This window comes from Schistocerca americana, chromosome 9 (assembly GCF_021461395.2).
Source record: "Schistocerca americana isolate TAMUIC-IGC-003095 chromosome 9, iqSchAmer2.1, whole genome shotgun sequence".
Taxonomy (NCBI): domain Eukaryota; kingdom Metazoa; phylum Arthropoda; class Insecta; order Orthoptera; family Acrididae; genus Schistocerca; species Schistocerca americana.
Window position 1 is genome coordinate 138629144 of NC_060127.1, and position 72089 is coordinate 138701232.

The following is a 72089-nucleotide window of genomic DNA, read 5'->3' on the forward strand; positions in this document are numbered from 1 at the left end:
ACAGCAAAGTGGAAGTGCTACATCCCACGATTGCTAGACACAGTGAACGAGGACGACCCAGATCGTAGAATGGAGTACTGCGACTGGTTTACTAACATGGTGAGCAACGATGAAGAGTTTGCAGAGGTCATTGTGTGATATGATGAGGTACAGTTCAAACACAATGGTACAGTAAATCGCCACAATTGCATCTACTGGGCCGGCGAAAATCCGAACGTCCATGTAGACAAAGCCGTGAATTTGCCAGGAGTAAATGTGTGGTGTGGGTTGTCTTACCGGGGCTTGATTGGGCCATTCTTCTTTTATGGGGCAGTTACCGGTGAGGTGTACCTTCAGAAGCTTCAGACATCCATTTTACCTGCCATCCGAGACTTGTATGGAGACGGAAGAGTTTACCTTCAACAAGATGGTGCCCCAGCCCACTGCCAAAATCGTGTTAGGTCGTATCGCGACGAAAATCTACCAAGAAGATGGATAGGCCGTAGAGGTGCTGTGGAGTATCCACCACGTTCCCCAGACCTAACTACTCTGGATTTTTACCTGTGGGGAACACTAAAGGACGTCATTTATCGACAAAAGCCACGCACGTTGGATGAACTTTGAGAATCCATCGTACATTCATGTGCAAATATCCAAATGAACACGTGGCAGTCGGTAGTTAGTGCTGCAGTTCGGCGACATCGTTTGTGTGTGGATATTATTGCTGACCATTTCGAACACCTACAGTGATATCTTTAAGTTGGACTTTAAGCTACACTTTCATTAAAAATGAGACAACTCCGTCAATTAGTTTGCAAGTTATGGACTTTTAAACAGTGGATACATTTTTTGGATCCCTCTGTATATATAGAAGGAAAAAATGGTGGAGTCTACCTTTCATGAGGGAAACTTGAAATGGATAATCAACATTTTTAAAGTTTTCTACGTCGCTCAAATAGTAGGTAAATGTCTGTTCAGTTAGAAAGAACTAGACATCATGAAAAGTGGAATTCGTAACGTCATCTCCTGGAGCTGTTAGTCCTGCTGCAGTGAACAGACTGGGGGGTCAGCCCCCTCTGGATTCAGAGAATGCACCGACGCTGGACATTATATGCATCCTTTACCTCGCACAGCTTACATGAAAACCACAAACACAAACACATAATATGTACGTACAAGTCCTACAAATAAAAGGAAAGGCTGCAAAACTCACTCAGTTAGAAATTTTAGAAATTAAGAAACTTATATGTGACTGAATGAACAAATTCAGTTCATTTATTCATCCGTTCTAGACAATACTGAAACTGCTACATATCAGAAAAACCTTGTTTCCTTCATCAAAATAACAAAAAATTCCATTGCAGCACATAGATCTACTCCGATGTACGTTTAGTATAGTTATTGTAAATGCTGTACTTATCTGTTTCGTAATATTGTCCTAACGAATTTTGTAAAAAATATTTAATTTGTCAAAACTGTCAACAGAGACAACTTTTACAATTTAAGTCAAGAATCGATAGATTTAGATAGTTGACGTGCTTGCCTTTGTTTCGTTGTCATCTTTAGGATCAGTTATGTACTAGAAAATGGACTTAAAACCCAAAACATCGGCTATCGAAACCTAGCTGAAAGATTGTTTTATTTAGTTAATCAGTTATACATGAGTTATTTCTCTAGAGTGATCGTCTTTCATCGTTTTACTAGCTTCATTCATAATTCTGCTCTAATAGTTGTAAGTTCATAACCATGTACACTGTTGTTAATGGCAGCCCGTCTTCTCTTGTTACTGCTGAGTTCCGCCAAAGATGAGAGGAAGCTCAGAGATGACATAGCGACGAGTTAAAGTTCCATAGAGCGGCTAACACAAAGAGTCGCGGCGCTGCGAATGTTAACTCGGCCGCCATTTCCACGGCCGCCCCGGCACTGGGAGAGGAGTTGGGAGGTGGTCGGGCGCAAAGAGTTTCTGGTTTTCATCAAGTCTGGACAAACCGACGCATCCCCATAGTTTCTGTTTTTGTTCAGTAAAATTTTTATTATATCCTTATGGTGGCATTTATTTCTTTTGATGCTCAATGCATCTGTTTGTAATGGTCACAGTTACGGTCTTCCAAGTCCAAACATAGCTCAAAGCAGTTAAAGCAGACAACGTCCTACTGATGTGTTGAATAGTAAAAAAGTAACAGATCTGTCGAAGGACGTTTTGAAACATCAAGCCATTGGTAAAGTAACTCAATAGTCTCTGAAAACAAGGAAATTGGCTCAGGCCCCATATTTTTATTCTGTTAAGACGTATAGCTACTTACGAATGTTTGTGAAATTTCCTCATCCAAGAACAGTTCATTGCAATTACTGAGAATTTCGTTATTTATAAACAGTGACCATATTTTTACAGCAACTGAATTTGAGGAAAAAGCGCATTATGTGTAACAAAAATGTTCAACTCAAGCACTGTTTCATCTGCAGAATAAATGGTTTATGTGCATCTAAAACTTTTCAGTAGACAGTTTATGTTGCAAGACTACATACCAAGCTTATTTTGTTTAGGGTTAGAGAAAAAATTACAAAAGTAGAACGTCATAGAAAACACTGTAGAAATGAAATGCTGAAGTAAACACTGTAGAAATGAAATATCAATAAAACATTGTAAAATACAACGGCAGTGAATTACTTGTTTGTCTTGTAAGTCATTATTATTATTATCATTATTGCACTACTTGTGCTAATTACGTAAATACATCCTTTTTTCAAAGATATTATAATTGATGGTGGTCTGATTTGCTGATTAAAACACAAACAAAAGTACAAAATTTCTACGATAATCGCTGTTTCTGTTAGCTAACCATTACAGCGTTTGGCAGATTACTACATAATCTTCATGTGGTAACTACTGAAATTGCACAGATTTGTTTCCAATTTGCGGGTAACGGGAAGTTGCAGTGAGTAGACGAACATGTTTTGAGTCGTCTTGGAGTTTTTCGATTAACATTTTACGTATAACTGCTATTTTAACACACAAATCGCTGATTTTTACTGTTTTCTGAGAAAAAATAAAATTGTTATGAGCTATTTGCAGGTGGTTATGGGTTCATAGAGGTGTGACAAAGCACACGATGTCCCTGACCACAGAAAAAATCGCGGACGGGAAATCGATTTGCTCCAGACAGGGAGAATGTATAGCCATCCTCCGAAATTTAAACTTGTTGTGACACACCCTCAAGATAGTGTGGCCTTGCTGATGCTGCAATAAAATCTGCGACCGCCGGTACACCAAGACCAAACGGACGATCTTGGTAATGACTTTACTCCAAAGTTTCATATCAGAAAGCATAAAATTAAAATTTAAAGTGCTGAGATTCTCAACTGGCTGTCCATCGATCGACAGTTTTAGGAGTGGCGTTTGATGTTTAATTAGGACAAAACACGGATAATACTGTCAGCAGCACACACCATTTCCAAGTTTATTTTATCAGATTGTGTACATTTATTTTAGTTCACACACACACAAAGTGTAAAATACGCGAATGGCCCATACAATCGGTCAGATACTGTCTGCCTGAACTTCATTTTAATGCTCACAGAAAAGATGATTGCTTAAAATCTCTGAGGAAAAAAATTACAGTTTCAGCATTTAATTAATACAGTTCACACAGTTCTTATTAAGAATTCCCTCTTATCAAAACTCGATCTCCAACACAGCTCAAGTGCACGAGCACAGTCTTTTAATAATAGTTGAGTTTAAAACAGCAGTAACTTCCATTTGCATTATAATACAGCATGGGAAACTACCATACCACAGCCTTCACATGGCTTTCACTTAGCAAAATACTCAAAACGGTCATATCATAATATCCACGTAGCACTCTGTATATATTCTCACGTCCTGTTCCTGACACGGCAATACATGTCATCTTATTTCCCCCACCAAATATCATCAACATTGACAAAATATTACATAGATAAAATATATCCCTAATTAGCCATAGCATTAATTTTCGAAGAGAATAATGCTTCCAGATTATCTTAGTAATTACAACCTAGACAGTACCCATACACATCAAAAACACGAACAGTTCTACACTTTGTCAGAAGACAAACATTAACAACAGAAGGGATATTTTACACAATAAAATTGGAGTATCAACAAATTATTGCATATATAGATCACTATAGAAAAATCTCAATTCGAAGTGCTCATAAGAAACCACTCATCAGATAAACTGCAGCTTGTTGCCCACAAGTATGGACAGCAGTCATATGTGCTGCCTGCTGGAGGCACCTGCAGAGACATGGGGTGGACAGTGTGGAGGCTGGCAGACGGTGCACTGCCCCCTACATCATTCTAGCTGCTCTGCAGCAGAAAGCAGAAGCACCTCCTGATAATGACCAGCAAGATCTTCAGCTCCATCCGTGCGAATGGTGGTAGTATATGCTGGGATCCTCCAGAGGCATGAAGGAAGTCCTGATTGTCCATTGTGTATGGCAATGAGTGGGCATTGTGGTGCAGATCATCTCAGCACCAGTGCGGCAGGAAGTGGGAGCGCTTCAGGATGGTGGCCAGGAAGACCCTGAGTTCCAGTAGTGTGGAGTGTTGTGGTGTGCAGTGGGCTCCTATAGAGGTATGCAAAACACTCCACCTCCACCGGGTCCCTGCATAGGCAGAAGACATACAGGAGGCCCTGATCAGCTGGATAGTGTACTGTCTGATAGTGGGTACATTGTCTGCCTGGTCTATTCCAGCAGCTGCACAGCAGGAAGTGGATGCACCTTCAGCCACTGGCCAGGAAGACTTTGACCACCATCAGTGTTTGTTATTGTGGGCCTAAGCATCTCAAGACTGATTAACTGGATATTATGTAATCCAGTGGAAAATGCATTGTATGCCATGTCGTCCCAAAAGACCTGTTGTAGTAAAGGGAAACACTCCAAATTTTGGCCAGGAAGAACTTACACTTTTGCAGAATGGACAGTGATGATATTAGGCTTCTCAAACACACAAACGAGACGTTCGTCAGATAGATGATCTATATGGTGATAAAGAATGTATTATCCTTCCCGTGAGCATGTAGCAGGAAACAAAGTCTCCTCTGGGTACTGGCTATGGAGACTGACGGGTCTAGTTATTTGGAGGGTGCTCTATGTGACGAGCCCCGCCGGCCTGTGTGGCCGAGCGGTTCTAGGCGCTACAGTCTGGAACCGCGCGACCGCTACAGTCGCAGGCTCGAATCCTGCCTCGGGCATGGATGTGTGTGATGTCCTTAGGTTAGTTAGGTTTAAATAGTTCTAAGTTCTAGGGGACTGATGATCTCAGACGTTACGTCCCATAGTGCTCAGTGCCATTTGAACCATTTTTTTTTTGATGAGACCCTGCATAGGCAAACAAGAGACCCTGATTGAATCGATTAAACATTGATCAGGCAGAATATAATGATCACCGATTTACTATTGATATAAACCCGTCGAGGCAATAGCAGCGTCTCCTGGTGGGGAATGACTACTAGGCTGACACACACATGGAGCATGGAGTATGTGTATGCTGTCCATGTGAAGAATGAGGAAGGCAAGCGATCTGTCTGTCTGCTTGGAAAGTGCCTGACTTGTCCAGTGTTCGAGGAGTGCTGCAGCCAGTGTTTCAACATGTGGTGAAAACAAGGTGAAACCACATTCAGACTTCCTGAAAATTGGCGACCAACCCTCATCACATATGTCGAACATCGTAGGCTGAGCAGACGGGAAAAATAGGAAAGGCAGGACTAACATCTGACTTTAATACTGGGTAGAGAACAAGTGTCTCTAAGTCCACCAAACACTCCTAACGATTGGTCTCCACAGCTGACAACCAATGCGTGTGCCAATGTTAACACCAAAACATTGACAGCTACAAATGAAATGGATACATGACTATTGGTACTTGACATTGGCGCAGTGTTGGAGCACAGCATGGACTGATTAATCCTGATACCTTCTTCATCATGCCAATGGGATCAGTGTCTTCCAGGTTCAAATGGCTCTGAGCACTATGGGACTTAACTGCTGAGGTCATCAGTCCTTTAGAACTTAGAACTACTTAAACCTAACTAACCTAAGGACCCTGAGGCAGGATTCGAACCTGCGACCGTAGCGGTCGCGCGGTTCCAGACTGTAGCGCCTAGAAGCGCTCGGCCATCCCGGCCGGCCCGTCTTCCAGGAGAACAGCTCGTTGATGCCTATACTGTGGGACAGAGACATGCTGACAGCGACACCATTATGCTCTGGGGAACGTTCATATAGGCATCCGTGGGTTCAATGGATCTTGTGCAAGACACCATGACGACCAAGGAGTATCATACACTGGTTGTAGTCCATGTACATCTCTTTGTGACGATCATGTTTCCTGACAGCAGTGGCATTTTTCAACAAGATAATGCGCCATGTCAAAAGGCCAAGAGCGTGATGGAGTGGTTCGAGGAACACAGTTGTGAGCTCAAATTGACGTGGTGGCGCAACAACTCGCCCAAACATACCTAGTATGTCACTGAACGTGGCGTCAGAGCTCATCACCGGCCTTATTGGAATTTGTGATAATTAGGTGACTGGAGTGTCCAGATGTGGTGTCAACTCCCTCCAATGACCTACCAATGCCTCACTGCTTCCATACCATGATATGTCGCCTCTGTTATCCGATCCAACGGTCGAGATACCGGCACGTGGTCGTAATGTTATGGCTGATAAGTGTATATAATCTGAATGAGAGTGCATTGCCCTCCATTTCCTGCTGCTGTGTAGCCTCAGACCAGGCCCATCTTTTTTTTCCATTTTCTGGGCAGAGACACACTGGTATCCATAATCACCCTATATAGGCTGAGAGAGAACACGATGTACTCCAGGTCCTCACAATAACTGTGTGGCCGGATGCTGAAGTGCCTCAGGATGAAGAACAGGAAAAGAATGAGCTTGAGCAGTGTGGAGGGCAATGCTATGTGATTGCTAGAATGCGGTAGATCCTGCATGTGTGGATGGAGTACAGTCTTAAAGAGAATGCACTATCCTCGAGGTAGTCCAAATGGTTGTCTAGTACCTGAGCTTTGGATAGGAAGGGCTTTAGGTTTAGCAGTGTCATGAGAGCCATCCTCTGCAGAAGAATGCAGGAGTACCTGATCACGTGCTTGAAGGATGGGTGGATGGCGCACAGTCTCAAGGAGAATGCATTGTCCTCAGTGGCCTATCCTCCAGCTCGTCCCAACAGTTGTGTATCACCTGGGTATTGGGTAGGAAAACCTTGAAACTTAGTACGTCGTGGGAGTGAGCCTATGTTGTAGGCCTTTGCAGAAGTGCACAAGAGTCCCTGATCAGATGCCGTGAAGGCTGATAGATGCGAAGTTATCCTGTCAGTGGCTGTTTAGTAGGAAGCACATGACCTCCTGGATATGCATCAAGAGGTTCAGCAGTGTGTTGGCAGTGCTACAGGCTGGGTTTGTTTATGGGCATGCAGGAGGCCATGACAATAGTATGTAGGTTGGTGGAGAGTGGGATGAATTAGGTCTTTCCAATGGCTGTGCAGTAGGAAACTGAAGTGCCTTAGGATGATGGCCTCAAAGGGAATGAGTTCCAGCAATGTAAAGTGTGTTATTACGTGATTAGTGCCATGCAGCAGAATCTACTTGCATGAACCATGTAAAGTCTTAAGGAGAATGCATTTGTCTTCCAGGTCCTCCCAGTGGATGTGTAACAGGAAGCTGAATCTCCTGTGAGAACTGGCTAGGAAGACAATGTCACAAGAGCAGTTCGATGTGCTAGGTCCAGGAGGAGCATACAGGTGTCTGTGATTGCTTGATGTGAAGGCCGATGTAAAAGGGTGTAGCACTGCAAGTCCTCCAAGTGGCTGTTTAGCAGGAACAGAAGTGACTCTCGCTGTTCACCACGAACATACTGAGGTCCAGGGGCACGTTGTGTTCCTACAGAGTGGACACCTGCTGGGGCACACAGGAAACCCTTATCATCTGGACTGTGTGCAGGCTGAAAGAGAATATATTGTGCCCCAGGTCCTCTTAATGGCTGTGCATCAAAATGATGAATCTCCTGTGAATACTGGCTAGGAAACAATGAGCTTTATTAATGTCATGAGAGCAATTCTAAGTGCTAGCAGGAGCGGAATTCCTGATGGTATCATGTGACAGATAATGGAAAGGATGTAGCGTTCCAAGTCCTCCCAGTGGCAGTGACCAGATAGCAGAAGGACCTCTGGTCGTTAACCAGGAATCCAATGAAGTCCGAGGATGTGTTGGGTGGTGGCGCTATAGGCCAGACTCTTGCAGAGGCACGCAGTAGACCTCGATCGGCTTGATGGTGTGTAGGGTGATGCTGAGCAAGGCGTGTTCGAGGTCCTCCCAGCGGCTGTGCGGCAGAAACCGGAAGCGTCTCAAGACGGTCGCCAGGAAGACTTTGACCTCAAGGCGCGCGTACTGGGAGCCCACGCAGTTGCGTGAGCCCAATCCGAACGGCAGGTAGCTGCAGGGGTGCTCCTCGTCGCCTCGACCCTCGAGGAAGCGCGAAGGGTCGAACCTCAGCGGGTCTGGGAAGAACTGCGGCAGGCGGTGCGTGAGGAAGGGCGTCACGAATAGTATCGCGCCCTTCGGGACTGGTACCCGCCCTTTGGACAACCAGATCTCCTCCCTGACTATCCGAGGGAGCATCGGAACCACCGGGAACAGCCGCAGCGTCTCCTGTGGTATCATCCCAGGCACTGAGATACAGATTGAGTATACAGGCTTCTACTTTCCTAAGGTACCAACAGCACCCTACCCCAGATTCTTTAAGAAATTGAAGACCCATGTATAAAACAGCATCAGACGTCTGTTCTTTGAAAGACATCATGTTTACGCCAGTGACTGTTAAACTTTTTATTTTCAGTATTGCAATTTCGGCCTTATGCCATTATCAAGTGCAGAAAATGACAACGACATATAAATTTGGTAGCCTGTATAAAGCTGACATGGCTTAAAGCCAAAACATCTGCACTTGATAATGGCTTAAGGCCGAAATTGCAGTTGTGGAAATATAAAGTATAGCAGTCACTGGCATAAACATGATATCTTTCAAAAAAATTTTACATGACTGTGAATCCCAGTTATGAAAAGTTAATTAGACGTCTGTTCCTTTGCAAATCATCTGACTTGTTAAATATGTGATGTTAAGCAGGTAAAACCTTTAGAGTTGAAAACACAAAAGTAGCTATGTCGGTTTTATTAGCTTCTAGTTATTCACCCATAGAATAGTGGAAAAGCTGATATCATTTTTTTAAAAAATTCTGTAGATAACCATAGACCATACATTTTCTTTGTTTATTAAACTTGATCTGATTAGGGCCATCATTCCCTCTCTTACATCAGACCAGGTTTTCACACATACAGTACCTTTTTATGTCATAGTTACCTAAGAAATAACAATTTTAATATGACAGTGTGTGAGTCAACGTCAGTAAGTAATACAGTGAACCCTCGGCTGCTACTACTGCTGTTGATGCCAATAGTAATAATAATAATAATAATAATCATTACCATAATAACAATCATGATAGTGGCACATATAAATAGAATGTATAGGTGTACAAAATAGATGTTTTCTGACACTCTGAGTTCTGAGGAAAGGAAATTTAAGAAGACTGCATCACGTAAGCGCACGGGGAAATGAGGAAGATCTGGTTGGAAACAAGGATGTACAGAGGCAAAGAATGTGTACGAGGAGAATGGTAGTCATTATTGTTGCTCCAGGAGATATGTCATTAATTGTCTTCTGGAGCTAGATATGTTACTCAGTTCTCTAATATAATCCAGGAAAGTACCCGGTAGAGGCATATCAGAATTACCTTCCTACACAAATTTTTAAATTCCGTAAGTATTTATACCAATGATATTGAGACCTATTTACATTTATTTGGAAACGTAGTTCCTCTCCTAAGCTGCGTGTCGTACAATGATAAAATTTTGTAGGTATCTTCAGTGGTATATGTGAAACTGCTTGCAACCTGGATACCGCTTTGAGTTAGCAGAAAAGAAATAATACACTGAAATGTCGTGCCTGATGCGGGAAGTAAACTGCTTGAGTAAACAACATTTAGTAAGCGGAGCTGCAAGCGAGAAAAAATTTAGAACAGGTTTGGAATTATATTTGATGTTTGTTGAGAGTCGCTGGGCGCTCTCGTTATCAAACACTGGATAAGTATATACTTTGTACGTCCCAAGAATAATCATGATGGACGCAAACACACACGCGACGATTGGTCAGCAGCCGTACACAGGTTGTAATGAGACACCTTTTCCTAACATAACCTTTTTTATAGAAATAGGCGATATCAAAAGATATTTTAAATCTTGTATAGGTTAAAATTATCTCAGCTGTTTCACTAAAAGAATTTCACATGATTTTGAATAGAATGTATTATATTTCAGGCTAAAACGCATAAAAAGAAATTAATTTGTTAGTACTCCATATATACAGTTAAAATTACTCTTCTTTTAGAAGTATTTGAAATTACGAAATATCTGCCATTCTTAAAATACATATTACTAGCTGCACAATCTAACCTAATTATTAAATTTATTTCTGGTTCAAATGGTTCAAATGGCTCTGAGCACTATGGGACTCAACTGCTGAGGTCATTAGTCCCCTAGAACTTAGAACTAGTTAAACCTAACTAACCTAAGGACATCACACACATCCATGCCCGAGGCAGGATTCGAACCTGCGACCGTAGCGGTCTCGCGGTTCCAGACTGCAGCGCCAGAACCGCGCGGCCACTATTTATTTCTGGTATCGTTTATAAAATAACGTTATATCTTGGTGATGATTCTCCTTTTGTCAAGAAAGTTTGTAAACTCTTTTGCTTTTCAAACTCTTCGGAACATTGTGAGAAACGCACAGTGTATGGAGCAGTGGGCATGCCTCTGATTGGATCGGACGTAACTTCGAGGTTGACACTAACAATGTTATTTGTGGTGTTATGGAAGTGAAAATTTTAAAGACGGTGTGATACTGAAAACTGTGACAAAAAATAAAATTCAAGAGTAAAACAGGCAAATCTTCAAAAATTATGCGGATCAACAGGAATCTTACGCCTCTCGAAGCTTTCGAAACTTTTGAACAGACAGGAAAAATTAATGCTGATGTGTGGTTGTGTGAGGCTACAAAATGTTGATATACTCTTCGAAGTAGGTCTCACGTATGTGCTAGATATCTTATTACTACGTTGCGTTAAATGAAACTTTAAGATATTCTGATGCCTTAACAACCATCAGCGTTTTTCTTAAGCACACTTTAGCTTCGTAGTTTTCATTTTAAAATCGTGTACACCCCGTACTGTTGTGGTCTGATTGTCGCACTGCCAATACGCTGGCGCCGCTGCCTGTTAAAAAGGGGCCTCAAACAAGCTGCTCTTCTATGTTTTACAAAAGTCTACAGAAAAAATTTAGCTTTGAACTTTTCCGAGGAACTGTATTTACTAAAGTTGAGTACACTTGCGGGATGTACAGCTGAACCGGTAGCACTGAAGTCTGGGATTTCAGTACACTTCATGGATCGAGGGTTCGAATCTCTCTCTGATTATTCCTCTTTCTTCGTAAAGATTGCAGTAGCTACATCTTTTATATGTAAAAGTCATAAAATATGTGCTAGTTAACACATGTATAATGGACATTTCTTAGTGAAATATCCGAGTCTTCTTAAATTCTAGAATTAAGTCAGGTGATGCTGAGGCAATTAGATTAGGAAATGAGATACTCAAAGTAGTAGATGAGCTTTGCTATTTGGCCAACAAAGTAACTGAGGGTTGTACAAGTAGAGAGGATATAAAATGTAGACTGGCGATAGTATGGAAAGCGTTGGTGAAGAAGAGAAATTTGTTAAAATCGTTAACATTGAATATAGATTTAAGTGTCAGAAAGGCTTTTCTGAAAGTATGGAGTGTAGCAATGTATGGATGTGAAACAAGGACAATAAACAGTTTAGACACGAAGAGAATAGAAGCTTTTGAAATGTGGATCTATAGAAGGATGCTGAAGATTAGATGGGTAGATCATGTAACTAGTGAGGAGCTACTGAACAGAATTGGGTAGAAGGGGAATTTGTGGCAGAACATGACTAGAATAAGGGATCGGTTGGTAGGACACGTTCTGACGCGTCTAGGGATCACCAATTCAGTACCGGAGGGATGTGCGGAGTGTAAAAGCCATAGAGGGAGACCAAGAAGTGAATACACTAAGCAGATTCAGAAGGATGTAGGTTGCAATATTTACTCGGAGATTAAGAGTAGCATGGAGAGCTGCATCAAACCAGTGTTTTGACTGAAGACCATAGCAACGTAGCAACTTGTTCCTATTAGGTCTCCAACTTTGCTCCCACCGTTCTTTCCTCGAAGTTCGAAGCTCTGTTGCGCAAAACTAACAAAAAAATTGACGATTCAAAGTACTGGTCATCGCTGGCAACAACTTTTTCCCAGCTTTCGAGCAGCATAAGAATCCCGCGGCGGCACAACTGGGCGACTTTGGAGGAGGTCCATGACCCAATTGTATTCTGCACTTGTTCATACATGACCGGAAGTGATGGTTAGGGGGGCGGACAGAGAGAGCAAGATTTACGGCGGGTGATGTAGGACTCCCCGTTTCAACGTTGCAAGTATGCCCTGATGGGTTTTGGGACATGGGATCGCGCATTGTCATGCTGGAAAATCACGTGTTCATTTCTGTGGCTGCGTTGCGGCCGTTTGTCTTTCAGTGCTCGGCGCAGACACATCATCTGCTTTCGTTAACAATATCCTGTGAGTGTTGAGTATCTTCGAAAACCTTCTCTCTTCCACCGCCGTGCCGGTCTTCGACGCCAAAATCACCGTTCTTAAAGGACTGGAACCGTTGTCTGCACGTTCTTTCACTAATAGGTGCCTCACCATAGGTCCTACCCAGCATTTAATGAGCCTCAGCTGCAGATTTCTTCATGTCGAAGCCGAAAGCTAAAACTTGACACAAATTATGAGAATTGGGCTTGTAAATAGATACATCCAATCGAGAAAAACTTTAGGATGCAATGACAAATGGACAAAAAATTCCAACGCTTACTGTACGACACGACACAAAACCACTTGCCCCTAATGCCATCTGCTGAAAACGGCAAAAGCAAAGTTGTAGACCTAATACTTACATACTGCTCGAAAAATTCCATTTTCCATTGCAAACATAAGCTGTTAACTATCGATATTTTATGAAATATTGTTGTAAAGTTTCTTTTAATTTACGTCTATGGTCACAAACTTTTTCTTAGCAGATTACCGGTTTCGGTCGATAATGACCATCTTCAGATCTGTCTTATAAAAAAAAATTCTGATTTACTGCAGGCATAGTGACATCATCAAATGTTAAATGCAGAATCAGCACCAGCATTTAACATTTGACAATGCCTCTATGGCTGCAGTACATTAGGATTTTGTTTTTTTATAGAACAGATCTGATGATGGTCATTATCGACCAAAACCGGTAATCTGTTAACAAAAAATTTGTGACCATAGACGTAAATTAAAGGAAACTTATTGCATATACGGATCACTGTTTTATTCGAGACAATGTCGAAGCTTGTGAAATTGTTATAAAGGTTATTTAAACTAAGAAAACATAACAAATTAAATTTTTTTGACAAAATGGAACATGATATCCTCTTTGTTTGCACCTTATTCTTTGTTTTATACCACAGATGTGGTCTCGCAGTAGCAAGGGTGATAAGTGTCGTGGAAACAAAGAAAACAATAATTTTCACAGCACTGAGCACACTATACAACTGCTGCATTCTTACGGTTGCCACCCTAGAGCCAAGTTATGGGCTTTGTCGCAAGAAGTGACAACACATTTAAGCTGCCAGACGTAGTGGAGCTCAAGTTCGAAGCTTTGCCACACGTCACTGTCAAACAGTGGCGGGGTACAGAACGGCAAGTCAAAAGAGAAGAAGAGAAAATGTGGTTGTTGGTTGGCTTCGTGGAGTCTGTTGTCGTTCGAATCATTATCAACGTAGCAGAAATGTATTTCTCGTATGCGGATACGGAGGGAATTGAACGACTAATTATAAGCACGAGGGTCGCCCAGAAAGTGATGCACCGCATACTTTTTTCTCAGCCGAAAACAATGCTACGAATGCGAAACGCTACGTACGTAGGTCTCCTGAGTGAGCGCACCAAGTTTCCGTCACTTTCGACAGATAGCGTAGCTGCAGGACAGATTCAACATAGCGTCAGTAGGTGATGTACGTTACAAGCGACATGATGTCATTAAATTTCTCACTGCAGAGAAAGAAACGGTGGGGAATATTCACAAACGCTTGTGCAAAGTCGATGGAGCATCTGCTGTCGACAGAAGTACAGCTACTTGCTGCGCACGGAGGGCGAAGTCATCGAAAAGCGGTTCGGCGGAGCTCCACGATTTGCAGCGGTCGGGGAGACCATCCACGGCTGTCACAACTGACATGTTGCAGCGAGCTGGTGACATTCTCCATTGAAGGGTGCCATTCGTGGAAGACATATTGAGGACAATGAGGAGGTGATTCACACAGTGACCAGGACAAAGTGCTGTGGCCTTCTCCACCAGACATCACGGCGCCTAGAGTATCAGCAACCAAACTGACAGCCTGCAGCCGCGGGTTGCCCGGTCGCAGGCACACCGAAGCACTACACAACCGACAGACAATATTGATGAAAGGCCACAACAACAACAACAACAACAACAACAATAACAACACAGCAAAGACACCAGCGGCCACCAGGGGCCACTAGCGGCCCACATAAACATAAGGAAGAGGTCGCTGCAGATCCCAGAACTATTTTCACACGTCAAACCACGAGATGGAAAATAGTTCCGAGGTACTCACCCGCCGAAGCGCTATAAACGCCGGCGCTCGGCCGCACATCGGCCGCCTTCCTAGCCCTTTATCCTACCCTTCAACGGTCCCAACGTACCCTCCAAACCCACCTTGACCAATTCACCGCTTGGTGCAACCAGTGGTTCCTCCGTGTTAATCCCTCCAAGACCCAGGCGATCATCATAGGCCGCACCACCCGCTCCTTCCGCCTCCATGATTTCTACCTCACCATTTACGGCCGTCCTATCCACCTCACTCCTACCCTCAAATACCTTGGCCTCACACTCGACCGCCACCTCACCTGAACTCCCCATCTCCTTACCATCCAAAACAAGGCTCAGAACCGCCTCCGCCTCCTGAAACTCCTGTCCGGCCGGACGTGGGGTCTGCATCCTTCCACCATCCTTCACACCTACAAATCCATGATCCGCCCCATCCTTTGTTATGCCAGCATCGCTTGGATTTCCGCCCCTCCCCGGTTCTATAAAGCCCTCCAAATCCTTGAACGCCATGCACTCCGCCTCGCCTTCCGCATCCGCCTTCCGTCCCCCACGCGCATCCTCTATGACTTCATCCCCTTCCCCCACCTTCTCCTTTTCCTTGAACACATCCGCACACTATATATTGTCCGCCGCCTTGATCCCCCTCACCCCCTGGTGTCTCCCTTCCTCTCCACTCCCAACCAGTTGCCGCGCCTTTACCGTTGTGTCCCTCCCTCTCTCCATCTCCACACCCTCCATCTCCTTTCCCAACACAACTTCCACCGTCTACCACTCCCGGATGCTGAGCTTCGCCCTGACATCTACCCTTCCTACCAACTCTAACCCCCTCTTCCTGCCTCCTCCTCAGGGCTCCCTCTCCTCCCCCTCCCTCCTTCTGAGTGGATTTCCCCTCCTACAACCCGTCCATCTCTTGTGCCTTCTTTCAGTGTCTCTGCACTCCCTCCTGCCCTGTCTTCCCTTTTCCTCTCCCGCCCCATGTGTCTCCTGCCTCTTCGTGAACCCACGGTTGCCCCTCCTCTCTTCATCCCGCCGCTTCCCCAGCTGCCGCATGCTCTCCCTTCCTTTTCCATCCTCTCTGACCTTTCCCTCGGCAGGTCCCGCCTGGTAGTTTTATTCTTCGTCGTGTGTGCTCCAAGTGGGTTTTAAGTGTGTTGTTTCGGAGTGTTTTTAATACTGTGGCCAACTTTTAACCTGTGCATGCGCATCCAGTGTCTTCTGTGTTTTAAGAATCGCCAACTGTTTTTTTTTTAACTTTCTGGTCACTTTTTTAACTGTCCACAATGAACTTCTACATGTCAGTGTATTTTTACCTCCATTTTCTCCCCTTACTCTGTTTTATGTTCCCCTTTTTTACCTCCTTATGTATGTATTATTTTATTCTTGTTTTAGTTGTCATTCACTCGGCTGAAGAGCGGCGGATTGTGCTGCTGACAGCCCTCCCCTGTCCGTATGGGGCAGGGGCATGAAATCACAATAAAGAAAAAAAAAAAAAACCGCACATCGGCAGTTCATCGACCGCCAGCAGACGTGGATAGCTGCCGCTCCAGCAGCCAGACTTGGATCTTCTAGCTGATCTCTGGATTAGGCCTGATATATCGGAGAAGTCTCTGGCGGAGACTAGTACGAAATTATTTCAGTTGTTTTCTATATTATTCTTGTATGTAGTTGTGATTCGAAGACGGATCACTATTTTGTGTTGGTGTTATACTTGGAGAATTTGTTTGGGTTAATTGAACAGTCCAATAAATTGTTTTCGGATTGATACCGATTGATACCGACAGGGCATACACGCCCATGTTTTGGACAGGAGGGAGGCCATAGAACGGGATGGAGGTTACATGAAAAAATAGGGTGTGTAGATAAGACAGCATTCTTTCGTGTATGCAATTCTCATTATGTTCAATAATGATTCGTTGAAGGAAAAAAAATGTCGTGCATTACTTTCTAGGCACCCTCGTAATACGTTCAGTGACTTCCTTATTTAACTATAAGGTGAAATCCTATAACATATTTTAGCGTCACATATCTCGCGCAGAAAAATTATCCTATGTTTAAGTTACGAATCTGCGACATTTTTGGTTTTACTACAATCTTATGTTAGCTAAGAACGAGACCATATGTTTCCTGTCTGGTCCCTTAAGAAATGTGCGGTGTTTGCTAGAGTTCTGCCGAATATTACTTTATTCACTTTAAAAATTAAATGACATCCGGAGCTATATTATTTCTCTGCAACGGCTCACATCTCTGCACTAGCTGGCTACCCAATGCTGTCCAGATTAAATGCACCGGAAACGCAGTTGTTTCGTATTATCGCTCAGTCGATGTTCACAGCCTAAAACATACCATAAAACGTACCGTTATTGTTATACTTGACTGTACTCAAGAGAGCAAAGCTTTGGCTACACGTGAAACGAAATCCAATGAGATTCCAGAAAACGCGGAATAATACGTAGTGTTACGTTTGTATCATATTTATTCTTATGAACACAGTGTAGTCTGGATTTTTCACCTTGCTGTTTACAGAAAAGCTAGTTATCCACCCATTTCAATGTTAATGATGTCGTACTTCCAAAATTATCTTTTCTTGCTATGATGTACACTGAGGAGACAAAAGTCATGGGACAGCGGTATGCTCATATGCAGATGGCGGCAGAGTCGCGAACACACGGTGTGAAAGGGCGGTGCACTGGCGGAGGTCTCAGTTGTGCTCAGGCGGTCCATGTAAGAATTTTTCACACGTGATTATGTCCGCACGACGCGAATGTACAACTTCCAAATCCGAATGGCATCCGGAGCTGGAAACTTGGGACAGTAAGTTTCGGAAATCGTTAGGGAATTCAATATTCCGAGATCCACAGTGTCAAGAGTGTCGAGATTAGCAAATTTCGGGCATTACCTCTCACCGCGGACAACGCAGTGGCTGGCAGCGTTCACTCAACGGCCTGGAGCAGCAGTTTTTGCATAGAGTTGTCAGTGCTGACAGACAAGCAATACTGTGTGAACGTATCCGCCAGGACAGTGCGGTGAAATCTGGCGATAATGGGCTCTGGCAGCAGACGACCGACGCGAGTGACAGCACGACATTGCCTGCAGCTCCTCCTGTGGGCTCGTGACCCAATCGATTGAACCCTAGACGACAGGGAAAGTGTGGACTGGTCAGTTGAGCACGGATTTTAGGTGGTAAGAGCTGACGGTAGGGTTCGAGTGTGGTGCAGATCCCACGAAGCAACGGACCCAAGTTCTCAAAATTGTGTTTTGCAAGGTGTTGGCTCCATAACAGTGTGGACTGTATGTACACGGAATGGACTGGGTCCTCTGGTCCATCAGAACCCATCAGTGAGTGCAAATTGTTACGTTCTGCTACTAGGAGACCATTTGCGGGCATTCATGGACTTCATGTTCCCAAACAAAAACGGAATTTCTGTTGATAACAATGCGTTAGTCAGGACGTTGTGGGCAGTCCTAGGGAATAATTTGGTCACCCAGATTCCCCGACATGAAACCCATTGAATATTTGTGATACATAATCTAGAGGTCAGTTCGTGCACAAAATCCTGCAATTGTGGACGGCTAGAGAGGTAGCGGGCTCAGTATTTCTTCAGGGGAGTTCCAACGACTCGTTGAGTAAACCCCACGTCGAGTTTCTGCACTACGGGAGGCAAAAGGAGGTCTGATACGATGTTAGCGGGCATCAGAGGACTTTCGTCACCTCAGCGTATTTTTGCAGGTGCGTTCGGTGGTGTATGTGAATCCTGACTGCAAATAGTGTCCCGAACAGTGTCAGTAGTAAGGAGGAAATGAATTTAAAACGTCTTTCCTGATGCTCAAGTTTTACTGCATGTAGAGCGCAAATGGAGTAAATTTCCTTTCACCATTTTCCAGAGGCCGTCAGCGAGACAAAGTTTGGAAAGTGTTTCTAATTATGTTTAACGTTTCTTGAAGTGAATGACTGCTCTCTTTCTCAAATACTAGATGAAATTAATCTGGATTATTTGCGCACCAAGACTTACACTGCCTCGAGGCTTGTACACGGTTTCTGACTGTAATACTTGTAACATACAATTGTATCCCTTAATGAGCAGATTAGGATAGCATTTTAATTCGGTCAATCATCATATGAAACGCTGAATTCAAGTTTTTGTTTCCCCTATAAGCTGTCAGACGTGCATCTTGGTGCCGACACCGTGCGCCGTTTCATGTGTTTTGTGGTACAGATCGCCGTATTTTATGGGATTACATCAGTTCGCAATACTGACCGGTGCCGAATCATTTCGTATAGTTTGCTAGGTGGTTTCGGTTGTGTAGCTATTCACAAGGATCTGCGATACATGTCAGATATGACGTAATTAAAATATAAAGTAAAAAACGACCCTGTATTTTCAGCCGACGGAATAAAAAGCGAACTTTGAAGGTATAAGCCGTTAAGGTAGCTTCACATCGGTAAACAACTCCAACAAACAGAAACTTGCAACTGTCGTAAGTTTGGCAAACTTACAACTGTTGAGAACTGTTGAAAAATGTTGACAACGGTTTCAAACTCTTGTAAACACACGTTTGAAATTTTCATTTTTTGTTACAGGAAAGCAGAGGAAATGGACTGTGAATTTGCCATTTGTTATGGTGGGAGGTGACGCTTTTGCTCTTTCAGAGTACATGATGAAACCATACGCAGGATGGCAAGAGAAAGGCAGCCAGGAAAGAATGCGAGATTACCGAATATCTCGCGCTAGAATAATTGTGGAGAATTTTTTTGGAATATTGTGAGCAGTCTTCTAGCGTCTTAGAATAACTATGCACTGGGTCCTGAAATAGGGACATAGTCACTTCTGCAACTGCCTTTGCAGTTTTCTAAGAGGAAACAAAGAAATTGCCATAATTTACTCACCACCTGGCACTTTTGATGTGGAATATCCAGAATCAGGCAGGGTTTCGTATGGCAATTGGAGGATGCCTCCGCAAAAGAAATGTCTTCAGAGAAAGGGGGGCAACACAGGAAGAACCGAAAAGAATATAAGAGATGAATTATCGGGTGTTGGTGTAGTGAAATATCAAGAGAAATATCAATAAATAGATATCGAGTGAAAAGACTCATGTAATTAAAAACTTCCGAAGAAAACCCTTATAGCTTTCCAGAATGAGATTTTCACTCTGCAGCGGAGTGTGCGCTGATATGAAACTTCCTGGCAGATTAAAACTGTGTGCCCGACCGAGACTCGAACTCGGGATCTTTGCCTTTCGCGGACAAGTGCTCTACCAACTGAGCTACCGAAGCACGACTCACGTCCGGTACTCACAGCTTTACTTCTGCCAGTACAACGTCTCCTACCTTCCAAACTTTACAGAAGCTCTCCTGCGAAACATGCAGAACTAGCTCTCCTGAAAGAAAGGATATTGCGGAGACATGGCTTAGCCACAGCCTGGGGGATGTTTCCAGAATGAGATTTTCACTCTGCAGCGGAGTGTGCGCTGATATGAAACTTCCTGGCAGATTAAAACTGTGTGCCCGACCGAGACTCGAACTCGGGACCTTTGCCTTTCGCGGGCAAGTGCTCTACCAACTGAGCTACCGAAGCACGACTCACGTCCGGTACTCACAGCTTTACTTCTGCCAGTACGTCGTCTCCTACCTTCCAAACTTTACAGAAGCTCTCCTGCGAAACATGCAGAACTAGCTCTCCTGAAAGAAAGGATATTGCGGAGACATGGCTTAGCCACAGCCTGGGGGATGTTTCCAGAATGAGATTTTCAGTCTGCAGCGGAGTGTGCGCTGATATGAAACTTCCTGGCAGATTAAAACTGTGTGCCCGACCGAGACTCGAACTCGGGACATTTGCCTTTCGCGGGCAAGTGCTCTACCAACTGAGCTACCGAAGCACGACTCACGTCCGGTACTCACAGCTTTACTTCTGCCAGTACCTCGTCTCCTACCTTCCAAACTTTACAGAAGCTCTCCTGCGAACCTGCAGAACTAGCACTCCTGAAAGAAAGGATATTGCGGAGACATGGCTTAGCCACAGCCTGGGGGATGTTTCCAGAATGAGATTTTCAGTCTGCAGCGGAGTGTGCGCTGATATGAAACTTCCTGGCAGATTAAAACTGTGTGCCCGATCGAGACTCGAACTCGGGACCTTTGCCTTTCGCGGGCAAGTGCTCTACCAACTGAGCTACCGAAGCACGACTCACGTCCGGTACACACAGCTTTACTTCTGCCAGTATCTCGTCTCCTACCTTCCAAACTTTACAGAAGCTCTCCTGCGAACCTGCAGAACTAGCACTCCTGAAAGAAAGGATATTGCGGAGACATGGCTTAGCCACAGCCTGGGGGATGTTTCCAGAATGAGATTTTCACTCTGCAGCGGAGTGTGCGCTGATATGAAACTTCCTGGCAGATTAAAACTGTGTGCCCGACCGAGACTCGAACTCGGGACCTTTGCCTTTCGCGGGCAAGTGCTCTACCAACTGAGCTACCGAAGCACGACTCACGTCCGGTACTCATAGCTTTAGTTCTGCCAGTACGTCGTCTCCTACCTTCCAAACTTTACAGAAGCTCTCCTGCGAACCTGCAGAACTAGCACTCCTGAAAGAAAGGATATTGAGGAGACATGGCTTAGCCACAGCCTGGGGGCTCCGCAATATCCTTTCTTTCAGGAGTGCTAGTTCTGCAGGTTCGCAGGAGAGCTTCTGTAAAGTTTGGAAGGTAGGAGACGAGGTACTGGCAGAAGTAAAGCTGTGAGTACCGGACCTGAGTCGTGCTTCGGTAGCTCAGTTGGTAGAGCACTTGCCCGCGAAAAGCAAGGGTCCCGAGTTCGAGTCTCGGTCGGGCACACAGTTTTAATCTGCCAGGAAGTTTCATATCAGCGCACACTCCGCTGCAGAGTGAAAATCTCATTCTACACGGAACTATGTACACAACATGTACCTACAGCTAGGACAGCTCTGGCCAATACCTACACCAGTTCTATCCCAGTAAATACTCGCCGTAGTCTTTTGTAGAAATTTGTATCTTGTTGGGCGTAACGCCACTTCGGAACTATGTAGCGTAGTATTTTGGATGCTATCTTTTCTTTTCATTGTCTTGTAACTTTTATCGAGCTTTCGCCACCACCACAAGAATTATATTGTTTCTTGTTGTTGTTGAGTTTGGAAATTAGTGCACGCCAACAAGGCGTTTTAGTTAAATAAAGCGTATTCGATCTTCACCGTTAGTTTTTTCCTGCCGGCCGCAGGACACTAGAGTTATGGATCAGTGCCTTGGCGAAACTACTTTAAGGAGTAATTCATAATCCTGTATTGCATGCTGTTGACATTTTGCAACAAACCGTAAATTTATGTACAATAATTAAGGATAGCACTTGTATGCCCGTAATGTTTCCATATGGCAACACACACAGTCTCACCCCATCGAGCTAGACTTCGTTAGGCATCGTAATGTTGGTAGAAATAGTTAAATCAATAATAATCTTTGCTAAAGGTCGAGTGTAGTTAAACACACGCGAGAGCAGCTGAAAGAGTGATGCATTTCTACCTGTTGGATTACACCTAGTTAGGTTTTAAGGTGTGTAAAATGATGCTGAATGATAGGAATGAGTTTATTTCCCTGTCTGTTATTGGCAGCAAATCTAAAGTAATGAATAAATCAAAATTTCAGTGTTCAAGCTGTTACATAGTATTTTGTCTATCTAACCCTACCGTCAAATATTTTTTTCAATAAAACTGGTTTCCTAAAGAAACCGTGCAGTAGTGGGTTAAATGGTTGCCCTAACTGAAATATTTGTTTTTAAAGCTTCTTGATGTCGCTCTCCAGCACAGCTATCACGATCAACAACAAGTCCAACCTCCCCCGAGGGGGTCCACAACTCTTTTTGTGGATATGTGCGTAGCGAGCACGGGACCCCGAGCTAATGTGGCCCTCCTTCCTTTCCGGGCTGCATACCTTCCATTTCCACATCCTTCCCTATCCCCCATCTTCGCCCCCCTGCCCTCACCTCTGGCTCCTTCCTTCCCCTTCTCCCCCTCTGGGAGTATGGTTTGTGCCTACGTCCAGAGACGGACGCTCGTAAATGTAACGCATTCTTCGCCTTCTCTGCTTGTATATCTTTATCTTTCCTTCGTCCTTCTCTTTCCCTTACCTCTTCTCTTTACCCTTTTCTCCGCTGCGGCGTTTGAGACCTCTCCTCTTTCCTTTCTCTTTCTTTGTTTTTCTCTTTCCCTTTCTTCCTCCCTGTGCGTGTCTGAAGGCCGACCCACGCATTTTCGTGCGTAGCCGGTGACGGGGTAATGCATAATTCCCCACCCCGGGTAGACAGGTAGGACACGTACGTACCCCCTGGTAACGGCCAGGCCCAGGGAGGGGTGATTACCCGAGCTGATACCTTCCGAAAGTGCCGATTGGTCCCTACGTCCGTTTGTCGGGAGGTGTGACCTGAGGTGTGAACAATCACCTAAGGCGGGAGTGCCCTCAGAGAGGGGCCCCACAAGGGAGGAGCGCGCCATCGGAGACGCCGGTAATCATGGGGGATTCTTCCGCAATGGTTTCCTCATCTTCCACTATGTCTGCTCACAAGCGTAAGTTCACTGAGTCTCAGCCACAGACAGTTCTTCCATCGTTGCCACAGTTCCTTGTTGTTTCTCGGTCTGACGAAGGTCACGACTTCTCCTCGGTCAACCCTTTCATTATTCAGAAAGGCGTTGACGAAATTGCAGGTCCTGTAAAGTCTTGTTCCAGATTACGGAATGGCACCCTGCTGTTAGAAACAGTCAGTGCCCTCCAGGCACAAAAATTGCTGTGTACTTCACTGCTCTACACCTTCCCTGTCTGGGTTGAAGCGCACCACACTTTAAATTCCTCACATGGAGTCGTTTATACACGCTCTCTCGACGGATTGTCTGACGAGGAAATTCAGCACTACCTGTCTAACCAGGGCATAATGGCTGTTCATAGAGTTCTGAAAAGGGTTGACACGAGCCTCATTCCAACCCGCACTGTCTTCTTGACATTTGACAAAGTTCAACTCCCATCGAAAATGAAAGCAGGCTATGAGGTAATTTCCGTTCGCCCTTACGTCCCAAACCCTATGCGTTGCTATTGGTGTCAGCAGTTCAATCACACCAGCCAGTCCTGTTCCAATCCGGCCAAATGTGTTATGTGTGGCAGGGATGCCCATGAGGGTGCTTGCCCACCTCCATCCCCTCGTTGCATCAATGATTAACTTTGTAAATCGTTCACGTGGCGATGTTTGGTTTGTGGGGCGCTCAACTGCACGGTCATCAGAGCCCATACAAAGTCTCAATTTGTACACAGTCAAATTTTTACAGAATACAATTTAGCCACTGTCACGAATGATGATGACGACGAAGATGGTGATGAAATGTTCAGGACACACAAACACCCAGTCCCCAGGCAGAGAAAATCTCCAACCAGACCAGGAATCGAACCCGAGACCCTGTGATCCAGAGGCAGCACTGGACCACGAGCTGTGGACAACTGTTCACGTGACGCCTTGCTTAATGTATACCGTGCATGGCGAAATCTGAGATACGTGCAGCCGAATGGACTTTCAACCATCAAGCAACTGACTGCCAGGGGGCTACTAACGGTGTCTCCTCAACGACCGTTCACTGGATGCAGCTGCGTATCGGCCTCCTCAGCAGGTGCCTGGTTCACGCACTCGTGCTGACTGCTGTTTCCTGTCAATGAAGGCTGGAATTTGCATGACAATGTTTTCAAAGTATATATTCGTGACGACACACGCAGACTTAGACTATGGCAGACAATGCACAAAGCTTATGCCAGGTGAGACGCCAAGGCCAACTTTGATTCCGTAAGGAGACGCCGTCACTTTTGTTGATGTTGGTAAGTGGGACGCCTTCACTATTCCAGTGTGCACTCTCAGAGACGTTGTTTTACCATCGCTGATGAACACATAGCTCTGACAGTGGGCTTAGTTTATTTACCTTTCTGTTTTTTGGAGAATATTGGGAGATTGATTACCAGCAGTTCCTGGACAATACTGACGTTGTGGTTTGACATCCCATGTAGCAGGTGGCAATGCACGAGTTCAGTAATGTCAGACTCAAAGGAAGAAGTTACGGTCGCAGTAGCTCATTGCATTCGGATAAAGCATCATATATGTCTGTTCAACATACGGAACTAATGAAAATCTACAAAATTAAAACATGTGTGCGTAAAAATCTTATTCCAAGATGCCAAATTTTCTTTACTGAGTTACCGGCTTTTGCGAAGTTCCGAACCATCTTCAGATCAATCTAAAATGTTTTTCCTTGCACAACGTCGTATATCTAGAGCCAAATCGCCTAGTTAAATGAAATCCTAAACTTAAAATCTTAACTGGTTGCGTAAATTGACATCAATCGATAATAACATAACCAAGTAACATGTTCACTTTAGGATTTTACTTAACTAGGACCAATTAGCTACAAAAAAAAAAAAATGGTTTGCAAGTAGTCTCCCACACTGAACAACATTTCAGATTGATCTTTAGATGGCTCGGTAATGAGCCGAAACAATCGGACAATTTGGGACCCTAACGTAACATTTTTATCCACACATGTTTTAAATCAGCACATCACGTTTCTCCCGCGATTGGTAATGTGAAAGAATAACGTCTACGACATTCGAGGACATTTTACCAGATACGTCTGTTATTCATTTACGGGTGTACCAACCTCCTCCAAAGAGCTGTTATTTTATAAGGGCGACCAAGCCTACACATCATCACCAGTTGCGTCCAAATTTTTTGTTTATGCAGGGCTAAGCCAGAAGCGTAAGTGACAGAAGTGGTAACTCCAGATGGCTATGTGTTTAAAAGAAATGGCTTTTATTCTTTCTGAGACGTGGGTGAGGCATGAGCCATGTATGATAGCGTGGGTTCAGCGTAGAGTTTGGTACAACGGAAAGAGAACAAAATAGTACCCGAGAGTCGTGGGATTGAATTCCTAGGCTGAAACTTCCTTTTTTTATCAATTTTTACAGTGCAAACAACACGAATCGATGTCCAGTACAAATTTTGTTTACATTAATAAAATGTACTCACACATGGAATAGTTTGGTAGCAAACCACACGTAACGCATCATTTCGCCAAATATTGGCAGGGATAGTTCGTGGAGTGTATTTCGATCCAGACTTTTTGGGACGTGATTTGTTTTTCTCTCTCGACGAGATAGGGAAGTTTGGAAGCTTCTTAACGTTTAGCTTACTATAAAATTGGACGTCGCAGGATTGCCCTGGCGGAGTGCATTTGGGGAGGGTACTGCCAATTTAATACTTTCAACACTGCCCAATGGCAATCATTATTCATCTTGAAAAATCGCGTTTTATGACTGTGGATTTGTTAATCCTCACCACGAGTCGGTTAACAGAAGAATTTTTTTCTCCTGCACATTGGGTTTGTTCATATCAGGTATAATATGTTGAGCATAATCACGGTTTATTTGCTCTGTAAAAACTGGAAATAATAGTATGTTTCCTAATTTGGATTTTGTCACAAAACCTTCGGATTACAGTTCTGCGCCCCTTCTGCTGCTCCAAGCATTGCCAGAACTTCACGCTGACATACAAAGTGACAATTACTGAACTATACGAAAAAAGACCTGAGTTAGTTACAACATACGGCATGCACACACATTATTGAATACGGGAAATAACAGACATTCGGATTTAGGTTATGGCATGTTCGATACCCCTTCCATCATTGGCGATGGCCGCGCGGGGTAGCCGTACGGTCTTGGCGCCTTGCAACGGTTTGCGCGGCTCCCAATCATCGGAGGTTCGAGTCTTCCCTTGGGCGTGGGTGTGTGTGTTGTCCTTAGTGTAACTTAGACTAACTTACACTAAGTAGTGCGTAAGCCTAGGGATCGATCTCCTGAGCAGTTTGGTCCCATGGAAATTACCACAAAATATCCATTGGCGATGATGTGGCGCAGACGAATAGTGAAATTCTGCATGACCCGCTGAAGTGCCAGAATATCGATGCTCACGATGACCTCCTGAATGGTCTGTTTTCAGCTCAGCAATGGTTTTGCTGTAAGCTTGGTCTTTAATATAGCCCCATTGCTATCCTGTGTGAAAGTGAAGAAGAATTACATCATCTGCTTAATGGAATGAACAATCTAATTCGTACAGAATATGGATTGAGAGTAAATCGAAGAAAGACGACAGTAATAAGAAGTAGTAGAAATGAGGACAGCGAGAAACTTAACATCAGGATTGATGGTCACGGAATCGATGAAGTCAAGGAATTCACCTATCTAGGCAGTAAAACAACCAAGGACAGACGGAGCAAGGAGGACATCAAAAGCAGACTAACAATGGCAAAAAGGGCATTCATGCGCAAGGGAAGTCTACTAGTATCAAACATAGGCCTTCATTTGAGGAAGAAATTTCTGAGAAAGTACGTCTGGAGTACAGGATCGTATGGTAGTGAAACATGGACTGTGGGAAAACCGGAACAGAAGAGAATGGATGCATTTGAGATGTGGTGCTACAGACGAATTTTGAGAATTAGGTGGACTGATAAGGCAAGGAGTCAGGAGGTTTTGCGCAGAATCGGAGAGGAAAGGAATATGAGGAAAATACTGATAAGGAGAAGAGACAGGATGATAAGAGATTTGTTAAGATATGAGGGAATGACCTCCATGGTACTAGAGGAAACTGTAGAGGGCAAAAACAGTAGAGGAAGACGGAGATTGGAATACACCCATCAAAAAACTGAGGACATAGGTTGCAAGTGCTACTCTGAGATAAAGAGGTTGGCAGGCCGCATGAAACCAGTCAGAAGACTGACGCCTAAAAAGAGAGAGAAAAAAAGACCTGGTAGCGCTGACAAGGCATACGAACAGCATTAAATGCTGAGTGATCACTGAAGGACGTGGGACGTGGAGATGCCGCTGCAACGTGAGACAACATTGTCAGCACCGGACCTAATTTCAAAAGGGCTTCTCTGCAGGGCTTTATTTGGCTGCCTGATAAAAAAAAAAAAAAAAAAAGAGAGCACCACAAAAAGGAGTGCCATGCGTTACGACCAATCGAGGCCCATACCAGTGGCTTCAGGGTACCCCGGAGTCACCTTGCTATCGGAGAATATCCCAACGATTATTGCGTGAGATTAGATTAGATTAGATTAGATTAATACTAGTTCCATGGATCATGAATACGATATTTCGTAATGATGTGGAACGAGTCAAATTTTCCAATACATGATATAATTAAGTTAATTTAACAACATAATTAAGTTAATATAACACCTTTTTTACTTTTTTTTTAAAAATTTTTTTAATAATCTTTGTTTTTCTTAATTTATATCTAAAAATGCCTCTGTGGAGTAGAAGGAGTTGTCATTCAGAAATTCTTTTAATTTCTTCTTAAATACTTGTTGGTTATCTGTCAGACTTTTGATACTATTTGGTCAAAGTGGCAGTATAATTCACCCCTTTCTGTGCCAAAGTTAGATTTAATCTTGAATAGTGAAGATCATCCTTTCTGCCAGTGTTGTAATTATGCACACTGCTATTACTTTTGAATTGGGTTTGGTTGTTAGTAACAAATTTCATAAGAGAGTATATATACTGAGAAGCTACTGTGAGTATCCCTAAATCCTTAAATAAATGTCTGCAGGATGATCTTGGGTGGACTCCAGCTATTATTCTGATTACTCGCTTTTGTGCAATAAATATCTTATTCCTCAGTGATGAATTACCCCAAAATATGATGAAAGATGCAAGCAATGAGTGAAAATAGGCGTAGTAAGCTAATTTACTAAGATGTTTATCACCAAAATTTGCAATGACCCTTATTGCATAAGTAGCTGAACTCAAATGTTTTAGCAGATCATCAATGTGTTCCTTCCAATTTAATCTCTCATCAGCTGGACATTGGACATTGCGCACCATAAAGTCCCCCATTGAGGGTGAAGAGACTACTCGATCGCGAAATGCCGATTCTCAGTCCCCCAAATGATTGATTATTGACGAACTCATACAAATGAAAGTGGGCTTCGTCACTAAACCAAACTGTACAGCGCATACTAATTCCCGTCGTATCCCGCGACCAATTGTGCAGTTTGAACGTCCTAACACAAACCGTTCAGAATTTATGACGATTTTGTTCTACATAGTTCAATAACTGTCAATGTGTGCTTGGTTCACTATTTTTCTTTTTTTTTCCCCCTAAACGCAGGGCCATCAAGCTCCCACCTCTATTCACTTGCATTTCTGACCAACCCCTGCATTAATATAAATTTGGAAAAAATCTGGGAAACGGAGTCGGCGCGCTCGTCTTATTAGAAGAGGCCTATTATCGTATGCCGCATACGGTGAAGCGAGGCCTCGTGCCAGCAGCCGCAGTACGGGCGTAGAGATGGGATCAGGCGAGGCGCACGGGTGGAGGCGGAGGTGGGGCTGGACGTCGGAGAGGCGGTGCAGGGGGTAGCATTCATCTCACTTTAGGTGAGGAAAACCCTACGTCATAGTGACGTAACATTACGTCATCGTGACGTAAATAACCTAAATCGACTGTATGAGTGCGTATATCGATCTTTGTAGTTGTACCGATAACGTCAAAGCTAAATGTAAATACATGTGTACAAACGAAGTGACAGGAGTTATCTGTTAAGCTCATCCCAATTGAATTAATTATTAAGCTGCAATCCAAAGAATATGGGATGTTATTGTGTGTTTCATGAACATAACGAATATCTGAATGAACGAATCATAACCGTAACGCAAGTGTCTTGTTATTTTTCTAGCCTGAAATGAACGCTACCCTATTTTTTTTAAAAAAATCCGATGAATCGTGTCTAAATCCTGTGGATCGAAACATGAAATAATTAATTATTAAGCTGGAATCCAAAGAATATGGAATGTCCTTCTGAATGAAGGAATCAAACCATAACGAAAGTGTCTAGGCATTTTTTAGTCCGATTAATGGTGCGTAAATCATGTGGATAAAAACGTGAAATAGGGAGAAATTAAAGTGTTTCGTATTTTTATAACAGCCAATGAATTGTACATAATTCATGTGGGCAGAAACGTTAAACTGAAGTTCGAAGTAATTCCGAATGTTGCTGGAAATATTAAACCACCTAGTTCCATTTAATTTTGCCTTCATGTTGTAAATCAACTAAGAACAATGAACAGTGCAGATTCGAGACGTACACAACAGTCGATGTATACAGAATGGACACAACAGTCGATAGGACAACTCGTGAAACTCATGATGACGCGTACCTACGTCACGCTGACGTAGGGCTCTCCTCACCTAGCGTGAGATGAATGCTGCTCTGTGCTGGCGGACCGGCGGGCACGGCTGCCGGTCAACAGGGCCGCACACGCCGGATTCGCTTCCGCTCCCCTGTACAGTCAGTTTGTTTACGGTACGTTGTCCGTTACGGTTTGGACACACATTATTTTCTCTCACGTTCAACCGATGTGTTTTGTTTCGATTGGTACTAAACAGCCACAAAACAAATTAATGTACAGTACAAGAGGAAGTAGCGGCGAATGGTTCAAGCGTTTCTGTGTGTTTTTGTGATTGATTGATTGGTCTCTTCAACTCCCGGGTCGTTACAATTAAACTTCGGCTATTTATCACGTTATAACACAGAAACCAATTACCATACGAGGACAAATTTTGGTAACACTAATGTCCAGATTATGGGATGCACGATTTCGATGCGTCACAACGCCACCATCAGTTCCAACTATGGCCACCGGGTGCCGGGATTAGTCATCGTGATTCATAGTCTCACACATCTGACCAGTTGCAGTGTACTTGACGTGTCAACATGAGCTTGGGCAAGATGAGCGGGGCATTACTGTTGAAGCACTATTATCAAGACAACAGTAATGCTGCAGCTGCACTTCGAGAATATTGCCAGCTGAAAGGATTACGGAAGGGTCCTCTTCCTCCACCTGCTGTGTGCAGCACTATGAAGAAGTTCGAATCAGCTGGAGAACTGGCCGTCGCTCCGGCAAGAGGCCGACGACCGGTTGCACCACAGGTGGTTGATGAAAACGCCGTTGCCATGGCAGACAACGCTGAGCGCAATTCCCGACCGTCAGGCAGTGCGCGTGCTGCGTCACCACAGTTGAACATGCCGTGCTCCACCGTGCGGAAGGTGTTTCGAACTATTCTCAAACGGTATCCGTACAAGGTCCATATGGTTCAGCAGCTCGCACCACAGGATGCGCAATGGCGTGTTGACTTCGCTCTCCGACTGTGCGGCTGGTCCCGGCGGAGGTTCCAGTCCTCCCCCGGGCATGAGTGTGTGTGTGTTTGTCCTTAGGATAATTTTGGTTAAATAGTGTGTAAGCTTAGGGACTGATGACCTTAGCAGTTAAGTCCCATAAGATTTCACACACATTTTGAACTTTGCTCTCTACTTTCTCACGAGGACTGAAGTTGATGAGGGCTGGCTCTACACGTACAATACAAGAGGAAGTGGCGAAGAATGTTTCAACTGTCTCTGTGTGTTCCTGTGATTGATTGGTTTGTCTCTTCATCTATAGACAGACGAAGCTCATTTTTCTCTGACAGGCGAGGTCAATACACAGAATTGCCGAGTGGGTGGATCTTCGCCTCCAGTCACTGTGCACGACGTACCTCTATAAGGTGAACATATCACCATGTGGTGCAGCTTCAAGGCTACGTTCATCATTGGCACATTCTTCTTTGAACAGGTTGGCGTTCAAGAACCAAAGACGTCCAGTGTGACTGGCCAGCATTACTGCGATACGCTTCGCCAGCCTGTCGGACCCGTCGTACAGGACACAGACGCACTGAACTCAACAGTTTGCATGCAGGATGGGACCCACCGCTCATTGCTCCTGACGTTCACATCCTTCTCCGAGACACATTTGGAAATCGGAATGAAATTTTCAATCTGCAGCGGAGTGTGTGCTGATATAAAACTTCCCGTCTGCCAGACTGAGACTCGAACTCGGGACCTGTGCCTTTTGCGGGCAGGTGCTCTACTAACTGAGCTGCCCAAGCACGACTCACGACTCGTCCTCACAGCCCGAGTCCGAGTCTCGGTCCGGCACACAGTTTTAACCTGCCGGGAAGTTTCGAACTTGGAAACGATCGAATTATCAGCCGATCGTTTCGAAATGCTGGGCCGGCACGATCACCTGATGTCACTCCTTGTGATTTCTGGTTGTTGGGCCACCTGAAGGACACGTTTCGCCAGGGGAACATTCACGCCTGTACTGATCTGATGCGCAGCATATCAAAAGAGGTAGTCAGCATACCTACAGACATGTTTGGTTCTGCTGTGCCGAATGCAATCCTGCGCTTTTGGTCCCTTCTGGGCACTGAAGGGCCCCCTATTGAGCCCCTTTTGTAGAAGTAATGAGACCGGTATGTAACGATGTGTAGCACCTTAGCAGCACATTGGAAGTGTTTCAGTTGGATTGACTCTGCATTATTTCACTTCCCAATATCCTTGACATTACTGCTACCAAATCTGGTACTCGTATGGTAATTAGTTTCCGTGTTATAACGTGTTAAACAGGGGAAGTTTCATTATAACCACCCGATATATACCATCCCCCGTATTGTTTCAAAACCTTTTCTGAGGCTGTTACGTTCTACTTTTTTCCGTCTCTGTGATACCTTCGCGGTATAGGCCGCCAGTTACGATACTGTGTTTCCTGCAACGCTGGGGTGCTATTCAAATGCCGGAGAGGCCTGGCAATAGTGAAAATGTAAGAGGAAAATAGGCTGAGAATGTGAATTGAAGTTTGTGTTGGGGAGATAGTCGACTGGGGTAATTCGTGTAGCAACATCCCGCGTGTGGCTGCGGTGGTGTAATGGTCAGCATTTGTGCCCAGTAAGCAAGAATGCCTGGGTTCCAGTCGAGGCCTTCATTTCTTCATAAAGATGAGACTTAAATGTTTCGGGGAAAATTTAATCTTAAGATCTTTAACTTCCATTATATTTCCATCCTCTTAAGATTTCGGCAAACGATACAAGTTGTAACCTAGAAGGTGAAGAATGAGATGCAGTAGCAGACAGTGCCATTGTCGCAAAGCTAGTGGGTGAATTCAGTGCCTTAATCGGGCTTACCTGTGCGAGGGCCAAGGCGCGTCTTAACGCCGTAGTGACCTCGTGCTCCGGTATGTCCGGTATGAGCCGGTCGGGGTCGGCGCCGACGACGGCGCTGCAGAAGCTCCGCATCGCGCCGAAGAAGGCCGCGACGTGCACGTCTGCGGGGGCGGCGCCGCCCGCGCTGTCGCTGGCCAGCCGCTCGCTGAAGTAGAGGCCGCCCTCGTGGAACGCCTCCAGGAAGTTCCCCAGCAGCTGCAACACGGCGAGCCCGCGCTCACTGTACTGAGCCCACCCGCAGAGCTGGTACAAAGCTGATGCTGCGCCGACCTGGCAGTTTGTAAAACTACGCTCTTCTTTAATAACTTCTCTTATGTACTGACAACATTTTCATTATTTCCAAAAACACCTTAAGTGTTTCGCCATTCCGTCATTTTCAAATGCTATAAAGTACAACAAAATATGATATGAAGATATGAAAGTAGGAGGGCTGTTCCAAAAAATAAGGTGACTTTTCGTCCCGCCCGGCTAGCCGCGCGGTCTAACGCGCTGTTTCCCGAGCGGGAAGGCGTGCCGGTCCCCGGCACGAATCCGCCCGGCGGATTAGTGTCAAGTTCCGGTGTGCCGGCCAGTCTGTGAATTGTTTTTAAGGCGGTTTTCCATCTGCCTCGGCGAGTGCGGGCTAGTTCCCCTTATTTCGCCTCAGTTACACCATGTCGGTGATAGCTGCACATACACTGTCTCTACGTACATATACACCATAATTACTGTACCACGCAAACATTTGGGGTTACATTCGTCTGGTAACAGGTGTTCCCGGTGTGTGTGTGTGTGTGTGTGTGTGTGTGTGTGTGTGTGTGGGTGTGTGGGTGTGTGTGGGTGGTGGTGGGGGGGGGGGGGGGTTGCGGAGTGGGGGGGTCGTTCACTGGGGGCCGATCTGCACAATAACCCCGGGTTCGGTGTGGGGCGGCGGTGGAGTGGGTGAACTGCTGTGGCCTGTTGTCGGGTTGTGAACCGCTGAGAGCTATGGCGGGACGAACCTCTCGTCGTTTCTAGGTCCCCAGTGGCTTTTCGAATTGCGCGGGCGACGTACATTCGATAATCGATCTTTTTTTCTGTTATTCGCATGTCCCGAACATGTGTTCACAATTTCAAGTGTATGTCTTTTGTTTTTGACAGATACAAGGGTTAGACGTGCTTTAGTGTGCTCGGCGATTTTCGATTATTATACGAAATGGAGCACAGAATTTGCATCAAATTTTATGCGGAAAATGGAATCAAGTGCTCTAAATGAAAAAATTCAAGTGGTACAGGCACTTCCAAGATGGCCGAGAAAATGCCAATGATGAACCTCGCTCTGGTCGCCCCAGGACATCAACAACAGATGATAACGTCCAAGCTCTGAATTACCGTAAGAGAGGTTGCTGAGGATGTTGGCATATCGGTCGGCTCGTTTCATGTAATTTTTTCGGATATCTTGGCTATGAGACGCGTGTCAGCCAAGTTTGTCCCAACTTCTCAATTTTGATCAGAAGAACCGTCACAGGAGCTCTTGAATGTCTTCAATAATGATTTTGATTTGCTCAAAAGGGTCATAACTGGTGATGAAACCAATGCCCACTTGTCCCAATGGAAGCATCCCAGAGACCCAAGACCGAAAAAAGCACTCCATCAAACGTCAAAGCTTTGCTCGCTGTTTTTGTTTTTCAATTACCGTGGCGTAGTGCATTATGAATTTTTGCCTCAAGGTCGTACGTCCCTTAACGTTATCGCCGTCCGCGAGAAGCAATACACAAAAAATTTCCGGAATTGTGGAAAAACAATTCATGGGCTTCAGTGCACCAGCTCATTCATCGTTACTTGTGAGAGATCTTTTAGCCAACAACAACTCGACAATCATGCCTCAGCCACGATATTTACCGAATTTGGCCCCTGTGACTTCTTTCTGTTCCCAAAACTGAAGAGACCTATGAAAGGACGAACATTTTCAACGATTGAGAAAATAAAAACTGCATCGCTGGAAGCACTCAAGGCGGTACCAAAAAGTGCTAATGAGAAGTGCTTCGAGGATTGGAAGAAGCGTTGACGCAGGTGTATTGTATCTGAGGGGGCTTACATTGAAATATAAATAATAAATATTTTTTTCATAAAAATATAAAGTAACCTTACTTTTTGAACACACCTCGTATGTTACATTTCATCATTGGTAATTGGCATAGTACAACGACTACAATATGACTTTCAAGTTTCCAGTGTTACGTCAGTCACATAAAACTGTTCGTTAGGTACATTGTACCACGTCAACATTCTCAGTCACGAGGCAAGGGCAAACTGCTATCGAAGGAAAATTTTGGAATCCAATTGGGCTAAACCACTCGGAGGCGCTGGATACGTGGTACACGCTGCATTTTGATTTGTTTACAACTACAGTTTTCATCTTTACATCGTTGAAAACAGTTTCATCAGTATATGTGGAAATCACTTTACAATATTTTACAAAAAATTAATCTTTACAAAAAAGTGTGTAAGAGATGTTTTGAGTTATGACAACTTAAAGCACATAAATTACTAGTATCAGTAGTACTTCATAAATATCATTTTATAGTAATTTACAAAGTCTGGAAATACCAGCTGAGGCATGTAGCATTCGTGTATGACGAACCTGAGGTGCCCACGTGTTGCTCTTTGTGACAATGGAAGCAAATGTACGTCTGCACAGGAAATTCAAATCATTTTAGAGGCGCAAACTTGGAACCTCATACATACATTCCATCAATAACATACGACAACCATTCCAGATTGCCTACGTAATTGAAACGCATTACCCCTCAGCATCAATTTAAAGCACCATTCAAAAAACAAATGTTCAAATGTGTGTGAAATCTTATGGGACTTAACTGGTAAGGTCATCAGTCCCTAAGCTTACACACTACTTAACCTAAATTATCCTAAGGACAAACACACACACACACACACACACACACACACACGCCCATGCCCGAGAGAGGACTCGAACCTCCGCCGGGACCAGCCGCATAGTCCATGACTGCAGCGCCTGAGACCGCTCGGCTAATCCCGCGCGGCTATCCAAAAAACAATCATGTGAAAACTAGTGCGGTATTAAGGTTAATGGTTTACTGGTAATTGTGCTACCTCACGTAACTCGCTCCCTTCTTACTTATATTACATGTCGCAGTTTTCTTTTTGGCCTATTTTTTTCTCCAAGTGTCAAAGAAAACTCTTACAGAAATAGGTATAATTATATCACAACAATAAGCGGCGATCGTACGTAAGGTAATTGAGCAACTGAAAAATTAATAAGTATAGAGGTTACTATGTGGTGGGAAGGGAATTGGTTATAATTGGCACACTTGAAATAACGTACAAGAGATATTCTGTGATTGTATGACCATAAAACCCTTTTCTGTGAACAACAAGCACTGTCCAACGGCATGACCCAATTAAAGAATGAGGCAATGGGATAAAGGGTACAGAAGATTAATCTTTTCCGATAAATGGCGTGCCATTGTGCACACTGGGAAACTCACACTCTAGATTTAATGAAACGCCTTGGTTCAGCTACGTTTGCAGTACGCATGATAGCAGAAATAGGTGAATTAGAAATGAAGAAGTTAGTTTATTCGGGCAAATTCCATTCACTAATGAGTCATGGAATCATCTTTTGGGGAAACTCCTCTCACAAAATTCAGAAACGAGCCGTTAGAATACATCTGGTGTCAGTCCTAGATCATCATCTGTAAGAAACTTGGTATTCTAACTACTGCTTCTCACTACATAGACTCACTGTTGTTCTTTGTCGTTTCCAACGTGTCTCTTTTTACACAAAATAGTGCAAAACATGATTATAATTCCAGAACCAAAAACAATCTGAATAAGGACTATAAAAGCTTAACATCAGTACAAAAAGGAGTCAAATACATGGGTACTCAAGTATTCAATAACTTACCAGAGCACATCATAGGTCTTGTAAGTGATAAAGATCGGTTTGAGAGTGAATTACGTAACTTCCTGTTGGCCAACTCCTTCTACTCCATCGATGAGTGTCTTCACAAGCTCATAACTCTGTCTGCATTGTAATTGTACAATATCTATGTATCTGAGTAAAAAAAAAAAGAAAAGGAAAGAAAAAAAGAAGAAAAAAAGCTTTGACTCTTTCCACATCCCAGGAACTCAAGGGATCCGTGGAAAACGGTAAATGTAATGTAATGTAGTGTATTACCCCCAAGACTGTACAGCTTTGCGTGACTTCGTCCTGTGTTTTGTTTTGTGGACAAGATGAGTAAAAGTATAATAATTCACTACACATTTAGGGTCATTCGCTACTGGGTAGAGTTTTCACAAGTGGTTGCTCAGCGCTTCACTCTGCAGGGCACAAATTGAAAACTCTTGTCAACAGCGCTACTGTAGCTATTCCATAACGCTTTCGCGTAATTTTATTAACAAGCTTTTGTGTTCACATTATTACAAATAGTTTTACAAGATTTTTTAATATGTCAAGATTAACCTTGTGTACCCTTTATCCCCCTCCCCCTTTCTTTAATTGGGTCATGCGCTTTACAGAAAAGGGTTTTATGGTCATACAATCACAGAATACGTCTTGTACGTTATTTCAAGTGTGCCAATTCTAACCAAATCCTTTCCCACGCTACAGTAAACTCTATAATTTTTAATTTTTCAGTTTTTCAATACCCTTACGTACTGTTCAATAAGTAACCATTCAGTTTATAACTGGCCGTAATAAAGTCATGGAAGAGATGCTGGAAGTGATCCCTTTGAACTTGAAGACACAGGTGCACACGTTTCTGCATGTTCGTGACGACGTTGTGCAGAACATCGGGAGTAGTGTTCCGAATGTGACGTGGCAGCGCAGCTTGGAGTTCTTGTATGGTGTGCGGATGGCCTCATAGGCCTTTCCCCTCAACATATATCATAGAAAGTAATTCGGTGGAGCCGAGTCGGGTGAACGCGGAGGCCAGAATCCTCAAGAGACGATTCGGTCACCGAAGACGTCCTTAAAAAAGTTCACCGCCTTCTGGGCGGTGTGTGCAGTCGCCCCATCCTGGTGGAACCACGTATTCTCAATTTCGTCCTCATTCAGTTCACCTACAAAGGGCTGTACCGCCCTGTACTTATCGTGTCCTGAAAGAAAATCCGCCCAATGATGCGTTTGCGTCACGGCGCACTAAACACCAATCTTTTGATCATGCAGGGGGGACACCTTAAATTTGTGCAGATTCTCCGTGGTCCATTCACGCAACCCGAGAGGTGAAACCATGCCTCATCCGTGAACAACGTTGTGCCAAGAATCCCCTCACCACTTGATGAGGACATGGAGGGGCATGTGGTCAGCACACCGCTCTCCCGGCCGTATGTCGGTTTACGAGACCGGAGGATGGGCAGAAACAGGTAGCAAAAGTTGACAGGCGCCGGACGAAAGGTGTGTCTCAGTCTTAGCACGACCGACATTTTGTATGGATACACGGACAGTGACGTCCGGAGACTCTTGTGGAAGATGTAACATAAGTAAAAGTGGAACGAGTCACGTGATGTAGCACAATTACCAGTGAATCATTAGCCTTAATACTACACTGGTTTTCACATGATCGTTTTTTAGATGGTGCTTTAAATTGATGCTAAGGGTTAATGTGTTTCAATTACGTAGGCAATCTGGCATGGTTGCCATAAGCTATTGATGAAATTAATGTACGGGGCTCCAAGATCGCGCCTCTAAAATTCTTTGAATTTCCTGTACAGATGTGCATTTGATTCCATTGGCGGAAAGAGCAACACACAGCCGCCACGAGTTCCTCAAACGTGAATGCTACATGCCTCAGCTGGTATTTCCAGACTTTTCACCCCAGCGCGTTTTTCCAACGTATTAATTTCGACCACTCCATACTCTGTTGCACGTCTTTTTATAAGGAAATACTTCTTTGTAAAACATTGTAAAATGATTTCCATGTTTACTGATGAAAATGTTTTGAATGATGTAAAGATGAAAACTGTAGTTGTAAACAAAACAAAATGCAGCGTGAAATTGGAAATTTGTGCTAAGTTCCTACGAAACAAAACTGCTAAGGTCGTCGGTCCCTAGGCTGACACAATACTTAATCCAACTTAAACTAACTTCCGCTAAGGACAACACAGGCATCCTTGCGCGAGGGAGGACTCGACCCTCTGACGGGAGTAGCCGCGCAAACTGTGGCATAGGGACTGATGACCTTAGCAATTAAATCCCATAAGATTTCACACACATTTGAACATTTTTGAACTGTGGCAAGGCTCCTGTGAGCGCGCGGCTACCCCGCGTGGCAATGCAGCGGCTACCACGCATCCAGCGACGTGTAACGGTTTAGTCCACTTGGTTACCAAAGTTTTCCCGTGTTAGCAGTTTGCACTTGTTTCGCGACTGAGAATTTTGACGTGACACAAGGTACCAAAAGAACAGTTTTATGTGATTAACACAAACTGGTAACTAGAAAGCCATAGTCTAGTCGTTCTACTATGTCTCTTAGCAATGGTGAAATTTAACATACTTTCATTTCTTCTGATGCCAGATTTCGTTGTGTTTTATAGCATTTCAAAATGACGGAATGTCGAAACGCGTAAGGTGTTTTTCGAAATAATAAAAGTGTCGTCAAGACATAAAAAAGTTGTAAAAGTGCATCAAAGTGGCCGCTTCGTGTCACAGCGTTGTCATGCAGACAGGAACTGCTGTCTGACCTAGCAGTGGGCAGGATCGCTACTTGCTGTGCGTGGGACTGAGCCACGTCTCACAGCCGGCTACGTGGCAGAAACAGAACTCTCGTCGACAGCACGCTCACACAGGGCAAGTTCACTCCTGCGCGGAAATGCAAACACCTTTAGGGGCAAGGTCCCTTTATTGATAAGTGAGGTAACAGCTGGCGCACCACATATAAAATGCTTCGATTCTCTTTCTTCGCGGTTTTCTCACCGTCCATGTTTCACTGCCATACAATGTTGTGCTCCAAACGTACATTCTCAGAAATTTCTTCCTCAGGTTAAGGCCTTTTGTCAGTACTAGCCTGCTTTTTATGTCCTCCTTGTTCCGTCGGTCAAGGGTTACCTTGCTGCCTAGGCAGCAGAACTCCATAACTTCATCTACTTCGTCATCATAAGTCCTAATACTAATTTTCTCGTTGTTCTCATTCCTGCTACTTGTCATTCCTTTCGTCTTTCTTCGATTTACTCTCAGTCCATGTTCTGTACTCATTAGACCGTTCATTTCATTGAACACATGCTGTAATTTTTCATGGCTTTCATACAGGATTGCAATGTCATCTACGAATCTTAACTATGATATCCTTTCACCTCGAATTTAATTCTACTCTTAAGCTTTTCATTCATTTCCAACGTTGTTTCTTCGATGCATAGACTTAAAAATTGGGGCGAAAGATTGCGTCCCTCTCTTATACGCTTTGTAATCCGACCACGTCGTTCTTGGTCTACCAATACTATTTCGCAGGAACTATCCACTTAAATTTCACTACAAGCCAAACTACTTCTGACAGCAATCAATACTCCACCACCAATTTATTTAATCTATCCCCTCTGAACACTGTTAGATCGTTGGAAAAAAATTCTGCTGAACTTATTTCCGTCTTTAGCCAGCTTTCTGTAACTATAACTATTTGAGCTTAAGTGCTTTCTATTAGGGCTTGGAGCCCTGGTTCTTTCTGAACACATCTACGACAATTTACAACTACCATACCCGTCGTTTCTACAACTACCTTACTGTGTTTTACCTGCCCCCTTTTAGACGGACGCCCTTCCTGTGGTTCCCTGAAGCCTTCTAACCTAAAAGATCGCTCCCGCTACCCGTGCAGCCGCCTCCTGTGTGTAGTGCTGGTAACACTGCCCTGCCGTAAACTGTCAGGTTGCGTAGGCAACTGTATGGCTCCAGTTGACTGCAGTGAGACAACAACGGTTCAAATGCATTCCAGAGATGTTGCAGGGTTCAGGGAAGCGATTTTAAAATTTTCCCGGTGAACTGAATGTTCAAACAAATTTAGGAGTTACAGCCAGTAATCGTTCAATACACCCCACGGTATTTCAAATGGACACCAAATTCCCCATAGCTATCCATACAAATTTCTCGTACGTATATTACCGCTAAATTTAAAAAAAATCTATTATGCCTTAAAGAACGTGCTACCTCTCTCCCTCGTTTGTACATTAAGCACAATATCAAATCTACCTCAGTGAGCTGATACTTCTAGTTCTGCAAGTACATCAACCTTTCTTCCTCTCTTCGCTACGCGCGCGAACTTTAAATCCTCTTCAGCGCTTTTTTCGTGTGTGTTTGTCTACCGCAGACATACCGTAACTGTCCAGCCTTGAAGCGTCACTGTGCTCTTAGCACATTGTTGGAAATTATCATCCTTTCTGTCCTACGTTCCTCACATCGCTCGATTCACGCTGTTTTTCATTTCATACAACACTGTTTATTCCAGTTCATTTTTCCCGCTCCTGACTTAATGCCTAAAACTATGGAAGCCGTTCACTTCATTTACCATTCAGTGCTCGTGTTTCATGTTTCTAATCCCAGCATTCTGGTATTCGGTAATATAATAATTCTGGCCCTGTTAATAATTTCTATGGGTTGCCTAATTTGTTTGACGATGTTATCAGTTTGTCTCACACTGATCTGTGAGAGGAGCTCGGTGCTAGGAATATTCTTCATTTATGGGCAAAGGCAGCAGTCTTTACAGCAGCCATGATGGCTCCCCGTTTCCCATCCTTTTTCCGTTCGCCAATGTAGCAGGTGGTATCGTTTGAACATTCAGTAGTGGCCAAAGTTTCTCCTGTTCTCAGTTCCCCAACCTGGCTAACCAACCATCTATCTGCTAACGTCGCGAGGTCGCCTCCCAGTGAGATTACGGCCCTCTGATTCGCCAGTTCAGGTGCGCGCTCGTTTATCGCGGGTGGGCGGCAACCGCCCTCCGCGGGGTGGATAGTGGACAAGGGGGCAGTAGGCAGGTCTAGTGTGACCGTGCCTGAGGCCGGAGGTGCTGCTTCCAGGAGATGAGGTTTCGCCAATCATGAGCGCCGACGTGCACTGTAGCTTCGCACCCTGACGCCCAGAGGGAACCTTATAGGTCATTTTACTGACGTGCGTTCCTTCAATTACGGTTTACGCAATTTTTCCGGGTTATAAGACTGTAGGTTTTCCTTCTACAGTTAGGCATAATGTGCGCGATGTGTTGGTTAGTCACAGTAGCTTGCAGTTCGGTACTAAACTCTATGCTTTCATGCTCACTTTTCCACTTCGACTGACAGTAGTTCTTTCAGTTCTCTCGTGCAAAATTTAGAATTTAGGTCATCCTATCTTGGAAACCTGTGCCCTTTGTCCTACGCCGCCGGCCGGAGTGGCCGTGCGGTTCTAGGCGCTACAGTCTGGAGCCGAGCGACCGCTACGGTCGCAGGTTCGAATCCTGCCTCGGGCATGGATGTGTATGATGTCCCTAGGTTAGTTAGGTTTAAGTAGTTCTAAGTTCTAGGGGACTGATGACCACAGAAGTTAAGTCCCATAGTGCTCAGAGCCATTTGAACCATTTGTCTTACGCCACGTGGTGACTGTCTTGCGCCCCTTCATGTTTCGTTAACGTAGTCGGACCGCGAGCCTAAGTTATTTATTATCGCCTGTATGAATCGTTTCGCGTCTAGCTGGTTTTATTCCTTTAGTACAGTCTTTCGCTGATTCATGGTGGTGATAGTTGCATGCCTGCAACTCCTTCCTTTAGTAAATTGAACACCGTTTGATAATACGGCGACCGTTCCTAAAATTCATTTTCTCCTGCTGTCGTGGCTTATTATGAACGTACGTTGGGGCAGGCTGCTGAACTCAATTCTTTCTTCCCCCACCCCCATTTTATTGTATAATTGTTCAATATGCAAGTGTTAAATAAATGAATCCTTTAATCTTTACATTCTCCCTTTCAGTACGTGAAATAATCTTTAGTATCACAGTAGAATAATGCAGAACTATAACGGTTGCTATAAGGTCGTTCAGGTGTCCCGCCTATAATGGTAGGATAGAGATTCAGTATCGCACGCCTGGCGCGATCATTGCACGCATCGTACCGATAATAGAATAATAATTTTCAGTCATCCCCCATTGATAAACTGGGAAGTGTTGACGGCTCAGTGTGAGTACGTGAGCACTAAATCCACTGGATGTGGTGGAAGTAGTGGCCTCTGTTTTACCTTGCTGGTTTACAAAAAAATACAAAAATTACAGCCCCTAAAGCAAGGGATAGTAACCAGAAAAAAGAAAACGAGCCACCGCTTTTAACTATATCTAACGAACTTTTGCACTTGGAATTCGAAATGGACACTAAAAAATTAAAAAAAGATAATCACTGAACAACGTCCTCAAGCGTTCGTGTATCAGAGGAAGTGTTATAATATGAACCCCACTACACGTAAATTAATATCAAAATTAAAAGTTCACAAAGAGAATCACCCAATTAGATTAGTCATTAATGCGGGAGGGAGTCCTGTTTACAAATTAACGAGGTTGCTCAACCAGTTCCGTATGTGTTTATCAATAACTACTAGGTGTGTAACAACGTAGCCTGGATTAACGAAATCAAGATAAGCCGACCACTGAATTCTCCCGACTAGTCTGCCTGCTACGGTACATGATCATTGTCGTTATCTTCACAGCCGCAACCTCCAGACCTTAAGATAGATTATATTAGACATTAATATTAAATGACTGTGTATCATAGTTGACTTGTTTATAATGCTGTGAGATGAGGTTTCCTGTTGAATTTGGAGAAGAGACACATTGTTTACATTTTTTTTTTTTGTCTGCGTTTCCGCATTTGCTCAAATGGTTCAAATGGCTCTGAGCACTATGGGACTTAACATCTGAGGTCATCAGTCCCCTAGAACTTAGAACTACTTAAACCTAACTAACGTAAGGACATCAGACACACCCATGTGCGAGGCAAGATTCGAATCTGCGACTGTAGCGGTCTCACGGTTCCAGACTGAAGCGCCTAGAACCGCTCGGCCACAGCAGCCGGCCCCACCTTTGTGCATATTTGATTTTTATTTGTATTGTTGTAGCGTCTTCGTCCAGAGCACATTTACTGCGTGAAGGTGGATTGTGGTTATAGGTGATTCTTGTTTTGTAATAAGATTGTTTCCTGGAAAAAGATATTTACACCCCTACAACTCTTAACTTTCCCACTCCACAGCCACTATGCTGCTACATCTGTATCACTTTGATTAGTTGCTGCGGCGCAGAGTAATACGGGTTCCAAGGTCCAAAATTTTTAACAGAGTTCAACGACCTTGACGTAAGACAGGCTGGTCACGCCAGGATTAGCGACGGACCGGGCAGCACGGCGAGGGAGCACAGTCTGCAGTTCTGCAGCAGCTGAGTGAGTGAGAGAAAGAGAGAGAGAGAGAGAGAGAGAGAGAGAGAGAGAGAGAGAGAGAGAGAGAGAGAGAGCACACGAAGTGGGAAAACGGAGAAGGACGGCGACTAAGCAAAATAACGCGCACGCTCGTTCGCAAGAAGCAATAGAGAAGGCTAGGAAAAACACCCCATAGACCAACCTAACTATCTGCTAATAGAGGATTAAAGCAATGGTAGCAGAATAGCGAGGCTACATGCAGTCATCACTAGTAAACCGCACGTCACATTCTAACATTCTGCGTGGTGTCTGTTTGTTCCATATCGCGTCTCCCTACCACTTTCGCGCAACGACGCTCTGCGCGTGTTTTTTAGGGAATCGACTAGTTTGAACCTGGGACCTGTTGCTGGTAAGGAGACGCCAAACCACACATGACATGTAGAATTCGGAAGAGTTCAGTGAGACTAGCGATGATATAACCAAATACCTAATGATTTCAGCGTCAGCTCCACTGCTCTCCTTGTAGAAGAATCTTAATACTAACTAAATTTAGTGGAAGGGGTTCAAGGCTTTCCTATTTTTAGTTAGCTGGTAAAATAACGTCGAAAAAGCAGTTAAGTTTACAATTGGAAATTTTATTCTACTCACAAAACATTGTTTATAAATTGCACTGTTGATAAAAGGAAATGTTTTAATACAGGATGGTAAAAACCAACTGCGTTCAACAAAAATGTGAACGAATATTCCCTGAATGGGTTTCCAAGTTCTACAATGGATCGAAGGATGACCTATGCCATATCACATCTATAATCTAGGTTTAAATTAAGTCTACAGTGACCCTCAATTATGTTTAATTACTTATCTAACTTGTCGTAAACTACAGTGGCTGATGTGGGTTCTCAATAACTATATAACAGAGAAATCATCGCGTTTCAGATTTTTACTTCATGTGGAAAATGTGAACACCATGAGCTTCAATTGACGATCAACACTAGTATTACGCAAAAAGGGGATGTAACAGATGAGACTTCTGCAGTTCTGAGTGAAGCTTTGTGCGCTGTTACGCGGCATCGCGTGCGATCATTACCTTGTCGGTGTTCGTCAGGGGGCGGCGAGCAGCACAGCTCCGCTCACCTCGCTGTCTCGGAAGCAACTCTCTCCTAACTTCTCTTTACTACTATTTACCGAAGTTGGTTTTTTAAAAAAAAGTATCTGGCTGTGTTTTCATCTGACCAATCAGGGTCTCAATGTTAACCTTAAGCTCCGCCTACAAAAATTCTGTTAATCCAATGAGAAACGTTATACTTTCTGTGGTGGGGCAATGTTTTTTAAAGTTTGCAACATAACAGAGACGCGAAAAACTCTCACGCTAAAACTTGCAGCTGGTGTGGTCCTTTTAGCGTTATCGTAAGATCTATACTGTTCTTCTGGAGGGCTCTAGCTTTTAACATTGGCTGGGGGTGGTCCTGACGTAACAGAAACGCGAAAAAGTCTCACGCTAAAACTTGCGGGTGGTGTGGTCCTAGCGGTTAGCTGGCGACGCGGGTGTCCGTCCGTCCCTTATCGTAGGGCCTTCCACGTTAACACGGTTCTGCTCTCGGCTTCTGTTCTCGTTTCTCCTCTCGGAACTGCGTCTGTCTCACGGTGGGAAGGTATGACATGCATTTAGGCATTCTTGTGTTAGTCTGTGGTATTCCATTTGCTCACTCGTTACTCGTATTACTTTGGTTAATGTCACGATTTATTCGGAGCTATGTGACATACTACTGGATTTGCTTACCATGTCAGGGTTTTCATGGAAGGGATTTGCCTGACACCTTACAACATAACTACGGAGAGCTCTTTCAATACCGGAGCCCCAGCTCCAAGTAGAGAGTACGTTTCAGGCCAATGGGAACGATGGAGTCCGTGTCGGCGACACTCCGTTCCGTAACCGTGTTGTTTTAGTAAGCCCTGTCTCAGAACAACAAGCGCAGCACCAGCCAGCCGTGGAGTACCGCAGAGCTGAACTTCGTGCTGTGTGACACCGACCGCCACTGTGGGAGAGCTGACGGAATACCAGCACCAGTGCAGCACCAGCTGCTGTATGTACTCTCTGAGTGTTGGACGGAAGACGACGACCAGGCGGGCAGTGCTGGGTTCGGCGCCTGCCGCCTACACCACACCGCGGATGGGGTGGTCCAGGGAAGAAGGAGCACGGAGCGGGATCGAGTTCACTCCCTCAGCCGGTACCGGCCATCCACGCTCTACCAGGCTGGGCTAAGCAGCCGCACCGACGCCAGGGGAACGACGTCTCGCCAGCACTGGCGCAGCGTACGACACTGAGAGTCTATCTGAAAAGGACGGGAGGCAGCTGCGGGCAACAGCGCAGCACCCTTTGTAAAACTTGTCACACGAAACGATTCACCGAACAGTCATATTTTCTTGTCGCCACGAGCGCTTCCAGACGATTCCTGACGTCGTGCAGAGGCGTCGTCCGCTCGGACCCTCTGTGTAGTAATTAATCGATACTATGGCTGGACGCGACGTTCCATTTGTCCCACAAACCGCCACAATTTCACAGTGAATCTGTGAGCACTTTAGATGTTTTGCCCACAAGAACTTCAACTTTCCAGTACGTTTCCAGTTGCTGCGTCATTTCAGTCGCGATTGGCAGTGGTCTTAGTGTGGGACCACACGCTTATTTTGATAGGAATAAAGATTCTTTCGGTCTACGGCACTAACACTCCTATAGATTGTAGCAGAGGCACAGAATAGCGAGTATACACAAAGGGAATCGGGCAGCGGTTCCTCTGACACGATCGAGTCAAGCTTCACGCACGACGCCATATTAACACCGAGTAAACGCAAAACGATAGCACCTTACCATTACGGCTCAAAATGGACGTTCTTAGGAAAGAGAACCAACACAACTGACTAAATGAAAAAAAATTAAGAAAGGGAACGCTGCTGAAACAAGTTGCGATAAATTTTTAGTTAAAAACTTGTCACGTAAGCTTTTAAATTTATTGCTGTTCACTTGTGCACGCTTTGAACTGCCACTACTTTTAGCCTCACATGACAATGAAGCTACTTTGTTTTGTAAATATCGCTATTTCCCTTGCCGCAGTTTTATTAATTTATCTTTTCTGGGATTCTGTGCTGATAAATCCACTTCGCTTTCTACAGAAATAGCTCTTGCGAGACATTCAGTTAAGTGTTTCAGTGTTCGTATCAATACTGGAATTTTCATTCATGTTTTCAACCGGAAAGTGACAATTTCTACTTACGTGTCTGGATGAACAGTCTCTAACGACGATCGTCAGCCGTCGGTAATCAAGTGAAAATAGACTGGCTTTGCTTGCGATTAGCGGGAAATCTGGCTTCGATTCCCAGCCGGCACAGATTTTCAGATGTCACTATAATCCGTTCATTATAAGAATAGACCAGATGCAAACAAACACAAACGCGATGACCGGTCAGAAGCCGTAGCACACCTACGCTGGTTTTCTTACGCTCTTGTAAGTAGGTCCTACTTATGTATTAGATATGTTGTTACTAAGTTACGTTAGATGAAACTTTAAGATGTTCAAATGTATTGACAGCTATCAAAGTTTTCTTAATCACGCTTTAGCTAGGTAGTTTTTATTTCAAAAATCGTGTAGAGCGGCACAGCCTCTGCAGCGTTGTGCTCTGATAGTCGCGCTGTTAATGCACAGTGAGAAAATGGCTGGGCTGCTTTCTGCTCCGTAGTGAAACACGCGCATGGGACACGGTTAAAAAGGCGCCGAGAAATAGGCTATTCTTAATGTTTTTCATAAATTTACTGCGATAATCGGGTTTGAAGTTTTCCCAGCGCTGTATATAATGTAGCTGATACACACATAAATGCTGAATGTGTAGCGGAGTTGGCAGCGTAATACACTATTAAACCAAATGCGGTGATTCCTGTGTTGGTTTAAATCGCCCCAGCATCAATTTTTTTTCGTCTTCAATATGAAATACCTACATCTCGTAATTATAAAACTGATCATCATTTTTTTATGAATAATGCAAGTCTTCTTGTTTCTAATTAAATACGACCATCGTTTTATACCATAGATGCAGATAAGTACCGTAGAAACATAGAAAACAATCATTTTAACAGCATCGAATACATCATGCACATGCTGCATTTTTACATTTGCTACTGTACCATTACAGTATGAACCCAGCAGAACTGATCTGGAGCCAAGCTGCGGGATTTGGCCCGAGAAGTAACAAGACTGTTGAGGCTGCCAGACGTAATGGAATTAACGCACGCAGCAAGCTGGCGGGATATAGAATGGCTTGTCGTCAAAGAAGAAGAGAAAATGCCACACCTGATTGGCTTCGTGGATTCTGTAGTTGATAGGGTCGTTATCAACGTAACAGGTGACACTTCCAGATATGAAATGTATTTATCGGATTCGAATAAGGAAGAAGCTAAGAGGTTACTAGATAACGGACTGTAAGTAATATCTTCAGGGGCTTCAATATTTAAGTATACCGTGAAATCCTTCAATACTCTCTTACGTATCACTCAGCTTATGCAGAAATATTACCCTGTCGTTAGATGAGGAATTTTCATCATTCTTGGTTTTAATTACAATGGTATGTTAGCTAAAAACGATGTCGTGTTGCGGTTTTCGGCCGGCCGGTGTGGCCGAGCGGTTTTAGGCGCTACAGTCTGGAACCGCGCGACCGCTATGGTCGCAGGTTCGAATCCTGCCTCGGGCATGGATGTGTGTGATGTCCTTAGGTTAGTTTAAGTAGTTCTAAGTTCTAGGGGACTTAAGTCCCATAGTGCTCAGAGCCATTTGAACCATTTGCGGTTTTCGTCTAGCCGTCAAAGGAGCGTATTGTGGGAGATCTGAAGTGCGTTATTTCATTCTGCTTAAAAATTAAATGACATTCGAAGCTGTACAGCTCCTCCTCTCGTCTCTTTTTACTTGTGAACTGCAGCTGGCCACGTCACAGCAGGCTAGCTGTACCAGCTGAACGGCCAGTGCTGTCCAAGGCAAGTGCGCCGGTAAAGCTGTTGTCCCGTACTATCGCTAAGTCGATGTGCGCGTAACGCACAGCGCAAAACGTACCCTTATTATCGTACTTGACAGTACCACTGGCGGATTAAAGGAGGGGGTGGGGGGTGGGAGGCGTTGGTGGCTGTCGCCCCCCTCCCCCCCGTTTACCTTGCCTTACCTACAAGTTCGTATGTCTTGGCGTAGCTAGAATTTCATCATGTTATGTTTTCACTCTGCTGTACGCTTTGAGAATTTTTTTTATTTAAAATCAAAATTTGGCCTCTGAAGTGGTACCCCATTTTATCCAGATGTAGTGTGTATTACCTTGTTGTTCTTATCTGCTTTTCTCCAATCTCGATCATTTCTATGTTCTATTTCAGGTCAAATTTTGTGTCCACGTACTGCTTGTGACTTATCCTGTACAACTGTATGATCAAAGTGGAATGACAGGACAACACCCACATCCATCCCCCAGCCAGAAGAGCCCAGCCATCCGCAGCACGGACTCTGGGATTCCCCGACTTCCGTGCCCCCTATCAGCGGCGCGCGCTGCGCTAAGCCCGTACGGTGCCACCCGCCGTGCCTCCCTTATTGTCAGTGTGCAGAGTTGTGCTCTTAGCCATCTCGTCTCTGGCTGAATAGCTTACACGATCAGTTCCTTTTACTGGTGTCGACTGTTTCATTTCTGTCATCTGTGTACCGTGAAACGAGCTGCAAAGATAACATCTAAAAAACAGAAGACAACAGGTGAGTTTATTATAGAGTAAGATTATGCTTCGTGAGGTGTTATACCGACAAAATTTGTTTGTTCATGTGTATGTATTACTTAATTTTGGATCTGAGTTCTTAATGTCAAGCTATTTGAGAATACACTACAATTTTTCATAGGAAGAAGAGTTTGGTATATTTTCTTCCATAGTTGGTTCACTTGTTTTCATATGCTGCGGCTGTCTACTTAAGTTGAAAAGTTGAGAGTTTTTCTATGGATGTTACTTTACTTATTGGGCATGAAGTATTTGTATGGCCACCAATCATCTTTGTGATCGATGAATCAAACCAAATTAATTTTATGTTCGAGACAGCGACAAGTAATATTTTCATGGCCGGAAGTACTTGTTTTAAGGAGTCTTTTTTTGCGGAAACTGTACGATGTTGCAAAGAATAGCCTTATCTTTCCTGTTTCCTTGTATTTTTACGAACTGTTGAACTCGGTATCAATGACGTCTACGGGAAGTACCTTTGCCTCAGAAGTTATTTTCAGCTGGGGAGGGCGAATTCTGATGATAAAATTGCCAGTGGTCTGTCTCGTTTGAGATATGCAGGCAGATTGGCCGTTTTCGAGAATACATCGAATGGTCACATTTGAATAGGAAGTCTCAACAATGTATTATTACGAAAGATTGTTGCTTCCGCGCGTCGTTCCTAAAGTAGCAAACTACTGGCATTGCGCTTGCGTGCCAAGTTTCATGCATACCCTGCTTGAACTGCCTAATTACCTATTTTATTGCCGATAGATATAAAAACGATACACTACAATTACTATATTAATCTATAAAATAAAACTCTACAATTAACAAACGAAAAGAAACAAGTCATGGTAGCAAATTTACAAAGAAACAGCACTGGATTTTTGGTTCATCATTTTGTCAGTATCATGGCAATTTACCTCTCAGGATACGTTTAAATCTCATCTTCCATGCGAAATCATCCAACGTGTTATATTTAGGCCTAATTACAAAATATCACTTAAATGTGATTTTTTTTCCGAAAAGATGCTCATTTCCTGCGCACCGTGATCTAAAACCGAAATGTTTGACTGCTAACGGGTAAGATACTTTGATGCAGTACAACCTGAAATATCAGTGTCAAATGGAAATAAACACAAGTGTCTTTTTATATGCAGCACGTATACATTTTTAAAATGGTAAATACACCTTCGAATCTGTCAAATGGTTCCGCTACAAGACAGCAGTTCTTACCATAGCTTAGATGTGCTTCATTGCAGATTTCGAAATAAGCCTCCTTATTTCAGTCAACTAACCACAAATTCAGAAACAGAATGGTCTTTGAGGACTTCCAGATCTACTAATTATGGCGTAAAGCTCTGTGTCACATGTCATGTCTGACACGAATCTTTATTCCATCACTATAATCTATAAAAAAATAATCACAAATTTGGAACCACTTATGCGACTGAATCTTTTTGATTAATAGATAAATACTGTGGTTGTGTTCTAGTATTTATTTTGCTATTTTAGGTAACAAATGGAAGAACCAATGTCGATTATAGTCAATCAAGCCGGCCAAAAATTTGACGCCAGTCAGCCAGTGTACTATTTTGTGGTACGCTGCGTAAACCTTAGGTTCTATATAAAATTGCGCAGTACAGAATTAAAGATTTCAGCAAGATCTAGATTAAAAAATGTCGAAAAACAGCTTGAATCTCTAAAACGCAACAAATCTCCAGGGCCCGACGGAATTCCTGTCACGTAATTTGTGTCCGAATAAGCTCCTTTCTTGACCGTAATTTACCGCGTGTCTCTCGAACAAGGAGTGAATGGAAAAGGGCACAAGTCACACGGATACACAAAAAGGGAAGCAAAACCGACCCACAGACATTTCGGCTAGTAATATGGAGCAAATGTGCGGGGCCCCTATCAGGCTGCACTAACGGGAGTCGTATAGCAAACACAAAGAAGGCCAGCACGAATGATAACAGGCTTGTCTGACTGGCGAGAGAGCGTCAGTGACATGTTGAGAAGTCAGAATTGGCAAACACCCGAAGAAAGACGTATATCACGCCAGAACCACCTTGAAAAATTCCAGAGGCAAAATCGTGGCAGAAGCGATGCATATTCTTTTTTTCCTTCTCCACCCTATGTATGTATCTCGCGAAGACAAAATTAGGTAAGTAAGAGACTAAGAACTCGCACAGAGGCAGTCATTCTTTCCGTCCGTGAATGGGATAGGAAGAGACCTTAACGTATGGTACCCTAGAGTACCCCCTGCCACACACAGCACGGTGACTCGCAGAGTACGGATGGAGATGTAGGTAGTATTAAACCTTTGATGTGCATTTAGACCAAAAGTCTATTAGTAGAGTGAGCAGCCAAACATTCGTTTATACCAACAGGTGCTTGTGCCTACTAACCTGTGGTATGGCATGTAAGTTTGTGAGACAGGAGTGTTCAACACATATCATTTATGACTTTGGTGCAATGTATTCTTTTCAGGTTCCACATCAGATGAGCATAATGAGATGAGGACTCAGCACCGCCAATGCCTGCCACTTCGAATGGTCCAGGTGATCAGGTGAGCTGCGCTTCAGCTACATTACCTGCAGATAACACTTACGTTTCAGGGGTACATTCCGAAAACGACATCGGTGTACATACTGGGACTAAACCATCTGATAGTGTGCTTGCCACCATACCACAAAAGCTCTGGCAACCTCCTGCTGAGTACAGTTACCCACATTCTACTCATAATAACGGTGGGAAGACTGAAAGAAGGCTTCTGAAAAAAGAGCACTTATATAAACATAAACCACGGTTAGTTTGGTCTCCATCCAAAGAAGGTCTATTTTGCAAAGTGTGTCCTTTCTTTGCGCCTACTTTTAAGGGTGAGTATCATGTGGAAATGAAGTTAAACACATTAGTGACTGTACCTCAGACGAAATCTGCTAAGTTATTAGGTAAAGATGGTGACCTGGAAAATCACAGTAAAGCATTATATCATCAGCAAGCTTTAGGACATGCCAACGACTTTTTGATTTCTCACCAAAATCCAAATAAATCGGTTGAAAATCAAGTTGACACCTACCGACTAAAGAGAACGCAAAAAAAAACAAAAACAAAAAAACAAAACAGAAACTGTTTTCCTTTTCAAAACGTCATATTTCTTGGATGGCAGAATATACCTTTTAGAGGACATAGAGTTGACGGCTCTGTTCTTTCTAATGATCCTGAACTATCAAATAAAGGCAGCTTTAAAGAGTTGATGAAACTTCGCGCCGAAGAATGTGAGGAAATTGAATTAGAAGCACAGTATAACTCTTGTAATAAAAGACGCACATTTTTAAGTATAACTGTTCAAAATGAGTTGATTGAAAGCTGTGGCAAAGAAATTATTTCTCAGATAGTAAATAGAATCGAAGAACACAAATTATACAGTATTGGGTGTGATGAGACAACTGAAATCAGCCACAAAACTCAGGTGTCAATTTTTTTAAAGATATGTTTATAAAGATGTAATCAGAGAAGATTTCATGTGTTTCATCAATCCACGTGAGCCACAGACAAATCTGTGGAAACAAAACTTCAAAGCTGGATCCAAACTAAAGAAAGGTGAAGATTCCTTTTCAACATCTGACGATGAAAATGATCAACTTCAGCCTTTTGAAGATGGCTGTGATTCTAATAAATGTAATAAAGGTAGAGCAGATGAAGAGGCATAAGATCCCAAAATGACTGGAATACAGTTAGGTAAAACTGTGATAAACACTATGAGACCTTAGTAAATGTATTGGTATTGCAACCGATGGCTGCTCTGTCATGAGTTCCGAGATGTTGGAGCAGTTGCCACAATAAAGAAAGAATGGATTAATGCTGACAGAGCCCAATGTTTCAAACATTCTTCGAATTTATCTATTTCTAAGTGTCCTGGTGTGCAACAAGTGAGAAACTCAATTGGTATCGTTAAGGTGGTTGTTTCATTTTTTACAGCCTCTCCAAAAAGAAATACTGTACACGTTAAGCATACAGGGAGTCAGCTTGTCTCCATGTGTGAAACAAGATGGGTAGAAAGGACGTTACCTGTAATGTTGTGCCTTGAGGAAATTTCACAATGGTCACATTTCTCAAGTGACACCTCTAGTGTAACAGCTACGACGCTTTTATATGCTATCAGTAATGAAGAATTTATCTTAACTCTACTGTGTCTTGCTGATGTGCTCCGTCAAAAATTGCCTCTCAGTAGATTTTTTTCCAAACAGAAACTATTGACGTTACAGAAGCAACTAATACCGTAAACGACACTTTATCAGTCTTAAAAACAAAGCGAGATAATGCAGTTGCGGAGTTCAGTTTCCTTTATGATGAAGCGAAGAGAATCGCAGATGTTGCTGGAAGCACCATCTGAACACGCAGAATTACATCTCACCAAATTAACAGACCTAATGCTGCTCCATCGAGTCCAGAAAGTTGTTTTGGGGTTAATGTCTTCATTCCCATTCTCGACGCAATTAGCAACGATCTTGAAAGCAGATTCTCTAAAAACGTCCTAATTCTCTTCAACCTGAACACTCTTCTACCAAAAGTCTGTTCTTCGTCGACCAGATCCGTGGAGTCAGTGATTAGTGATACCGAAACAGTGGCTAGAAAGAATGAGATTTTCAGTCTCCAGAGGAGTGTGCGCTGATATGAAACTTCCTGGCAGATTAAAACTGTGTGCCCGACCGAGACTCGAGTTCGAGTCTCGGTACGGCACAAAGTTTTAATCTGGCAGGAAGTATATCGGCGCACACTCCCCTGCAGAGTGAAAATCTCATTCTGGAAACATCCCCCATGCTATGGCTAAGTCATGTCTCCGCAATATCCTCCGCAATACGTAGCACAGATTGCATAAATGAAAAGGAGGGGAAAAAACAAAGAACATTCCGTCACACATTCACGACAGTTTTGCAGCTTTCCCTAGTACTGAAACCACGAACCGCCTCTGTCTCCGAGATACAGATCACAAAAAGCCTATAGTTTGTGCGGGGTGCCAGTGAAAGCCCCTTTATCTGCGACCGTAGGATGATGATGCTGCTTCATCATTTTCCACCTTTTGTAAGTCTTGACGTGTTGGTTTTGGCTCACCTCAGAGTGGAACGTGGGGTTGATGAGTTTGCGGTGCGTCTTCCACCGGCTACCGTTGAGGGTGAGTAATCCGTCGCCGACGAAGGGCCACACGGCGCTCGTGGTGTGGGGATCTCGTTCTACCAACCTGGACGTCACCAGGACGTGTTGTACGTCGTCTGGGTGAGCGACCATTATCACCAGTTTCGGACCAGCGTAGAACCTGCGATCAAGACCACAGCACCCAGACTTTTTATTTGCTGGCATGGCGGGAAAAGAGCTGTAGGTACACTGGAGTCTGCAGAAACTGGAACACTCACTGGAACAAAACTTCACAGAAAAGCTGAAGCACACAAGAAGAAGCTTTACTGTACTGCTCTAGAGACGTCCACTACTCCGTCCAAACAGGCCTCGAAAGGCCCAGGTGTACCGACCGACCAGCTTGCTTGCCAAGAGGGCTCACCACACCCGTACCATAACCTACTTAAGTGCTGGCCAAGCACGGCGCTTAACTTCGCTGATCTGACAGGAATCAGTGTTACCGCCGTGGCAAGGCCGTTGGCAGATACATCTAATACTCCTAGATAAACTAAGGGTTTATGAATTTGATGGTATAGCTAACCAATGAATAACGTGTTTAATGAAAAGCAGGCTCAAACTTGTACATGGTAATTAAAGAATTAAGGCTTTCACGACCGGATGGTATAGCTGCTGGTAAACCTTTCCGGATGCGAGATCGTGGTCCAAGAAACGCTTCTGTTCCTGACGTTTCGTCCAGGACTGCTTGGACATTCTCAGAGACGCTCCTCCGCTGAGTCTTACCGACTGACCGGTCCGAGCGTCATATATACTGCAGGAAAGGGGGACATGGTCGAAATAACACGTTATGAGCAGAGATAGTCCTTGTCAAAGATAATACTTAACTATCGATTGTCGTCTTGTCAACGATGAAACTGTATAGTGATTCTGCAGAGCTACTGTCCATATGTCGCTAAGTTTCATTGCCTCCTCTTTCCTATTAAAATTATCCTGGTGCTTATCAATTTCAGTGGCTTCCCTAAATAGTCTTGGGTAATAATTTGACGTTGTAGATAAAACTTCTGTTTCAGGAAACTTCACTTCGTGGTTTCCTGACTGAAGAGCATGCTCTGCTACAGCTGATTTCTGACTTTTTCGTAGTCGGCAAAGAGCTCGGCGCCAGTCTCTGTTTCGGCTCCCAGCTCCTCATTGCCACCTAGATCCCTCCCCCCCTCCTCCTCGCCCCCCTGTCGTCGCTCGGTCATCTACACTGCCCAGTGACGGAGAGGAGGTTTTGCGGGGAGGGATGTGGTATCAGATATCGATAGCACCCCACGAGCGTCGCCAAGTTGGCAACAGAACTGCAAGTTCCCATTAGAGACTGATAGGGGACGCACGTGATGTGGCAGAGCCAATGGTGTGTGCCCACGGAGCCACGCCCCCAGCTGCTCTGTACCACGGCTGGCGGCAAGCGCTCCGCCCACTCGCTCTCAGAGCCACTGCGCTGTGACACCACCGTTTGTGCTTAGCACAGGGAGCCTGACTCTTGTTGACATTGATATTGCTATTGCTGGACTCTTCCGTGATGCTTATTTGTAACGAGTCTTTGTACACTCGGAGAAATACAGGTAAAGTAAATCTTCTGTTTAATGGTTTACCCCATTCGCTAATCATTTCTGCTCCCGTCAAGCTTTCCTACAACAACATTTGCTCCACCACTCTGCAGCCCACCTCTCCGCTGACTGCGTAGTGTGGAGCCACTTGCCACATATTCACGGTATATCTTCCGGGGTGTGTGTGAGTAGGTCTGATAGAATGGGACTGATTGTGTTGAAGCCCAGAAAAGTCATCTGTTGTTATGCTATCCTTGACATATGTTGAGATGTGCAAAGTTCAGTAACATCCCGGTGACGTACATCTGCTGCAGAGGGACACGGTTTAAGCCTCTGCGCCTCTTCAGGCGTTGGGAGAGCTGGGCTGGGGTGATGTAGCTGATAGCCATCATTCAGTGACATATATTCCAGGCTACGGCAGTGCAGACAGTGAAATCGACATTGTCGAATACTGACTGACTGCGTGTCACACTTGCGAGGCTCTTCAGTGCGTTACACAATTGGCAGCTCCAGCTGTTGAACGGTTTCACGTAAAAGCTCACTGTGCACGAGTCACAAGCAACTCCACTCAGTGCAGCCCACTCAACAAGTTCCAGCAGCTTCTGAAAGGAAAAGATTTATGCAGTCTACCAGTAACACAATTAATGGTGAGAGAAGGACAATGTCTTTCTGGTCAGTCAAAATAAATAAGCACTCATTTAATAATACTTGTTTTGTGAATAAAACCTCCTTTTCGTGCTGCAACTTAATTTGTTTTCCCAAGGCGCGTTTTACATTTTTCTCACTCTAAGGTATCTTCAGTGGGATTTAGAGTGATTTAGGTTTGTTATTTTTAAATTATCAAACAGTTCACGTCGCGTTTTTTATGTAAATAAGTAGTTTGTTGGCACTTTCGTCTCCTCTCATCTGGTCTGCCACTTCATTTGCGAAATGTAAGCACAATTTACTATTCCGAACTTTTCCTTTCCGCTGTTCACCATGTTTCTCCTTCTTCTTTGTGCTGCACTATTACTCCTTTGCCTCTAGCTGTTAGTTCGAACACTGAACTTTTGAAGTTGGTAAACATTGTGACTAATTTATGTGTTTCCTCCAGTTTGGTTTGTTTACCTACATATTACCAATCTGACGAAGTATATGTCGCCCCAATAGCTGAATGGTCAGCGTGACGGGCTGTCGTCCTAAGGCGCTCGGGTTCGATTTCACACTGGGTCGGGGATTTTCTCCGCTCAGGGTCTTGGTGTTGTGTTGTCTTGGCCTAAGGGGCACGGATTCGATTCCCGCCTCGGTCGGGGATTTTCTACGCACAGGGACTTGGTGTTGTGTTGTGTTCATCATCATTTCATCCCCATCGGGAGCGCAGGTCGCCCAATGTGGTGCAAAATGTAATAAGGCCTGTACCAAGGCAGCCGGACCTGCCCCGTAAGGGGCCTCCCGGCCAATGACGCCAAACGCTCATTTCCAACAAAGTATATGTTGATAACTACGTTTATGTCTATGCGTGTGGGGAGAGGGTGTATAGGGAGGGCGGGGAATTGATAGTTTGGGTTGTAGAATGTTGAAAGTGAATGTAATAGCTAGTAGAGACTGGCTGAAAGCTTTGGAGATTGGCTAACTTGAGTTTTGGTTTAAATGTTCTGTGGAGGAGTTTATGGACAAGTGAGTGAAGAAGTGTTGGGTGGTATTACTATTATGACAATAACCCTTATTTGGAGTGTTATTCTATTATTTTATCTATTAGCGTAAACAATGAATTGTTTGACATGTGTACTTGATCATTTCTGCTTTAGTTTTCTGTATGTGGTAAATTTCTTGTAGGTTAGGAGGTGTTTTTTATTGTTGATTCTAATTATTTTCATGGTTTCTTCTCTAGCAGCTTGTTTGCTGTTACGTTCTCTCAGGTCTTCTGCAAATGTGGAGCAGTTTGTCCTATAGTTCCAGACTCCCATGTGTTCTTTGTATCTGGCGTCAAATGTTCTACCTGTTTTTCTATGTATCTGGCGTTACAAGTGTTAGACTGTAGTTGATATATACCTGATTTCTGGTAAATATCTCTGTTTTTGTTGGTTTGGGGGTGTATTTTTGTATAGAACTGTCTTATGTATACTATGATTATTTCCTGTCGTTTGATAATGTTGGTGATTTTATGTGCAAGTATCTATTTGTACGTCATTGCTCAACTTCTTGTGTTTTCTATCATATTTTTATGATTATTCTGTGTTGTTGTTATGGTACTGAGTGTTTTGTTTGGTTCTGTTGCGTTTTTGTCTGTGGTTTGGTGCTTTCTGCTTTTGTTTTACTTTTAATTTTGTTGTTTAGCTTTGTGACTGTGTTACTATTGTAATCGTTGTTTTGCTGTCTGTATTATTATGTCCAGCTCTTTTGGGTAATTTTACTTGGTGAGTGGCGCTGTGTTGAGTCTATGGGGCATGTGTCGAAGTGCTGCTTGCTTTTGTAAGTGTGGGTGGTTCGAACATTGAGAATACTAGTGTCCGTTCCTATGGGTTTACGGTAAATTTCAAATAATGTGTATGGTTTTGTTTTTTGATCGTTATATTCAGAAACTTAATTTGGTTATTCTGGTAACTCTGATGTGTAAACACGAGTTCAGTGACTTTATTTTCCCCACTGATGTAAGAGAACTGGACAGGAAATACTGTGAAGATACAGGCTGTCTACAAAACGTAAACCGAGTAGCACTGTGATACTGGGGGAAGCTATTTTTCCCTGAAGAACGCTGCGGCTGCCGTACCAGAAGTCAAAGAAGTAGTTTCGCCTTTAGCAACACAGAACAGTCTGCAGACGTTTACGTGGGTTCCAACCACCTGAGTTAGTATCATTGGCAGCTCTTGTGCGTATTCCATGCATTGTCGACGCACTTTTTGGGGAAAAAAAAAGCACTCTCCGGGCACGTCTGTTCACTCCGTCGGCAGTGGTTGATAAGGCGCCCTGCGGAGGTCGGTGTAGCTTTCTGAAACTCCGCGCAGTCGCTCTTTGTGCTACAGCGCGGTACGAGAGCGGCGGACCACCTGTTCGCTCTTCCGTTTTGTGACCTACGAAGGCGGGGAGCACAGGGCCAGAATCCGACGCCCAACCTTCCGCTCCGCCTTCACTCTTTTACACTCCGAGAACACAATGTACCCATGAATACGGCTCTGTTGGACTCATAGGTGGCACACACCATTTAAAATTTCTTTCTAACACACTTAATTTAACAGTAGATATTAATTTTATGCCATTAAAACACTATTTTCAGTAATATGCGAGTTTTGCATGCAAAGCGGAAAGCATTACTCGAAGATGAGAAATGAAGTGGACTATCTTTGTAGGATATTTATTGTAGTCTAATTTTGTACCGAGAAGCATTTTCCTTAGAAACCATGGATTTTGAGATATTCGAGTAAAAATGTAAATAAAACTAAAAGACTAAACTAAGCTCCGTCCGAACAGGCCTTGGAAGGCTGCTGTCTCATCCTCAACATACAGGCGTCACTGGATGCGGATATGGAGGGGCATGTGGTCAGCACACCGCTCTCCCGGCCGTATGTCACTTTCCGAGACCGAAGTCGCTACTTCTCCATCAAGCAGCTCCTCAGCTTGCCTCACAAGGGCTGAGTGCACCCCACTTGCCAACAGTGCTCGGCAGACCGGATGGTCACCCATCCAAGTACTAGTCCAGCCCGACAGTGATCTGACGGGAACCGGTGTTACCACTGCGGCAAGGCCGTAGGCAAAAGTATAAATAAAGTGACCTTTACATGGTCCCCCACCCTCCACCGCAACCCGCACATCTCACTGGTTAGGAATTTTAGTATGCTGTTCAGAACTATGCCCCTGCCACGTTTTTTCCACTTAATCTGAATGAGTAGCGCTTGCAGTTGAGGTGTTGCGGTCAAATCAGGAGCGTATCACTTCATGGCGCTTTTGATATGTACTGAGCAACCTCGTAATCTTGAGCAGTTTTATTCGCAAACCCTATAGTCACTCCCACATGCTCATCAGGAACAATACACTCTTATACCAAAACCTGGAATCGTAGAATAAAGGCAAATAATAGAAAATGATAGTAGAAAATGACCGACATATCACCTCTTTATTCAAATAACACACACATTACCATTAATATTGTGCTACTAAAGACACAGTATATTTTCAATCAAAATATTTGACTTTAGCATGTTCATAAAAATTCCTGTTATTTACGAAGGTCATTCAATAAATAATGCCCGACATTTTTTTAAAAAGCCATGACTCTACATAGACAAACGTCCTTGTTGGTGTTTCACATTTGATGTTTGTTCTCTGCGACGGTGACTGACATATGGCAGAGCCGTTCTACAGCTTCAAAATGGCGTCTACATACGACTGACGTTACAAGCAGCGTGCTGTTATTGAATTATTGTGTGCAGAAAAAGAAATGGTGGTGAACATCCGTAAACGTTTGTGTGCTTGGTATGGCGATGCTGCAGTTGGTACGAGTACAGTTGGACGATAGGTAAAGAAAGTTACAGCGTCAGGAAATGCAGAAACGGAGCCCCATTATCAGCCATGCTGGTGACGTTCTCTCACAGCCACTGCCCCAGACATGCTGAATCGTGCGGATGCCATTATTCAGGCCGACTGGCGCTTCACAACTCGATAATTGGGTCTACAGTTGTCAGTCAGCATTGGAAGTGCGACTGAAATCATCGAGACTCTCGGATATTCAAAGAAGTGTTCACGATGGTTTCCACGAATGCTCACAGCGGACCATAAGATTGAAAGATAGGTCATTTCATCTGATTTGTTTGAGCGTTTTCAGACCAATGGAGAGGTTTTACTGTGACGGATCGTTACGGGGGACGAAAGCTGGGTGCACCACTTTGCGACGGAAACAAAAAGGCAGTCCATGGAGTGGCATCATACTCATTCAGCACAAAAAAAGAAATTCGAGACAACCGTCTCTGCTGGAAAACTCACGATGACAGTCTTCTGGGATCTTAATGGGGTCATTCTCGTAGATGTGATGCAAAGAGGATCAATCGTCAATTCAGAGGCATACGTGAAGACACTGAATAAACCCAAGCACCGTTTCCGATGTGTTCGATCGATAAGAATCCAGCAGAAATCTTGCTCCAACACCATAATGCATGCCCACACACAGGTCTGAGAACCCAGGAACACATCGCCAAATTGGGTTGGACATCATTGCCTCATCCACCCTACACTCCAGACCTGGAACCCTCGGACTTCCATCTCTTTGGGTTGCTTAAGGATTCCCTACGGGGAACACATCTTGAAGATGACGAGAGTGTCAGTCATGCAGTGAAAACATAGCTACGTCTACAGGACAAGAGCTTTTACTAGCAGGGAGTACATGCTCTGCCATGACGCTGGCGCACGGCCATAGAACCTGATGGAGACTACATAGAAAAATAGTACACGGACAAGACATGTTGATGTGTATTGTCACTAAATTCTCATTCTTAACTATAAATATGGTCTGAGAAAAAAAATGGGGCATTGCTTATTGAACGTCCTTCGTCTATAAACATTCATAATTAAACAATACATATCAAAATACACAATATAGTGGAACACAATATTCTTTTTGGTGCATTGCGTTGTAACACCCACATCTTTTACTTATTAAAGAACTCTATTTATTTCGAGATACACACATGTTCATCAACTTAGCACACTTGATCGCTGCTCCAAACCACACTTCCAGATTCATTGTTGCCTGCCCCACCAGTCACTTTATTAATGGCATATTTCATTAGAATACCATCAAATTACTCACGAAACTGCAAAGGGATAACATGCATCATCCTCTAGTCTTTCAGGTTACAGAGCAGTAACGTCCTTGTACGCTCTCGGCACGTTATGAAAATGAGGGACTATACCAGTCTTAACCAGAGGAAATTCATATTCCACCATTCCAATGCTCATGGGTGAAACCGAGATGGTGTTTTGCCCGAACAGTGCACTCAAATACTTTGTTTACTGCATCCCGCTACGGTGCTGCCATCACACCTCAATCTGTTTCACGAAATATAGGGACTTGTCTCTGTGACAAGTCGCACTTCTATACGAAATGAAATTTCAGCACTGGTTTAGACGGGGAAAAAATCACTGAATAACAGATGGAAAGAACCTTTTTGATCTCAGTGCCTCAGTTATCATTCGTGAGAACTTTACAGCATTTCAGTTACGGTGGCGTCAGGGCAGAACTTCGATGCGCATGGCGGTACAGAATGTCATCGAAATTTGTTTCTTCCACCACACATGCTCATATTTTTTTAGGTTACTAGGCAGTGTAGGTCACAAGTGGTAAACACATATTTTGTCCCGAGTAAACCCTCTCACACTCCCACTACCCATTTTCTCTTTTTTCGTCGCGCTTTGAGAAAGTTTTACCGTCTCCAAGACTTCATGATAGTGGTCAGAGAGCGATATTATTAATAAATAGTTTTCTGTGTCTGGTAGTATGCACAGTCCATTAGAGAAATGTATACACAATTTAAGGAACGAAAAGTATAACTGATGTGTTTATTTTACATTTAATAATTGATCACAGATGTTGTACAACAAACAGTATAGCACATGGTTACTTTAAATATTCAAAATCTTCAGCGTTTGCCGCTGTACACATAACAGAATGACTACGTTATTCAATGTTACTGTGGAGATCGCTCCACATTTCACTGTAATCTCCTGGAGAAGTTCCTCCAACGTGCGTGGCTTACGTCGATGGACATTATGCTTCGCAGTTCCCCACAAGTAAAAGTCCACGGGTGTAAGACCTGGCGACCATGGAGGGAACTCAATGGACCCTCTTTGTTCAAGCCAATGCCCCGGAAAACTGTCAACCAGGAAAGCTCCTACGGCTAGGTGGTAGTGTGGTGGCGCCCCATCCTATTGGTAGAAGACCTCTTCATCAGCTCCATAAAACACACGTATACATGGTAAAACCGATGTGCATAACATTTCCAGGTGGACTTCTCTAGTGACAGTAGCATCAAAGAAAAAGGGTCCTACTAATCCCCTACATGATAGTCCACTCCACACATGGACCCCTGGTAGATCGACCTCCTTATCCACATAATCATGCGGAATTTCCGGTGCCCAGTACACACTGTTAGGCCGATTCACGGTTCCATTACGTTTAAGTGGTACCTCGTCACTCTACACTATCTTCACAAATTGTCCATCATAAGTTACCATTTGCTGATACCATTCGCAAAATTGCATTCGGCGAGCAGCATCATCATCAATAATCGCGTGCAATAATCGTGGAATGTAAATAATCGTGGAATGTAAACTTTCCACTTTTAGAATTCTTTGTACACCTGTACTGCTACACCCACTTCAGGTCCACATTGCGTAACATACTTCTGTGGAGAATTAACAAACGTTTCCGACAAGAGAGCCGATGAAGCAGGACTAGTAGCTGTACGCTGTCTTCCTTATCTTACTTTGGGAATATCACAAATCGTTCCAGGCGATTCACACTTGTCAATGACACGTTTAATTGTTAGGCAGTTTGGCGGTTCCGTTTTAAACTACCGCCTCCACTGACGTTGCATTTCAACGGGATTACCAAACTTTAAACACCACTTCACAATACATTTTCGTTGCTTCAATGTCAAGCGTGCTCCAGCCATCTTATTTTCCCAATACCGAGATAGACATCTGTTGTGCCAAAGACCATACTGCAACACATTCGTAACTCAAATCGAATGACAATATCGATGTCTCGATAAAGTCTGACAAAGAGTGTATACATTTTTCTGGTGGCTTCTGTATTTCACAGCGGAAGACAGATTCAAAATTCTATGTGATCACTTAGGTTCTATTTCAAAAGGAGTGGCAGACTTTCAGGGTCCACGAAGCGTTAACGTAGAGCCCTGTTACAAATACGCATTATAAAACACAAGAAAATATCCTCAGATTTTAGCATTCCTGAGCCGTGCGTGGCTGGTGTTCACGGCTTCTCTTAATTTATATCCTGATTTTTTTCTTTTTTTACCATACTGCCACCTTGTTATGTTAGTTTCAATTTCTGTTGTCACTGAATTGCTGCTTTGCCTGCCCGTGAGCGGCTGCAGCAGCGCTCATCGATATAGCCCTGCTGTAATACCTTTGCTGACTGCTATGACTTCCCGGTTGACGTTTGTCGTGCAGCGAGTTGGAACAGGCCTGCAGTGCAGTTCGGACCTGGCAGTCCGAGAGTTGGGACGCGGTGGAAGTCGGTCGGGTTGGAGCAGTAGTGAGGCTTGGATATCCATGACTCGCCTGACCGTCACCGGCACACATGATAGCACTCAAAGAGGAGTGTACTTTGCCTTATGCTTATTATGCAAAACTTCCCTATTTACCGTGTCACATTCCACTAAAGAAAGAATGTAATTTTTAAGGACGATCGATAGGTGAAGCGAGGAATGCTGTGCGTTTTGGATAAACACTGTTGTTGTTGTTGTTGTGGTCTTCAGCCCTGAGACTGGTTCGATGCTGCTCTCCATGCTACTCTATCCCATGCAAGCTTCTTCATCTTCCAGTACCTACCGCAACCTACATCCTTCTGAATCTGCTTAGTGTATTCATCTGTTGGTCTCCCTCTACGATTTTTACCCTCCACGCTGCCCTCCAATACTAAATTAGTGATCCCTTGATGCCTCAGAATATGTCCTACCAACCGATCCCTTCTTCTAGTCAAGTTGTGCCACAAACTTCTCTTCTCCCCAATCCTATTCAAAACTTCGTCATTAGTTATGTGATCTACCCATCTAATCTTCAGCATTCTCCTGTAGCACCACATTTACAAAGCTTCTATTCTCTTCTCGTCCAAACTATTTATCGTCCATGTTTCACTTCCATACATGGCTATACTCCGTACAAATACTTTAAAAAATGACTTCCTGATACTTAAATCTATACTCGATGTTAACAAATTTCTCTTCTTCAGAAACTCTTTCCTTGCCATTGCCAGTCTACATTTTATATCCTCTCTACTTCGACCTTCATCAGTTATTTTGCTCCCCAAATAGCAAAACTCCTTTACTACTTTAAGTGTCTCATTTCCTTATCCAATTCCCGCAGCATCACCCGACTTAATTTGACTACTTTCCATTATCCTCGTTTTGCTTTTGTTGATGTTCATCTTATATCCTCATTTAAAGACACTATCCATCCCATTAAACTGCTCTTCCAAGTCCTTTGCTGTCTCTGACGGAATTACAATGTCATAGGCGAACCTCAAAGTTTTTATTTCATCTCCATGGATTTTAATACCTACTCCGAATTTTTCTTTTGTTTCCTTCACTACTTGCTTAATATACAGATTGAATAACATCAGGGAGAGGCTACAACCCTGTCTCACTCACTTCCCAACCACTGCTTCCCTAACATGCCCCTCAACTCTTATTACTGCCGTCTGGTTTCTGTACAAATTGTAAATAGCCTTTCACTCCCTGTATTTTACCCCTGCCACCTTCAGAATTTGAAAGAGAGTGTTCCAGTCAACATTGTCAAAAGCTTTCTCTAAGTCTACAAATGCTAGAAACGTAGGTTTGGTCTTCCTTAATCTAGCTTCTAAGATAAGTCGTAGGGTCATTATTGCCTCACGTGTTTCAACATTTCTACGGAAACCAAACTGATCTTCCCCGAGGTCGGCTTATACTAGTTTTTCCATTCGTCTGTAAAGAATTCGCGTTAGTATTTTGCAGCTGTGACTTATTAAGCTGATAGTTCGGTAATTTTCACATCTGTCAACACCTGCTTTCTTTGGGATCGGAATTAGTATATGCTTCTTGAAGTCTGAGGGTATTTCGCCTGTCTCATACATCTTGCTCACCAGATGACAGAGTTTTGTCAGTACTGGCTCTCCCAAGGCCATCAGTAGTTCTAATGGAATGTTGTCTACTCCCGGAGCCTTGTTTCGACTCCTCCCATTTCATCTTCATCTACATCCTCTTCCATTTCCATAATATTGTCCTCAAGTACAACGCCCTTGTATAAACCCTCTATATACTACTTCCACCTTTCTGCTTTCCCTTCTTTGTTTAGAACTGGGTTTCCATCTGTGCTCTTGATGTTCATGCAAGTGGTTCTCTTATCTCCAAAGGTCTCTTTAATTTTCCTGTAGGCAGTATCTCTCTTACCCCTACTGATACTCGCTTCTACATCCCTACATTTGTCCTCTAGCCATCCCTGCTTAGCAATTTTGCACATCCTGTCGATCTCATTTTTGAAACGTTTGTATTCCTTTTTGCCTGCTTCACGTATTGCATTTTTATATTTTCTCCTTTCATCAATTAAATTGAATATATCTCTTGTTACCCAAGGATTTCTACTAGGTCTTGTCTTTTTACCTACTTGATCCTCTGCTGCCTTCACTACTTCATCGCTCAGAGCTACCCATTCTTCTTCTATTGTATTTCTTTCCCCCATTCCTGTCAGTTGTTCCCTTATGCTGTCTGTGAAACACTGTACAACCTCTGGTTTAATCAGTTTATCCAGGTCCCATCCCCTTAAATTCCTTTTTGCAGCTTCTTCAGTTTTAATCTACAGATCATAACCAATAGATTGTGGTCAGAGTCCACATCTGCTCCTGGAAATGTCTTACAATTTAAAACCTGGTTCCTAAATCTCAGTCTTACCATTATATAATCTATATGATACCTTTTAGTATCTCCAGGATTCTTCCATGTATACAACCTTCGTTTATGATTCTTGAACTAAGTGTTAGCTATGATTAACTTATGCTCTGTGCAAAATTCTACCAGGCGGATTCCTCTTTCATTTCACTCAAAAAAAAAGATGGTTCAAATGGCTCTGAGCACTATGGAACTTGACATCTGTGGTCATCAGTCCCATAGAACTTAGAACTACTTAAACCTAACTAACCTAAGGACACCACACACATCCATGCCCGAGACAGGATTCGAACCTGCGACTGTTTCATTTCTGTCCCCGAATCCATATTCACCTACTACATTTCCTTCTCTCCCTTTTCCTGCTATCGAATTCCAGTCATCCATGACTATTAAATTTTCGTCACATTTCACTATCTGAATAATTTCTTTTATTTCATCATACATTTCTTCAATTTCTTCGTCATCTGTAGAGCTAGCTGGCATATAAACTTGTATTACTGTAGTAGGTGTGGGCTTCGTATCTATCTTTGCCGCAATAATGCGTTAACTATGCTGTTTGTAGTCGTTTACTTGCATTCCTATTTTCCTCTTCATTATTAAACCTACTCCTGCATTACCCCTATTTGATTTTGTGTTTATAACTCTGTAGTCACCTGACCAGAAGTCTTGTTCCTCCTGCCACCGAACTTCACTAATTCCCACTATATCTAACTTTAACCTACCCATTTCCGTTTTTAAATTTTCTAACCTACCTGCCCGATTAAGGGATCTGACATTCCACACTCCGATCCGTAGAATGCCAGTTTTCTTCCTCCTGATAACGACATCCTCTTGAGTAGTCCCTGCCCGGAGATCCGAATGGGGGACTATTTTATCTCCGGAATATTTTACCCAAGAGGACACCATCATCATTTAACCATACAGTAAAGCTGCATGCCCTCGGGAAAAATTACGGCCGTAGTTTCCCCTTGCTTTGAGCCGTTCGCAGTACCAGCACAGCAAGGCCGTTTTGGTTAGTGTTACAAGGCCAGATCAGTCAATCATCCAGACTGTTGCCCTTACAACTACTGAAAACGCTGCTGCCCCTCTTCAGGAACCACACGTTTGTCTGGCCTCTCAACAGATACCCCTCCGTTGTGGTTGCACCTAAGGTACGGCTATCTGTATCGCTGCGGCACGCAAGCCTCCCCACCAACGGCAAGGTCCATGGTTCAGGGGGGGGGGGGGGGATAAACACCACGGAATATATTACACGTTTATTTTTGTACCGAGGACGTATTTTTTCCTAAGTTATTGAACTTAATTCCTCACTTAATAATATTAATAAACCAGTGTTTGAGAATTCTCTAGCCATTGCGTCTGCACAATATGTATGTGAGGTGACATTGTGCAAACGCCTCTGTGGTTTGGCAAAAGATACATATTTTAAAATGGCAACAAGTGAAATATAAGTTTTACTTGAAATTCGCTACTCATGGTGCTTCTCCGCAAACTGCAAATGGTTATCAAGACAGGCGAACATAATCCTCTACTTTTGTTGCATTTTCAGCGGCATTCTTTTTGGGTAGTAACAAAACCGGAGGTGACAGAAGATCGTTTCCAGTGGACATCATGCAAGGGTGGGAGTGCAGGGGCTCCACTTAATATTTACAAAAAATGTGAGCGCAGGCTTCAGTTGAGAACGACGCCTCCCCTCCAGCGCTTGGTATTTCCCTTACACAGCCTGCCCCCCAGCCCCCCGCACTACCGCTCTCTCCACATATACCCTGCCAACTGTGCATCTACTGGCCACGTTATTTTATGTGCACTTTATTTCCCTTCGCAGGTGTTAAAATTCAAATTGTGTCTTTACACAGGGTGGGAAGGGGCTGTGCCGCTCAAATGAAGTTGAAGAGGTTGAGGATGATTATTTCGGTTCGCCCTGTCAGGTGCCAGAGCATGCTTCACTGGAGCCAACAGTGACCAGACGATTTGTCGCCAGCTGCACATAATGCAGAATCTAGGTGATGCATGGAAAAGATGTGCTTGTATCTTTCACCACTGGTGGAACTGAAGTCTCAGCGTACCTTCTCAGCAGTCACCATGTAGCGCCAGAAATCTAGATCTCAACTGCCGGTGAGGGTAACGGTGGAAAAATACTCGACCATAGTCTGGGCAGTCTCTCGCAGGTTTGTCTGAGACCTACATTACCCTCACGTCAGCCACTGAAATCCTCCCTCCTCTCTCAGAAATCTTCCTTCTTGTCTTCCATACTTAGTGGCCTGGCTTATATCGTTCAGAAGCTGTCCCCGAGATATCTTTTAGCTGCCTCTAATAGTCGGCGACATTTCACCGTCGCTACTGATATGTCTCCGAGGTTCTCTACAGCTGGTTGGCACTTGAGCCTGCTCATAGCCACCTACCTGGGCCTGATTGGCAGGTGGTTCAAAAATGGCTTTGAGCACTATGGAACTTAACATCTGAGGTCATCAGTCCCTTAGAACTACTCAAACCTAACTAACCTAAGGACATCACACACATCCATGCCCTAGGCAGGATTCGAACATGCGACCGACTGAAGCGCCTAGAACCGTTCGGCCGGCGCCAGGTGGTGTTCGTTTCTCCACCATAGAATGATCTGCCTTTCTAGCTCGCCTGAAGACTGTGGAATGGATACCTGGTGGCGGGATAGATCCTTTGCTAATATGATGCACCCATTTCTGGACGCTGTCACGGGGTTCAAAGACAGAAAGCCGTAAAGAACCCATTGTGGGGCTTTCTGTGAGTCACCAGCATGTCTGTCAGGTAAATCCAGATCCAGAATTCATCACTTGGGTGATTGAGCACTTCCCACTAAGTGGAGCATGCAAAGATCAAAGAGCATACTGAACGAACAACCCTACTACAGTGCTGCCACCACGTTCAACAAACACGCAAGTGACAACATGAGAAGCTCACAATTGCACTGGCCCCTGGGGCAGGTGGTTGCAAAGCTCTTCGTGTGCATTAAGATACCCACAAGGGTGGAAAGGGTGGAGGAGCTGAGTAATGGATTCACAGAGAGCCTCTTTGACTGGCAGGTAAGCTGAAGATGCTGTCAAACTGCGACCGAGCCGCCGAATCCTTCCGTCAGTAAATGGGGAATGTTCTCAACTGACTCGTTGTTTTAACCCCCTCCCCTGACAGAATGACCCGCTTCCTAATTCCGAATGTATATCACCAATACGGACTTGTAGCTGTCACGCCTTTGCGCTTACTGCTACGCATTTTAACAGTATATAGCTCAGTCCTAATGGTAAGAGGTAGTAGTGAATTCAAGTTGTTAATATTTGAGTACAGCACAGCTGCCACACGCTCAGTTCACTTTTCCTCCGCTCCTACCCTCGCCATTGCACAACATTAACTATGTGCTACTTGAACCTTGCTAAGCTATTAAATTCACTTGCATGTACATTTTGACCGTTACTAGCCAGTATTTACCTAATGATTAAAGCACACTCCTAACCGGACTATTTCCCAAAGAACTGTGATGATTGAACGGGTTCGATCCACGGCCTACAGTGCCCTACAGTTCACATGGTAGCACTGCCTACCTGACCCACTTAACTTGGTAGTGAGCTTATGTATCCAATCATCACTGCTAGCAGCAGTAGATAATCCTATCAGCACGACGATAGCACCAGACTTACCGTCGAATCATCCTGAAAATACTTATAACTATGGTCGCCAGCTCTGAAGGAGCGAAAGAATAAATCAATTTTTCCCTCGTTTCAAAGTGAAACGGCTTGAATTGAATTTAAACTTAATTTTGAATATTACTATTACTGATCATTCAGGGTGATTCAACAAAGCAAATACTTTTTCAATTTCTGTGTGTTGCCTCAGTAATTACTACCAAGACTATTTATGCAACTTGGGTTAGCAAAATTCTATCCTTCGACTTAATGTAATGATTTTGGATATTACTTTCTGAACAATTGATATAGAATTGCTTACGTGACGTTACTTAAAAAGTTACTCAGAAAAATTTAACTATAGAATGGCGACTCATTCTGATGTGACCATTGCTCTTTTCATCCTTCTTGTACGCTAAAATATTCTACAACAAAAATAATTGTAAATGAAAGAGGCGATGGTGGCCTCAGTCTGATTTCACTACACTATGTTTCAGGTTACTACACTTTACAATGAACAACATGCGTCGTAATTTTATCATAACTGTATTCTGTCCTCTGTACTTGCATAAAAAGAACAACTGGTATTCTCCTTTTACATTTCTATAAAGTTCGAATTAACAATTACGAGCAGTCTTGCCTTGGATAGACGTGCCAGTGCTGGTGGTGAGATGTATGCGGATAACGCAACTCTTCACGCCTCATGCCCTTAATGCGGCTGGAACCACGAGCCGTAGCACTCGTATAAGCTACTGCACATTTGCCATAAAATCTGGGCGCAGGAACTCTTACAATCAGCCCCAGTGGCATAGAGGCGGCTACGATAACCATTCGTCGCGTTTTACTCCACAAACGGCGACGATATTAGCCTCTTCGCCGTTGCACAATCACTTTTGCGTGAGCACAGTTACACACGTCCGATCACGTCAGGACTCCCCAGGCCATTCTATTGTTCAGTCCCTCTGTCTCCAGCTACCACTAGCGACGCTCGTAT

General features: G+C 43.8%; 1 protein-coding gene and 1 non-coding gene across 2 annotated transcripts; one reads left to right on the plus strand and one right to left on the minus strand.

Moving 5' to 3' along the window:
* Nucleotides 1–8249: 8249 nt before the first annotated feature.
* LOC124550743 (probable cytochrome P450 4s3) lies at nucleotides 8250–55444 on the minus strand. The gene is made up of 3 exons (XM_047125466.1): nucleotides 55199–55444; nucleotides 32930–33163; nucleotides 8250–8678 (listed from the first exon to the last, which is right to left on the minus strand). Exons 1-3 carry the CDS (start codon nucleotides 55442–55444, stop codon nucleotides 8250–8252), a joined length of 909 nt encoding a protein of 302 aa, XP_046981422.1.
* Trnar-gcg lies at nucleotides 21597–21671 on the plus strand. The gene has a single exon. It is a non-coding gene; the product is annotated as a tRNA-Arg (tRNA).
* Nucleotides 55445–72089: the final 16645 nt, after the last annotated feature.

Excerpts from the sequence above, each read along its gene's own strand:
- LOC124550743 (XM_047125466.1), bottom strand. The coding sequence starts at position 55,444 with ATGCCAGCAAATAAAAAGTCTGGGTGCTGTGGTCTTGATCGCAGGTTC. Across the intron at positions 33,164-55,198 it reads ACCCCACGTTCCACTCTGAG|CTGCTGGGGAACTTCCTGGA; the intron begins GTGAGCCAAAAC and ends GCCGTGTTGCAG. Across the intron at positions 8,679-32,929 it reads GCGCCTTGGCCCTCGCACAG|GAGACGCTGCGGCTGTTCCC; the intron begins GTAAGCCCGATT and ends ATGATACCACAG.